The sequence below is a fragment of the Microcaecilia unicolor genome, unplaced genomic scaffold (genome assembly GCF_901765095.1).
Source record: "Microcaecilia unicolor unplaced genomic scaffold, aMicUni1.1, whole genome shotgun sequence".
Lineage (NCBI taxonomy): Eukaryota > Metazoa > Chordata > Amphibia > Gymnophiona > Siphonopidae > Microcaecilia > Microcaecilia unicolor.
Genome location: NW_021963589.1, coordinates 1,137 through 73,225, shown reverse-complemented (window position 1 = coordinate 73,225; position 72,089 = coordinate 1,137). Strand labels below are relative to the sequence as shown.

The 72,089-nt window shown below is 42.9% G+C and overlaps 2 long non-coding RNA genes across 2 annotated transcripts; both read left to right on the top strand.

Annotated features, from left to right (window-relative positions):
• The first annotated feature begins 24,993 nt into the window (after positions 1–24,993).
• Positions 24,994–30,071, top strand: LOC115459481. Its single transcript, XR_003940279.1, has 4 exons — positions 24,994–25,132; positions 29,317–29,348; positions 29,524–29,567; positions 30,039–30,071. It is a non-coding gene; the product is annotated as an uncharacterized LOC115459481 (long non-coding RNA).
• Positions 30,072–32,041: 1,970 nt separating this feature from the next.
• LOC115459480 lies at positions 32,042–35,126 on the top strand. The gene is made up of 2 exons (XR_003940278.1): positions 32,042–32,101; positions 34,943–35,126. It is a non-coding gene; the product is annotated as an uncharacterized LOC115459480 (long non-coding RNA).
• Positions 35,127–72,089: the final 36,963 nt, after the last annotated feature.

Sequence of the window (72,089 nt, the reverse complement as noted above, 5' to 3'; positions counted from 1 at the left end):
TTTTGCTTATGAAGAGAGGATTTTTCAACAAATATCGGGGGTCGCCATGGGTGCAACCATGGCTCCCTCGATAGCTAATTTATTTATGAGAGAATTTGAAGACCTGCATGTATATGATTGTATGTTTAAAGAGAAGATTAAAATCTGGGTACGTTTTATAGATGACGTGTTTCTAATATGGCAAGGTGATCAAGAACTGCTAGATCAGTTTGTGATTTATTTAAATAATTGTCATTCCAACATTAAATTCACTATGAATGTACATTCTGATCAAATTACATTTTTAGATGTGAAAGTACGGAAGCAATCTGATCATTTTGACACCTCAATATTAAGAAGAAGACAGATCGGAACACGTTGTTGTATTATACTAGTTGCCACCCAAAGCCTTTGAAGAACAATCTACCATTTGCACAATTTTTGAGATATCGAAGGATTTGCTCAAATAAAAACGATTTTTGCCATCAAGCACGAAAACTACAGGAATGCCTTATGGAAAGGGGGTACCCTAAAAACGTTTGATGGTCACTGTTTCCCAGGTGCGCAGCCACTCGGACATTACATTTGTACCCCGCGCTTTCCCACTCATAGCAGGCTCAATGCGGTGGGCAATGGAGGGTTAAGTGACCAAAGTCCACCACCCTAACCACTAGGCCACTCCTCTATCCCCATTCGTGAGCACCAGATCCAATGTGGCTCCCTCCCTCGTGGGTTCGTTCACCATTTGTCTGAGCATCCACAATCTCTCTACTTCTTTCCGATTTTGCAGACGGAACCTTCCAATCTACATCCGGCAGATTAAAATCTCCCAACAACAGCACCTCTCTTTCTTCCCCAACTTTTGAATATCAGCGATCAGATCTTTATCTAGTTCTTCCAATTGTGTCGGGGGTCTATAGACAACACCCACGTGGACCAAGGTTCTATCCTCTCTTTTTAAGGTGATCCATATCGCTTCTTCCTTTCCCCAGTTCCCTGTCATTTCAGTCGCTGGGATATCATTTCTCACATACAGAGCTACTCCTCCACCTATACGTCCCTCTCTATCCTTCCTAAAAAGATTATAGCCTGGTATGTTTACATCCCATTCATGGGAACCATTGAGCCATGTCTCTGTGACTGCAACTATGTCCAAGTCAGACTCCAAAATCAGGGCTTGAAGGTCATGAATTTTATTGCTTAGACTGCGAGCATTTGTGGTCATTGCTTTCCATGTACATTTCCTAGTACGTGTTTTGGTTTTAGTGAGTTGTGAGGGTGTTTTCTCTTTGGGTACCTTCTCATATTTTTGTTCCCCCTTCCTTGCTTTTTCTTTTTTTTTTTTTCGCTTCAGTTTTATTTTCAGGAACATCACAGTGCTGTAGTGGAGCAAAAGAATTTTGTAGTGGCAACACTTGTGCGGGCGGATGCTTCTGTGTCACATGATGAAGTCTGCCTGAGCCTACTGTGAACCATCTGTTCTTATGTGGTTTTATTCTTTGAGGCAGTGGTGAGAAGTTATGATTCTGCACAGTCCTATAAGTTGCTTTAATTGCATCTAATTCTTGCATTACTTTACAGAGCTCTTGTTTTAAAGTAGATAGCTGAAGACAGATAGGACAAGCTTTAAGTCTCCAGATGATTGGCCTTGAAACTAAAGCATCACAATTATTGCAGAGAATAAAAGTCATCCTGATTGGTTGAAATGGGTATGAACAGGTGTACTATGTTGGAGTAACAGCCTGCAAGACTGCCTGTGTATGATTGAGTAAAGTTAATGAGGACTGGTTTGTCTATAAATGAGTGGAAAACCCTGGGGTGGGAGGGTGGGATTATAAGTCCCAAAGTGTCAGCTAAATGCTGCTGTTATCAAGGGAATGCTCTAGTTGAATGGACCCAAATGGTCCAGTCTGAGCAAGAATTTTCACTTGATTTAACTTTTAAAACTGATATTGCTAACTTTCCTTTTCACTAAGTCTAAATATTCCCAATAATTATAGCAGTTCCTCTCTATCAGAGTTTGGCAGGAACAGAAAGAAAGCCAGAAAGAAAGAGAGAGAGGTTTCACAGTGCTAATTAAAATTATTAAAAGAGATTATCAGGTAGCTCACCTAAAAAACCAGCTAGTTGAGAAGTGTGGGGATTTAGAGGTCAGAATTAAACCTTTCCTTTTTTGCACATACTCCAGAATAGACTACCTACTGGGATCTAAGGATCTGATTCCTATGCTGACAGCTGCCAAAATACATGAAATCTCAGTTTCCGATCACGCTGCCATCATAGGAGCCAACTTTTTCAAAATGAATGGAGGTGCTGAAATTCCCTTTTTTTTTTACAGGTGGTGCATTTCCCCCTTTCCACCCTCCATTCATATCCAGCAATTCTCCTCTCTCCCCTGCCCTCTCCTCCATTCATATCCAGCAATTCTCCTCTCTCCCCTCCCCTCCCCTCTCCTCCATGTCCAGCGGATTCTCCTCTCTCCCCTGCCCTCCATCAATGTCCAACAAGTCTCATCTCTCCCCTGACCAGCAATTTATCGTCTATCCCCGCCCCTCCATGCCAAGCGATTTCTCCTCTCTCCCCTCCATTTCCAGTAACTTGCCCCAAACACCACCTGCCCCTTTTCAGCACCCTCCTACGAGTTCCAGTCCCAACCCCAGCCTGACCTCTTCTCCCACAACAGTCCGCTGTCCTCGCCTTCCTGATGCCCAGAATTTAAAACTTACCTCAGTCCTGGCAGCAGGGAAAGGCGAGCAGGCTCGGCTTCAGCCTTCCCTTCTCTCTCAGCTCTGGTCCCGCTGTCGTGGAAACAGGAAATGAGGACGGGACCAGAACTGAGTGAGAAGGGAAGGCTGAAGCCAAGCCTGCTCGCCTTTCATGCTGCTGGGACCGAGGTAAGATGAATTTTAAATTCTGGGTGGCAGGAAGGCGAGGACGGAGGACTGTTGAGGGAACGTAAGGGGAAATGAGGGTAGAGAGGTAATGAGGGGCTGCAGACTGAGTGCATTTGTAGGTAAGAAGGAGAAGCTTGAACTGTATGTGGTATCTGATTGGAAGCCAGTGAAGTGACCAGAGGAGAGGGGTGATATGAGTATATCGGTTCAGGTGGAATATAAGACGTGCAGCAGAGTTCTGAACGGATTGAAGGGGGGATAGATGGCTAAGTGGGAGGCCAGTGAGGAGTAGGTTGCAGTAGTCAAGGCGAGAGGTAATGAGAGCGTGGACGAGAGACTATCCCATACTGTCTGTTTCCCTTGATGTGGAAAAGGCCTTTGACCGAGTAGAATGGAAATATTTGTTTATTGTTCTTAAGCAATTTGGTTTCCCTGATCCGTATATTCATATGGTGCAGCTGCTATACTCCCATCCTTCAGCCCGTATAGTAGCTAATGGTGAAATCTCTAACTCATTCGTTCTGCATAGAGGCACCAGACAAGTTGTCCCATCAACCCTTTGCTATTCAATATGGCTCTCGAACCTCTCCTAGTGGCAATCCGAAAATCAGTTGATATTGCTGGCATCCATCTGGGTTCAGAGTAGCTCAAACTCGTTTTCTACCCACACTACAATTATCACGTGTCTCGGACAATCACATCAGGCAACTTAGCAAACCTATCTCCCTTGATGAAATAATTTCTGCAATTAATAAACTACCTTTAGGTAAAGCGCCAGGCCCAGATGGCATACCTGCGGAATTTTGTAAGGCCTTCTCTTCCACTATATCAATTCATCTGCTAGAGTCTACTTCTTCAGGATGCTTTCTGGATGCTAACATAATAGTGCTGCCCAAGCCGAACAGAGACAGCACCCTCGTACAGAATTACAGACCAATTTCGCTTTTAAATACTGACTATAAAATTTATGCAAAGATTTTATGCTGCAGAGCTTGTGCAACTGTCAATTGTTTCCCATGTTTAGTTCTGTAAATATAAGACACAGAGATTGAAGTTTGTACACAGAACACACACCAACCCTCACCGATGACAGAACATGGGGCCAAAATTAGGAATGCTTTGTGCAATAACAATGATGGACCCTGACACAGCTTTGCAAAACATGTCATGTTGGCTCAAGTCCAAAATATATAATCAAGAAGCCTTAAGATATGTGAAGTATGAATTTTAAAATAATTATGACACGATAAGTTTTGATATTTTGAAAATAAAAATAAGTAAGATTTCTGTGATAAATTTGGGACCGAAGATGAGACAAGTGAGTTGTTGTTATCAAGAAAATTTTGCCTGTTCTGGAGTCTATACAGGGGAGAATATTTCCTCTTACAGCTTACTAAAAAAAAATTATTCAGATCCTGGTATCACCTCAGTGGCAGCAACACACAGTTGCTCCACTGTCAACTACTTTGTCAAGCAAGGAAGGTTATTCTGAGTCTGTAAACCTTCCAAGCCCTGCCCCACTCTTCTACAACTTGTCTCAATTTCCCCAGGCATCTAACCACACTTGCAGATGCCCCACCAGCTGCCTAGTAGCCGAATCCCTACTCAGTCTGCCAATGCCCATATCTGCCTTCCTCATTAAGTAACAAATTTACATCCCTGAGTTCTGCATTTTTTTTTCTGAAGGGGTGGGCACATTTGCATGGTGTGGCAGGTAAGGGGACCATTGCCCCCTCAGTCATTGTAAAACAGAAGCCTCTCTGTCATTCTCCTCCCCTAACTCTCAGTGGTCAATCATCTCTCCTTTACCTCCCCTCCCCCTCCTCTGCAGTCTGTCTCTCCCATCCCAGTTCCTCCTTGTTGCTCTGAAAGCGTCAGTGCTGAAAAGAACAGTACCATGCCACATGATATCTCATTCAAGTGTACGACAAGTCTCTTCTAAGTCCCGATCCATCTGACTCATACAGGGCCAGTCTTAGTCAGGGGTGACAGGGGTGGTCACACAGGGCCCCATGCTCCTAGGGGCCTTGCATCTCTGAAAGTCTGTCCTCCTGTATCGGAACACCTTCCTACTCCATACCTTAATGTGCACCTACATTTCCTTTTGATGCCATATCCTGTTTCTGCAAGGGTAGGATGCAGCAATGAAGAGACTCTGGGCTCAGCAGCTGATGGGATATGAAAATCGCTGCTGCTGTATGCCACTCTCTACTGAAATGTGGTGGATGCACATCAAAATATGGGTAGAGGTGGGGTTCCGTGAGCTTTGAACCTCCTTTTACACTCTGATAATAGCTTATGGTGGTGGGCGCTGGTAGGGGTCTGCATAGGGCCCCCCAATTGCTAAGACCGGCCATGGATGCATGCTTCCTGTTGCCTTGTGGGCAGGACCTGAGAGGAAACTTGCCATGCACTTAGATGTGAGACCTGGCAGCACAACACTGTTCTTTTTACTGCTGAGGGAGTGTTAAGAAAAGGAGATGCTGGACTGAGGGGGACAGAGAGGGGAGCTGCTGAGCCAACAAAGGAGAGATGCTGGATAGAGGGAAGGAGAGAGAGAAAAGGAAACTGATGATTGCATTTGATAGGGTGGTAGAGGGTCTGATGCTAGGGTTGAGGATGGGAGAAAAGGGCCGATGGTGGCAGATCTAATATAATCTAATGCCAAGTCTATATACCACACAAATCCCAACATGAGATTCTAGGTAGTTTACAATGCAAGAAGCTGCACTGAAGCAGGATAGAACAGGATAGTAAGATTAACAAAAGGTCTTCAGTTTCTTATACAACCATCCATAGTTACCTAACGGTAAAGAATTCCATTCAGTAATAGCATCAACCTGATGTTTAAATCTTATAGTTCCAAAAACCGGTACCTCAGTACTAAATTTTCCTGCATTCTGACAGAATTATTTAAAGTAAATGTGAAAAGAACTGACTTAACAGTTCATAATTGCCATGATTCGTGCAGGAGTGGGAGTTAGTCGGATCTGATGTGGGGTCTGGGAGAAGGAGAAGATAACTGCAGACCTGAGGATTGGATAAGGGGGCTGAAGTGGGGGATTGCAGATAGATGAGAGAAGAGGTGAGTAGAAAGGAGAGATAATTGGAAGGGATAAAGATGCAGAGAAGAAAGGAGAGAAAGGGTGGTGAAGAAACAGAAGCAAGAAAGAGGTTAGGGTAGGGACAATACAAGTGTCTGACAGATGTACTTACTTTATAGGGACACATAGAGGGGAATAATCGAATCATCTTTTTTTTCGATAATACGGTGTGGGCCGGCGAAATGCCTTGGATTTCGCCGGGTTTGAGATCGCCACTTTTGTTTTTCCGCAATAATGGAAAAAACTGCCGGCAATCTCAAACCCGGCGAAATCCAAGGCATTTGGCCGTGGGAGGAGTCAGCATTTGTAGTGCAATGGTCCCCCTCACATGCCAGGACACCAACCAGGCACCCTAGGGGGCACTTCAAACATCTTTTATAAACAACCAAATTAGCTTCCAGGTGCATAGCACCCTTCCCTTGTGTGCTGAGTCCCCCAAATCCCCCCCAAAACCCACTGCCCACAAGTGTGCACCATTACCCTAGCCCTAAGGGCTGAAGGGGGGCACCTACATGTGGGTACAGTGGGTTTTGGGGGGTTTGGGAGGGCTCAACATTACCCACCACAAGTGGAACAGGTAGGGGGGGGGGATGGGCCTGGCTCTGCCTTTCTGCAGTCCACTGGAACTAACAACAACTGTTCCAGGGACCTGCATACTGCTGTCTGGGTGCTGGGTATGACATTTGAGGCTGGCATGCAGGCTGGCAAAAAAGGTTTGTATTTTAATAATTTTAGTGTGGGAGGGGTTTGGCGACCACTAGGGGAATAAGGGGAGGTAATCCCCCATTCCCTCCGGTGGTCATCTGGTCAGTTGGGGCACCTTTTTGAGGCTTGGTCATGAAAATAAAAGGACCAAGTAAACCCGGCGAAATACTGCTTATCGCCGGGTTTTATTTTTCCATTATCCGCGAAAGCCGGCCATCTGGTAGCCACGCCCAAGCCTGCCCATGTCCCGCCTTCGCTTCGCCGCCAACACGCCCCTTTGAACTTTCACCGGCGAGGCGAAGGGAAAGCGGCAAAGCTATCACAAATGTAGCTTTTGAATATATGCTTTTCGCCGCTTTTGCGAAATCGCCGGCCATATCCCGATTTGTGTCGGGAAATAGCCGGCGATTACTTTCGATTATAAGCTGGATATTCTACATTTATTGTCCAAGATTTCCGGGAGAAAGTCACATTTAGGGTTCTTTGTGAAGCCATCAAATCTGAGGGGAGATATGATACAAGTTTATAAAATACTGAGTGGAGTGGAATGGGTAGAGGTGAATTGCTTGTTTACCATTTCCAAAAATACTAGGACTAGGGGGCATGCAATATAGCTACTAAGTAGTAAATTTACAAAGAATCAGAGAAAATATTTCTTCATTCAATGCATATTCTAGGATAAGCAGAATAAAATCTGTTTTGCTCTTCTGAGATCTTGACAGGTACTTGTGACCTGGATTGGCCACAGGATACCGGTCTTGATGGACCTTCAGTCTGTCCCAGTACAGCAATGCTTATGTTCTTATGTTCAAAATATTCTTATAATCTTACCTAGGTACACATAAATTGTCCAACATCAAGTCTATACAAATAATCTGTAAAGAATAAAAAGAAGAGTCAAAAGTCATAGGAGTCCTCACATAGATGGTGCCTGGGAGGGTTTGAGAATGTGGAGTGAGTAATAATTCGAGTGTTGGGGGTGTGAAGATGGGGAGATTTAGTATCCGAGGAGTCCTTAGACGTATGGGGTTATCTAAATTTATATCTACCTCGGGAGTCACTGCACAGACACTCAGACTCTCTAAACCTAGAAAGAGGAAAAATAAAAATATTTAAATATCATAATTTGCTTGAATAACACTGGAAGCTACAACTCTGACAGTCTGCACCTCTCTTCCAAAAGTACATAAGTACATAAGTAATGCCATACTGGGAAAAGACCAAAGGTCCATCGAGCCCAGCATCCTGTCCACGACATCCTTCTTGTCACCTCCTTCTGAGGACCAGGTCTAGTTTAATGCTATATTGGCCCTAGGCAAACATATTTTTCTGAGCCCCAGACCATGTCCCCTGCCATGATCTTTATTTATGATTTCTTCCCCCACCCCAATATTTAATAAATGTCTATATGCAAATACCACATTTAAACGAGTGGTAATGTTGAATAGCTTGCCACAGTTCCAACAGGATTCTTCCAACAGCGAGTTAACATAATTGGAGAGCAGTTTGGAAAGCCGCGTGATAGAGCTGGCAATCGTATACGGACATGGACTGAACCCAGTGTGGACGTGGCATCTCTGACCATATAACGTTAAGTGCCTGGATTTATTATATTATAGAAAACAGTGAAAGAGTATGGTTCATTGTTTAGATTAAGAGAGTTTCGGGGTAGTTGGAGTAAGTGATAGGATTGACCCACTAGTTCTTTAGTTTTGAGGAAGGTGAACATTTATTTCATTTTATTATTTGAAATTAATTAAGAGCACAGGTGTACATTTGCTTATATAAATTGAAAAGGTTCAAAGAGAAGTTCTATGATCCAGAAGCTTGTCCACCCTTAGAGACGTAAATCACTTTGGTGTAGCCTCGCTTGGGTAAGTTTATACTCTGAGAACTTCCTTATGATTTCCATAATTTAACACAAAAATATATTTCAGTACACTTTTGGGCCAATCCTTTCACTGGTATTATCTCCATGATATTATGCCCTGATTTGTATAATTAACTAATAAAAGTGCGTCATGAAAGACTCAAGAGGAAATTGGAAAGTCATGGTATAGGAGGTAGTTCCTATTGTGGATTAAAAACTGGTTAAAAGATAGAAAACAGAGAGTAGAGTTAAATGATCTGTATTCTCAATGTGCTGTGTCCGCTGGTTTTTTAACTGGTAGACTTGCCATCCAAATGGCAGATGACCGATGCATATGTGAAAAAGGAACCCGAACTATAGCAAATAGAATGATAGGTATTATTAGGAGAGGAATGGAAAACAAAAATGAGGATGTTATAATGCCTTTGTTTTACTCCACGGTGCAACCGCACCGCGAATATTGTGTGTAATTCTGGTCACCACATCTCAAAAATGTTATAGTGGAATTAGAAAAGCCCCCTCCCTGCCCATCTTCAAATCCTTGCTCAAAGCCCACCTCTTCAATGTGGCTTTCGGCACCTAACCATTATACATCTATTCAGGAAATCTAGACTGCCCCAATCTTGTTTGACTGCACTTTTTGTCCTTTAGATTGTAAGCTCCTTCAAGCAGGGACTGTCCTCTGTGTTAAATTGTACAGTGCTGCGTAACCCTGGTAGCGCTTTAGAAATGTTAAGTAGTAGTAGTAATAGATCAAGGCAGATAAAGATCTGCACGGTATATCCATTATCTTCATCTGTAAATTAAGTAAGTCAAGCATAAGACTTAATTAGAATAAATTGAGTCAGACAGGATCATGTGCAGATGGCAAAAGCATGCACTGATGAATAAACCTGCAGTGAATAAAGGAATGCCAACTCTTGGCCTAATGTTGTACAATGATAATATCAATCATATAAACATACTGTACATACTTGCAAAATCAAACTACAAAACCTAACACAAGGTCATCATGTTATCCTCAGCCAACTGGGCTCAGTCCCGTTCCCAAAGTCATGGGAAAGGGCAGCCGGGAAGTGTTACAGGTTGTTCAGGACAGTAATTTTCTGTTCCTGTACTAGAGTGGTCCATGCCAGGGCTTTCTTTCTGAGTAACGTGGTAGATCACGGCAGATAAAGATCTGCATGGTATATCCATTATCTTCATCTGTAAATTAAGTAAGTCAAGCATAAGACTTAATTAGAATAAATTGAGTCAGACAGGATCATGTGCAGATGGCAAAAGCATGCACTGATGAATAAACCTGCAGTTGCTTACTTACAAGCATTTCAAGCAGTTTAGTGACTAAAGGAATGCCAGCTATTGGTCTAAGTTGTACAAAGATGATACATCTAAACCTTTTGATTTGGGCATAGGACTAAGTGCTATCTGTCCCATATGCAGAGGTAATCATCCCAAGAAATATTAAATGTTGGGGATTGGTAAATAATGTAAAGGGACACTTATCTAATTCACGAAGCCCACAAATTATAGCTTTGAGCTAGATATTCTTATGCTACTACTACTATAAATCATTTCTATAGCGCTACCAGTCATACTCAGCGCTTTACAATTGAACATGAAGAAAAGACAGTCCCTGCTCAAAAGAGCTTACAATCTAAATCAGGACAGACAGACAGGACCAATAAGGATAAGGGTAGGACACACAGAAGGACACGTGCACGAGGGGCATAATCGAACGGAAACGCCTATCTCCATGGGCATTTATCTCCGAGAACGGGTCCGTGAAGGGGCAGGCCGAACTGTATTTTCGAAAAAATGGACGTTTACTATGTTACTAATTACTGTAATAAAATGCACCAGTCCCAGTACAGAACCTTGTTGAATAGATAGGTTTTCAGAGATTTGTGAAAGTTAGTTATTTCATTAATTGTTTTCAAGTTAGTTGGTAGGAAAAGCTGGTTGCATGTGTTAGTTTGTATTTTAATCCTTTGCAGCTGGGGAAGTGTAAATTAAGAAATATGCGAGCTGATCTTTTAGCATTTCTGGGAGGGAGGTCCACGAGGTCTAGCATGTAGGTCGGGGCATCGCCGTGAATGATTTTATGAACAATCGTGCAGATCTTGAACGCGGTACGTTCTTTAAGTGGGAGCCAGTGAAGTTTCTCTCTTAGGGGTTTTGCACTTTCATATTTTGTTTTTCCAAATATGAGTCTGGCTGCGGTGTTCTGGGCTGTTTGAAGTTTCTTGATAGTCTGTTCTTTGCAGCCAGCGTAGAGTGCGTTGCAATAGTCCAAGTGACTTAGCACCATTGACTGTAGCAGGTTGCGAAAAATGGATCTTGGGAAGAAAGGTTTTACTCTTTTAAGTTTCCACATGGAGTGGAACATCTTCTTAGTTGTATTCTTCACATGGGTTTCGAGTGTGAGATTTCGGTCGATGGTAACTCCAAGAATTTTCAGATTGTTTGAGACGGGAAGGGAAAAGTTTGGTGTGGTTATGGTGGTAAATTTAGTTGTATTATGTTGTGAGGTGAGTATAAGACATTGTGTTTTTTCTGCGTTAGTTTTAGCTGGAATGCATCCGCCCAGGAGCGCATGATTTGGAAACTTTGGTTGATCTCGTTGGTGATTTCCTTTAGATCATGTTTGAATGGGATATAGATCGTGACATCATCTGCATATATGTAGGGATTGAGGTTTTGATTGGATAGTAGCTTCATTAGGTTGAAGAGGGTTGGAGAGAGGGGGGATCCTTGGGGGACTCCAAAGTCAGGTGTCCATGGGCCTGATATGTCCGCGTTCGTTATTACTTGGTATGATCTTGTGGTCAGGAATCTTTTAAACCAGTTAAGAACGTTACCTCCAACTCCAAAGTATTCTAGGATATGTAGTAATATTCCATGGTTGACCATGTCGAAGGCACTGGACATGTCGAATTGTAGGAGAAGTATGTTATTGCCAGTTGCAATTGTTTGTTTAAATGTATTCATTACAGTCACTACTACTGTTTCAGTGCTGTGATTTGACTGAAATCCTGATTGAGATTCGTGAAGAATTGAGTATTTATTTAGGTAGTAAGTGAGTTGTTTCATCACTACGCCTTCCATAAGTTTGGTTATCAGTGGGATAGATGCTACTGGGCGATAGTTGGTTAGGTCATTTGTACTTTTCTTTCCATCTAAAGGTAAAGGTGTAAGTAGAATGCTTCCTTTATCCTTTGGGAAGAGGCCATTTTGTAGCACGTAGTTCAGGTGCCTCATGAGGTCTGTTTTGAGTTGTAGGGGGGCAGATCTTATAAGGTTAGTAGGGCAGATGTCTAGTTTGCATTGCGACTTGGCGTATCTTCCAAGCAATTGGGAGATGTTGTCGATCGAGAGTGTGTCAAAGTTGATCCATGATCAGTCTGCTGGATATGCTTAATAACATCTCTAAAAATAATCTAACAAATACGTGCTGGATGTGCCCCATTTATTCACATCTATCTATATGGCCAGTCCTTTTGTTTTTCAGAATATCTTAAGAACATAAGTATAGCAATACTCTATCAGACCAATGGTCAATCTAGTTCAGTATCCTGCTTCCAACAGTGACCAATCCAGGTCACAAGTGTATAAGATGAGTTCCATCCCCTTTATCATTTTGGTTGTTCTTTTTTTATCCTTTTCTTATTCAGTAATATATTTTGGGGGGATATTGTGAGCAGAATCGAACGCATTACTCAAGGTGAGTTTACACCATGGAGTGATACAGAGGCATTATAATATTCTTATTTTGCATCATTTTCCTATTACTTTGTAGTATCCTGTTTGCTTTATGACCACTGCCACACACTGGTCAGAAGACTTCAGCGTATTGTCTACAATGACACCTAGATCATTTTCTTGAGTGCTGATTGCTAAGGTGAACCCTAGCATCAGGTAACTTTGATTTGGACTATTCTTCCCAATTTCCTAAGGTCTTCCTGTAATCCGCATGTGTTTGGGCAGCTTTGTGTCATTTGTAAATGTAATTAACTCACTCATCGATCTGATTTCCAGATCATTTATAAATATGTTAAATAGCACAGATCCTTGAGGCATGCAAGTATTCACCATCCTCCACGTGAGAAAAATGACCATTTAACCCTATACTCTGTTTTCTGTCAAATAATCAAGAGAAGGACATTTCCTCCTATCCCATGACAGGAGTTTCTCATGAGGAATTTTGTCAATCCAGATCCTTTTTCTAAAAAGACTACATGATCTTGCAGCAGAGAAATGACAATCGGCCTTGAAGCAATTAAGAATTACTTCCTTTTTTAGTGTACAGTAGTGTATATGCAGAATGTACAAGAAATACAGCACTGCACTAAAATAGTACTTTTTGAATAGAAGTACTGCATTTTATACTTTTTTCTGCAAACATATTGATGAAAATAAAACTAATGTTTAATATGTAATGTTGTAATCTTGTTTTCTTTATCCTGATTTATGATTATCCGGACCACCCTCAGCATTCTACTGTACATTCATGCAACAATTATGATATCTAGCAATTAAATACATAAATCAATCTGAATATACAGCATTTTGTTAGGGTGTATAGCATTTAGAGTCACACAGCTCCTAGGGGGGGCGTTATTAGCTCTTCATGTTGGGCACAATATCTCATAGTAGCCAAGTTAAAACAGCTCTTATGGAAATGATGTCATGGTAGTAAAGAGAAAAGGTGGATGACCCTCTTGGATTCTCCAGACAAAATAACTAACCTATGTAATGATGGCTGGGAGAAAAGCTGGAATACTCCAGTTATTTTCTTAAAGTCCCCCTCAACCGCAGTTGCTACCTCTCTGAGCCCTCCACCCCAATGAAAGCAACAATAAGGCGACATAAGTCCTTCACTTGCAAAGGTAACTGCACTAGATTATGTCGATATTAAATATTTCTATGAATAAACAAGAAAATATCCTGACCAGGGAGACCATAAAGTGCCAATAAGTCCTATGGTTGAATTGTTCCTTTGTTCCATTTCTTGGACTATAGGATTATGCAAATAGGCAGTCGCCAAAGGGTGATGCAACATCCTGCAATGAAGAAAAACATAATGTGCCTTACGTCCTATGCTTAGATTGTGCCCTTCTCCTGGGACCTAAACGGATGCAGCAATAGACAGCCACTGTCACTGACATCCTTCAACAAAGAAGTCTGCCCTGACAAGTGCTTCAAGAAGGTGCGTCAACTGAAATCCTGAATTTCCATGTGACATCCTTCAATAAATAACCAGATCTCTGAATTATTTCTATAGGTAGGTAGCGTAAAGATGTATACTTTTTTATGATTAACTAACGAATTTAAATTTTACAAGTGTTCTATAACCTTTAACCTTTACATAGAGAGTATAAGGCAACTGTCACGGTTGTGCCCATGTTTCTTGCTCTCCTTCTTCTGGCCACCTGGTGGCCAGACCTGGTGGCTGCAATGGACTGTCTGGTTACTGTCACCCGTTCCAGATTTCAGCCCAGTCCGGTCCGGATCTTCCGGGCGGCCAGGCTTGCTTGTTTTGTTTGAGCCTGCACAGCACCCGTAGCTGCCTGGTGATTGCTGCAGCTGAGCCTCAACTGTTGCTGGGCTTATTAGCCATTTGGAAACTCTCTGCTTTGCCTTTGCATCGCCTAAGGCCCTGGTATGTTGGTGCTTGTTGCACTTCTGCCTAGTTTAGTTTCTTGTTCTAGTTCCCTGCCTGATTCTAGTTTAGTCTTTGTGTAGCTTAGCTTGTACTGTCCTAGTCTTGATTCTTGTTTGTATTTCTGTGTCTAGTTCTGGGTTCTCTGTGTTTCTTGTTTAGTGGCTGCCTTGTAGCTTTCAGTTCTGTCTTTTGTTTGTCAGTGTTTGTGTTTGTTTCTGTTTAGGGGCTGCGTTTGCAGCTTTTAGTCCTGCCTTGTCCAGTAAGTCCTGCCGGCCGCCTGCACCCAGGGGCTCAACTCCTGGGGAACGGTGGTCAAGCGCAGGTGAAGCTGTTCCTGTTCTGCCTGTTCCAGTCTGCTTGCCTTAGCTGCAACTCCAGTCCGGGGTTCCAGTCCTGTTCTGCCCTGTCCCTGGTTTGGGGGTGGTTTTGCCTGCCGCTGCCGCTCCTCGGCAGTGGCCCAAGGGCTCACAAATCTAGTTCCTGCTTTGAAATACGTGACAGCACCAGCCTAATTCAAGATGGCAGACCCTGCTCAGCCATAGTGAGAGAGAGAGAACTGCTGATCAGCATTCATGCTGTTTTTCCGTGTTCAAGAGCTGCTACTTGTATGCGCTGTCTGCTCTTTTTTTTTATTTAATATGGTTAGCACTCATTGTAGAATTTTTATTTTGTTTTTAACTTTTTAGGCTGTCTTGTATGTAGATTTACTAATTAAGGGGAAACACTCTTTTGCTTTTTATTAGGTGTGTGTCCCCTTTCTGTATTTTATATGTGATCTTTTATATGTTACTGGTGTCCACTAGATATTCACATGTTTTTAATTTATTCTGATCATAACACGTTGAAAGTACTCGAATATAAATATACTGGTAATATGTTTGACAGTTACATTTGGTGCCATTTTTGTCTTCCACAATTGATTTTTTATATGCATTGTGACCTAGCATACTCAATAGATTTTTGTTTGGTATTCTATTTTATTTATATTTCTTATTGTTTATTTACTATTATTTTTATTTATTTATTGATTATGATTTTTTTACCGCCTTTTTGAAGGAATTCACTCTAGGCTGTGTACAGTAAGAATAGATCGAACATGAGCAATAGGCAATTACAGCAGTAAAAATGTTCAAATAGCAATACAAAGTAAGGCAAAGTATAATACTTACAATGTCAACATATAGTAACATAGTAAATGACGGCAGATAAAGACCTGAATGGCCCATCCAGTCTGCCCAACAAGATAAAATCATTTACATGGTATGTAATACTTTATATGTATATCCGAGTTCGATTTGTCCCTGCCTTCCTCAGGGCACAGACCGTAGAAGTCACCCTGCACCTGGTTTTATTCTCCAAATGCCGGCGTCCACTAAGATTCCATACATCCATTCCTTCTAAACAGGATTCCTTTGTGTTTATCCCACACATGTTTGAATTCCATTACTGTTTTCATCTCCACCACCTCCCGCAGCAGGGCATTCCACATATCCACCACCCTCTCTGTGAAAAAATACTTTCTGACATTACTCCTGAGTCTGCCCCCCTGCAACCTCAATTCATGTCCTCTAGTGCTACTACCTTTCCGTCTCAGGAAAAGGTTCATATGCAGATTTAAACCTTTCAAAATGTGTTTGTCTGTATCATGTCATCCCTGTTTCTCCTTTCTTCCAAGGTATACATGTTCAGGTCGGCAATTCTCTCCTCGTATGGTTTGCAATTCAAATCTCGTACCATTTTTGTAGCTTTTCTTTGCACCGCTTCCAGGCTTTCTACATCTTTAACCAGATTCGGCCTCCAAAACTGAACACAATACTCCAAGTGGGGCCTCACCAATGACTTGTAGAGGGGCATCAACACCTCCTTTCTTCTGTTGGTTATACCCCTCTCTATGCAGCCTAGCATCTTCTAGCCATGGCTGTCGCCTTGTCACATTAAACAAAATGTGGCATAGATACAGACTGCCCTTTATATAGGTGTACACATATATTATTATTCACCCTTCTGATCTAAATCAACGATACCACATATTCACATAAATGTAAACACAGCTGATAAATAACAATGTATAAGGCAGTCATGACCCAGATGAAATATATCAATACTATAATCTAAGATATTATGGTCACTTCCCTTGGGGACATAAACGTGCCCATGCATGGGACTTAATCCACAAATACTCTTCATTCTCGCCAGCTCAGACAGAACTCCCTTTAACTCTGGTCGAGTTTTGAATGACTTCATCAGAAAGGGAACGGCAAACATAAAGTACTGATCAACAATACTATAGTTTCCCCACGTACTAGGGTATCTACTATAATAAAACGCACCCTCAACGTTCTGAAGACAAAAGTTCTGAAGTCACACCACTAGAGAAAGGGTTCGGAAGTTCATGGTGGTGAAGCCACCACAATGCTTCCCGTGATGATGACGAGGGCAGAACAGTGGAACAAATGATGGAGGTTGGCAGCCAGTCTCCAGCGAGCCAGGCGGGGGAGGAGTAGGGAAACACGCTCCGGAGACTGGCTGCCAAGCTCCATCATTAGCTAAAAAACCCCCCAAAAAACAAAACATACAAAACCACGGAGTAACCAAATATCAAAAAGAAAAAAAAACACGGTTGCTCACGCCGATGCAGGTAACTCCACCTCCCCCCCCTTCGTCTTCACCTTTTCACCAACCGACCGTGCAAAAGCATTCCCCGCCTCAGCCAAGCCACCCGACGGTACACAAAGAAAAAAGCTAAGAAAAAAAACCCTGCAACAGGGCTCCGTACACAGCAGAGGGGTGCAGGAGGGGAGGAGAGGGTCGCTGGACATGGAGCTGCTACAAATTCAACATCTGTTAGAAAAAGTGCTAATACTTTGGATTTCAACAGCTTCAGTAACACAACCTCTTCATACCTCTATTGCCCATGTAGCAATACCAACTTCTAAACAGGTGAGGGTACTTTACTCACTCATTAAAAGAAACAAAAAACAGCATGCTGTGACAAATACAGATCTATTCATTAAATCTTACGTTCTGTGCTGTGCCCTGCAGCTCTTTTCTACCACACTTGTAGCTCACAACTAACCTCTTTCCAGGCTCTGCCATGCTGCAGGCAGAAGCTGAGCCCTGCCATTCGCTTCCTCACAGCAAACAGCACAGCTAATTAACCAGTGCCAGCCAGACTGGGGAAGGGGATAGCAGGGCAGAGATGGCCCGTTAACTTTCTGTAAAGGAGCATCTGTGCTGGCCGGAAGCCAAGGAAACGGACATGAGCTGAGTCTGTGCTAGATTCGTCCTTGCTGTATGTGCATACATGGGGGAAGGGGAATTTAAAAGCGGGGTTTTGGTGCATATTTACTACTTATAAAATTACCCTGCCCTATGTTCAAGTACATACAGCATGCCTCTACGGTTTGGAGTGTGGGTGAAAGTCATGATATACACATACCTCTGCATTCTATATAGATCAACCAAATTTGGATGTCCAAAAAAGACAATCACTTAATGAAACATCAACTTCCTAATTAATCAGGTCACGCGTAACTAAAAACTGGAAATAACTTAGCAGGGTTTAAAAAATGTTTGGATAGCTTCCGAAAGGAAAAGTCCACAGCCTAAAATTAAAATGGACTGTGCTCAACTTAGCAGGCTTTAAAAAAGGTTTTCATGACTTCCTAAACGAAAAATCCATAGCCTATTATTAAAATGGACTGTGCTCAACCATTCTCTCACACACACTCTCACTCTATGTCACTCTCACACTCGCACATTCACTCTGTCTCTCTCTCTCACACAGTCAATCTCACACACACTCTCTCAAACATACACACTATGATTAAAACCTTGCTAGCGCCCGTTTCATTGGTCTCAGAAACGGGCCTTTCTTACTAGTATTTCAATGTTTCTTAGAAACCTTTCATATTCAAAACTTCATTACTTACAAAACAAATTTCAACTTGAAACTCCAATAGTGGACACAAACCCCGGGCGGATTCGCATCTAGAATCCTCCCTCTCTCAATTCAGAGCGTGTGACGTCAAGACACAATGCTCCGTTTAAATTCCCACACGAGCCCCTCTGTTACAAGAAATTCTACCCACTTCTCCAGCAATTAATATGTTGGAAGAAATGATTTATTTTGGGGAAAATAGCTCTAGAGCAACTCGCCACTGCTTATAATTTAAGAGCAGGTGCTGTATTTATATTGATTTCTCCACCAATCACCAAAGGTGATAATTGCAATAAATTAAATAAATTAAGTATACTCAGAACACAAAGAGACCGTATTTTTAGGTTCAAAAAGATTGATTTAATATACAATTGCACACGAGAGGTAGGTTTTTAAGAGGAATCTTTACAAGTAATCTGTGCATAAAAATAGAACAAAGTAGCAGGTCTAGATCAAAAGTTATGTTACTCACAAGTCCTTGTTACACAGTATGAACAGCATTAGGTAAGCACATGTTTTAGGAGCAAGGCATCAGCGGACCCCAAGAGAGCAGCAGTTTCCCAGAGAGGCAGGTTTCCAGAGGAGCAGGTCCCAAGAGGAGCAGGTTCCAAGAGAGGCAGGTTCCAAGAGAGGCAGGTTCCAAGAGGGCGAGCTGGGCTGTTTCCAGGCCTTTTATAATGTTAGCAGAGAAGCATGGTGTGTGCATGTCTTGGATATTTTGCAAGGCATTATGGTTAATGTAGTCTCATGTCTGCACACGACCCCTGAGTTGGTCTCATGTGTTATGACATCACGAGACTTACAGTCTGGACTTTGCTGGCAAATGTCTTTTGATGTCCTGTTCAGTCTCTGGGGCAGATACACATTACAAGTCCTTCCTTTCTGCACATGTCTGGAAGCTGATGGGAGGGGCAGGTATACCTTTGACAAGCAAATGTCCTGTTTATGGTTCCCCTGAGTTTCTTTGTTTTATTCAGGTGTCCACCTTAGTCCATCTTTTGTTAGGTGGGAGGGCAGAGGAATAGAGTCAATTTAAAACTTTAAAGCAGTCTTAAGTCTTTTGTTTGAGGAATGAGAAAAAACAAGGTGAGGTCCCTGCCACTGCAGCAGTACTTTTGTCTTGTAAATATTCCCCAAAGGGAGAGGGGAGAGGGCTTTTGGAATGAAAGCCAGTTCTGCTGCATTGTATTTTTAAGAGCTGCACAAATATATTGGTGTATATATATAATCCACCAAATATGCTACATATTTCAGTAATAAACTGATACCATTACATTCCCTCTCTTGGCTCCGAGTGAAAATAAATTTTTAATATATATTGGAATGAGGAGCCATAAAATGAACTATAAAAGCTAAAATTAAAAAGAACAACTCTAACAACCTCGTACAGTAGCATAATTTCAAAACAACAATAGCAAAGGTACTGAACTGTTTACATGGGCATGTGTATTGGGAGAGGTGAATCTTTTAATAATGGACATTGAACAGACTGGACCGTGCAGGTATTTTTCCTGCCGTCATCTACTATGTCACATCACTATGAATCTTGGAATATGTCCATAGCTGGAATATGACTGTTATAAGCTAAAAGACTCATCATTATTGCTTTTGTTTACTCATGACTTACATTTAGGTAGCTAGGGTTAAGTTTTCTGTGGTCAGTTTCATTAGGCTTCCATTCAGTCAGGTGGCAGAGTATGGCTTTGCTCTGGTTTAAAATAGGATTGCAAGTACACTTTATATGACTTCAGCCACACAAGCGTCATTTTGCTCTATTTCCAGAGACCACCTCTTTTTGTGTCACCTGCTCAGGGGCATAGGCTGCTCCCAAGTTTATGCCACAGGATATCTTACCCAGTATGCTAGCCAGATCAATAGCATGAGAGTGCACAATTGACCAATTTACCACCGCAATGGGGTGGAACAATCTATTCAGTCATATTTTCAGCGTTTGACATTCCAAGGAAAAATATTCTATGAATGTTTCCTAACACTGTGAATGTTTCCCTATATTCTCTATTTCAGAGGCTAACTGAGGTATTCACAGCAGTGATACATAAGCAAGGGTGTAAATGTGGAGCTATTATACTACTGTTTCATTAGAAACAAGAAAGACATATGTATGCAATTATAATAATTTCCTAGGTTACTATTACGCACAAAATAATTATTCTATCAATCCTATGCAATAATATTTACTTAATCATTGACCAAATTAAAAAAAACAGAGTCATGGTATAGTGCCATGAACTATCTTTCAGAGAGAAACTTTTTATTTTTCAGAGAGAAACCTTTTATGGGTAATGAGTGTGGTAAAAGGTTACCATATTTATCTGCTTTAGCAGTGTTTAATGTAGCAAATTAATAGACAATACTCATGTGTTTAATGTTATAAAGAATTTAGAAAAGATATGTTAATTTTGCTTTGCACACAGCCAATATTTCATTCCAGGGAGAGACATTGTGTGCGTTCTGGCTGTAATGTAGAATAAACTAAAAAGGTCAGAAACATTCCCTGTACTGATTGTACTACTACTACTACTACTACTATTTAGCATTTCTATAGCGCTACAAGGCATACGCAGCGCTGCACAAACATAGAAGAAAGACAGTCCCTGCTCAAAGAGCTTACAATCTAATAGACAAAAAAAAAAAATAAAGTAAGCAAATCAAATCAATTAATGTGAACGGGAAGGAAGAGAGGAGGGTAGGTGGAGGCGAGTGGTTACAAGTGGTTACGAGTCAAAAGCAATGTACCTGATAGATCATGTAAAGAGAAACCTTCGCTCATATTTTCAAATATATACATGTGAATATATAACCTTAGATAGCAATTGGTAGAACTTAATATACGTGAGCCATAGCTTGAATGATTCTTTTCTATAGCTTGCCTGCCAGTGAAAATGGTCTCTCTTTTTTTTGTTTTTTTTTTTCTTTCTTTCTTGGACAATGTGAACTAATGGAGGGACTGTTAGTAGGGAGGGTCTATGAATGTCTGTGTCTATTTTCATGGAACCCCATAACATAAAACAAACATGTAACATGGAGACCACATGACAAACAAACAAAGAACTCTATTAGGCCTTTAGGTCTCCGATCGTCCATTCCAGATCCAGGATTGAGCTTAACCTGCAAATAGAACATAAGAGCACGAAAGCAACGTACGCGGCATCCATCTTGGATTTGCCAAAGCATTTTCATTCATTTAGAACACAAAAGCATCATCTGTGGCATCCATCTTGGATTACCACAGCAGTTTCATTTACTATCTCATAAGTAGAACAACATAGATCTGTTTATTTTTAAAATATCCTAGCACCATAAAAATATTAATCTCGTAAGTAGAACAGAATCAGATCTATTTAAAATTAATAAAGCACAAAGAGCACCAAGAGCAGCACCTGCGGCATCCATCTGGATTACCACCGCAGTCTCATTCATTTAGAAATAAGCAACAATTAGCAAAATTATATATGGTTTTTATCTCAAGTAGAACAGCATAGATCCGTTTATTTTTAAAATATAAGTAGAATGGGATCGGATCTATTCATTTAGAAATATATCTGAGATAGCCATATATATATATTAGTTACTAGCACCATTAAATCTTAGATTTAATCTTAGATTTACACTCGAACTCTGAAAAAGACAGAAAAACACATTATACATTAATTTAGCAGGTCACATGGCTCTCCGGTTCTGGTGGGGGGGGATCCCTCTCTTGTTCACAGTTCCTTCCCATAACCTTATATCATTGTATGCGAGCAGCAGCGTGCAGTGCAGACAGGCTTTACTTTCTTAAGCTTTAGTTTCTTTTCTATAAAAATAAGCATATCTTGTTAATTCACATTAAAGCACAATATTAAGTTTCAGCTCCAGCGGGAGTTACCTATTATAAGGAGGCATTTTTAAAACTTCTTACCCAGTATTTTAGTTTCAACTCCAGTGGGAGTCACTCATCAGAAAAAAGACATTTCTAAATCCTTAAACAATATTATATCAAAAACAAATTACAACAGAAGCTATCACAGAGAGACATTTTAAATCTGACTTATTGCAAAGAGACATTACTAAATCTTAAATGTTCAAAAGAACAATAGAAGCTACATTTTAAATCAAGAGAACAATAAAAGCTACATTTAAAATTAAAAGAACAATAGAAGCTACATCTTTAATTCTTATCAGTGTTACAAAGGGCCATTGCAAAAACTTTTTCTATTTTCCGGTCCAACATATTTTAAAAATTATCACCTGGATTTCCCTGCCATCTGCAGAGTGGGTCATGCTGTGGAGAAGTCCAGTCCAGGCTGGATGCATCTCCTCATGTTTCTAGGAATTAATCTGCAGGAAGGGCTGACAGAATGTCAGTTTCTGGTCCAGCAGGACTTGCAGTTATAAGTTTCTGTTTATCTGGTGGCAAATTTCTCTTGTTATTGTTAGCTATCTGTAATATCTGCAAGGCTCCATGAGATTTTAAAATGTCACATGTTTGCTGGCGGTTTTCAGTAGCTACATACTTAGGAGCTGATTTCTTTATTAGAGGTTCCCTTCTATGGGAGCTTAGATCAGAATGCAGCCCAGTGTGCTGAGGAGCTGAATCATGAGCGTTTAAATTAGACTGCAGAACAGGTTGTGCATATATGTGCTGAGGTTTTGGATGCTGTGAGGGGGTCTGAGAACTAATGGTTCTAGTTGAACCTCCTGCTACGGGTGTGGACTGTGATACTGTTACCATAGCTGAAACAGGCATGGCTGTAGCTGTATTTGGGTCTGGAGGAGCACATGGGAGACCCGTAATGGCTGACCCCTGCAAATGTGAATCCTGTATCAATGTTCTCATCTATATGTGGCATCTGCAGTGTTAATTCCCTGATTAAATGCTTCAAGTCTGGAACCTGGCTGGCCTGCATTTCTAAAGCTAAAATTTGGGCTTTCATTTTATTTTCCTGAGCTGCCTGGCTTTGTACCTGCATTCTAAGGGCGTCTAATTGATCATTTAAGCAACTAGCCATTGTGATTAGAAAATCCTTTTCTGTGTTTACCTGCAAGCATTCTCTCTCTTTGGCCAGTAACTTCTCATTCAATTCTGCATGTTCTTTTAAGGTTTTCTTACACGTGGTCAACATTAACCAAGTGCATGCAGAAACTCTCTTGCTCCCTTCCTTAATTGAATATAAATCAATATCAGAGGGGGTGGAAATATCATCAGTTACATTATGGGTCCAAGGATTAGGGCCAGAGGATTCTACGCATTGCTTAGGCAAAGTGGGGTTATCTATGTCCTTCTCAAAAGAAACTGCAAAATTGGTTTTTATTTTATGCCAGAGCATGCCTAAAGATTTGATTATGAAATACATAAAGTACATGAGTGCATAAGTACCTAAATAAGACCAAACATCCATCCAGCACAGCATTCTGAATACCTGAAAACCTTATCAATTTATCAATCGGGAATTGAATTAATGAAACCTGATACTCAGTTCTCTATAAAGCAGCAAAATACAAAAATATAATTTAAGAACACTGCTATTTCATTCTAATTGCACAGAATACCTGCCCCCGTTCTCCACCAATTAATATGTTACAAGAAATTCTACCCACTTCTCCAGCAATTAATATGTTGGAAGAAATGATTTATTTTGGGGAAAATAGCTCTAGAGCAACTCGCCACTGCTTATAATTTAAGAGCAGGTGCTGTATTTATATTGATTTCTCCACCAATCACCAAAGGTGATAATTGCAATAAATTAAATAAATTAAGTATACTCAGAACACAAAGAGACCGTATTTTTAGGTTCAAAAAGATTGATTTAATATACAATTGCACACGAGAGGTAGGTTTTTAAGAGGAATCTTTACAGGTAATCTGTGCATAAAAATAGAACAAAGTAGCAGGTCTAGATCAAAAGTTATGTTACTCACAAGTCCTTGTTACACAGTATGAACAGCATTAGGTAAGCACATGTTTTAGGAGCAAGGCATCAGCGGACCCCAAGAGAGCAGCAGTTTCCCAGAGAGGCAGGTTTCCAGAGGAGCAGGTCCCAAGAGGAGCAGGTTCCAAGAGAGGCAGGTTCCAAGAGAGGCAGGTTCCAAGAGGGCGAGCTGGGCTGTTTCCAGGCCTTTTATAATGTTAGCAGAGAAGCATGGTGTGTGCATGTCTTGGATATTTTGCAAGGCATTATGGTTAATGTAGTCTCATGTCTGCACACGACCCCTGAGTTGGTCTCATGTGTTATGACATCACGAGACTTACAGTCTGGACTTTGCTGGCAAATGTCTTTTGATGTCCTGTTCAGTCTCTGGGGCAGATACACATTACAAGTCCTTCCTTTCTGCACATGTCTGGAAGCTGATGGGAGGGGCAGGTATACCTTTGACAAGCAAATGTCCTGTTTATGGTTCCCCTGAGTTTCTTTGTTTTATTCAGGTGTCCACCTTAGTCCATCTTTTGTTAGGTGGGAGGGCAGAGGAATAGAGTCAATTTAAAACTTTAAAGCAGTCTTAAGTCTTTTGTTTGAGGAATGAGAAAAAACAAGGTGAGGTCCCTGCCACTGCAGCAGTACTTTTGTCTTGTAAATATTCCCCAAAGGGAGAGGGGAGAGGGCTTTTGGAATGAAAGCCAGTTCTGCTGCATTGTATTTTTAAGAGCTGCACAAATATATTGGTGTATATATATAATCCACCAAATATGCTACATATTTCAGTAATAAACTGATACCATTACACCTCGATCGGCTCTTTCAAATAATTTGAATTGAGAGAGGGAGGATTCTAGACGCGAACCAATCTCCGCCTTCCTCTGGTTTCTTCCCCCAGTGACGGTGGAATGACTCTTCCAGTATATATAGATCACAGTTCGCAGATCCAGAGCAGAATCTGAAGACTCAGAGACAAGAGAGAAAGACTTCCTGAGCTAGATCATGGAGGGAGCTGTCACTTTTCTGCTGATCACCCTGACACTTTCCAGCCTCCCAGGTATAGTCACCTCTTAAAAGTGTATAAAATCTGAAAAAATCAAGTACCTGGCAAGATCCCAAAACAGTACAATATATTTTATGCTGCTTATCCTTGAAATAAGCAGTGGATTTCCCCAAGTCCATTTTAATAATGATCTATGGACTTCTTTTAGGAAGCCATCCAAACCTTTGTAAAACCATACTAAGCTAAGTGCTGTTACTACATTCACTCGCAACGAATTCCAGAGTTTAATTACACGTTGAGTGAGGAAACTTTTTCTCTGAATCATTTTCAATTTACTACTTTGTATCTTTATTGTGTGCCCCCAAGTCCAGTATTTTTTGGAAAGAAGTGATTCACATCTACCCATTCCACTCCACTCATTATTTTATAGACCTCGAAGAGTTCTAGCCACTTTAGCCTTTCCTCTTAGGGAAGTCATTCCAACCCCTTTATCATTTTCATTGCCCTTCTCTATACCTTTTCTAATTCCACTATATCTTTTTTGAGATGTGGTGACCAGAATTGCACACAATATTCGAGGTACTTTTGCACCGTGGAGTGAAACAAAGGCATTATAACATCCTCATTTTTGGCTTCCATTCCTTTCCTAATAATACCTATCATTCTATTTGCTAAAGTTCGGCTTCCTTTTTCACATATGCATCACTTTGCACTTGTCATCTGCCATTTGGATGGCAGGTCTACCAGTTAAAAAACCAGTGGACACAGCACATTGAGAATACTGATCATTTAACTCTATTCTCTGTTTTCTATCTTTTAACCAGTTTTTAATCCACAATAGGAACTACCTCCTATCCCATGACTTTCCAATTTCCTCTTGAGTCTTTCATGAGGTACTTTTATTAGTAACATGTCATTTATCTTTAAAATCGAGTGAGGTACACGAAGATTGGAGGGTGCCCTAAGTAACGCTGATTTTTAAAAAAAAGGTCCTAGAGGAGATCCATGAAATTATAGACCGGTGAGCCTGACGTTGGTGCTGGGCAAACTACTTTTCAAAATTCAGATACACAATTTCGACTGGCTCATCTTTATCCACATGTCTATTCACCCCTTGAAAGAAATGTAATAGATTGGTGAGGCAAGATTTCCCTTCAGTAATTCTATGTTGGCTTTGTCTCATTAATCCATGCTTTCGAATATGCTCTGTAATTTTGTTCCTTATAATAATATCTACTATTTATAGAGATTTCATTCAGTTTCTCTGACTTGTCAGCTTTGATTACCATTTCTGGCACCAGTATCTCTGACGTAACGTCCGTGAGGGCGGGGCACGGAAGGAAAGAGGAGAGGTCTGCCCTGCCGCTGCTTGCTGCGAAGTGAAAGGAGGCTCAAGGTTAGTTCCGAGAGCCCGGCCCGATAGCGGGTGGAGGGGGGCCCAGCGACCTCGGGTGGGGGGGCCTGGTGATCTCGGGTGGGCAGTGACCTCGGGTGGGCGGCGACCTCGGGTGGGGGGGGGGCCAGGGGCGGCCTTGTCCCGGGCCCGGCTCTGGCTCTCGGCGACCCGACCATGAAAAATGAGTTTATTTTGTTGGGCAGACTGGATGGACCGTACAGGTCTTTATCTGCCGTCATTTACTATGTTAGTCTTTGGGATTCTACATGGAATGTTGCTACTAATTGGGATTCCAGAATCTTCAGAACTTTTAGTACAAGAACAGTGCTGGGCAGACTTTATCTGCTGTCATTTATTATGTTACTATCCAGCTTATTGTCGAAAGAGAAGGACGCCCATCTTTCGACACAAATCGGGAGATGGGCGTCCTTCTCCCGCAGGCGCCCAAATCGGTATAATCGAAAGCCGATTTTGGGCGCTGTTGCATTCCCTACCTTGTTCTTCTAGTGGCGGCCATATTGGAAGGATCATCTGAGCAGCAACCATTTTGGAAAGATCATCTGAGGGGCAGCCATCTTGGAAGGATTGTTTGAGGAGCAGCCATCTTAGGTAGTTCATCAAAGAGGCAGCCATCTTGAATATCTTTTGGGCGTGCCCTATGAGATCTCTCACCTCTCAGCTGTGACCAGGATCCTCTGATTGGAGGCCTATTTAAGAGCTGGCCTGTGACACCATCTTTGCTTCGGCTTCTATCTTGTTAGAGGTTGGTGCTGGTGATTGAACATTCTTCTTCCTACTTTCCTGTTGATGCTGACTTGGATTGAACCTGACCATTGTCTGCTTGCTGCCTGCCCTGACCTGTGGATTGAACCTGACCATTCTCTGCTTGCTGCCTGCCCTGACCTGTAGATTGAACTTGAGCCTTCTCTACTGGCTGCCTACCCAATCTGTGTTCCGTTTCTGTTCTACTCCTGCCTGCCACGGCGGGTGGCCGTCTGACCCCGACCGTATCCGGAAGTCCTGGGGGCCACTTGCACCTGGGAGCTCAACTCCTGGGGAACGGTGGTCGCTTCCCAGGTGAAGCTAGGAGTTGTCCGGCTGCCTGACTGAGTGCGGAGCTTCGCAGATCCTCCACACTCTGTCAAGGCGCAAGGGCTCACTACTTCAGTGCCAACAGGCGCCCCCAACTGCAGTCCGTCGCGGGGATGACCAAAGTTCCTGGGGGCATTCGGAGGCATAGCGAAGGCGGGATAGGGGTGTGTTTATCGGCCGAGAAGAGATGGGCGTCATCGGCTGATAATGGAAAAAAGAAGGGCGCCCCTAGCAAGAATTTGGTCCGCTTTATTTGGTCCCTTTTTTTCAGGTCCAAGTCAAAAAAAGTGCCCGAACAGACCAGATGACCACTGGAGGGAATCGGGGATGACCTCCCCTGACTCCCCCAGTGGTCACTAACCCCCTCCCACCAAAAATAAAAACAACTCTATGCCAGCCTCAAATGTCATACCCAGCTCCCTGACAGCAGTATGCAGGTCCCTGGACCAGTTGTGGTGGCTGCAGTGGACTTCAGGCAGGTGGACCCAGGCCCATCCCCCCACCTCTTACACTTGTGGTGGTAAATGGGAGCCCTCCAAAACCCACCCGAAACCCACTGTACCCACATGTAGGTGCCCTCCTTCACCCCTTAGGGCTATGGTAGTGGTGGATAGTTGTGGGGAGTGGGTTTTTTTTTTGGGGGGGGGGTTGGGGGGCTCAGCACCTAAGGTAAGGGAGCTATGTAACTGGGATCAATTTGTGAAGTCCACTGCAGTGCCCCCTAGGGTGCCCGGTTGGTGTCCTGGCATGTGAGGGGGACCAGTGCACTATGAATCTTGGCCCCTCCCATGACCAAATGCCTTGGATTTGGTCGTATTTGAGATGGGTGCCCTCGGTTTCCATTATCGGCAAAAACTGAGGGCTCCCATGTCTAACGCTGGCGACCTCAGCATTTAGGTCGACCAACTCTTAGGTCGACCAAAATGTTGAGATTTTGGCATCCCCGACCGTATTATCGAAACGAAAGATGGACGTCATCTTGTTTCCATATTACGGGATGCCCCGCCCCTTTGCGGAGACATCCTCAGAGATGGGCGTCCCCATTCAAAAATGCTCCTCTATGTTACTTTGCCCTGGTGTTATATTTACTGAGTCAATATCAGAGTTATTGAAATCACCGATTATTATTGTGTTGACTTGTTTGTTTGTCTCTCTAATTTCTGATAACATTTCTACATCCATCTGTCCATTCTGGCCAGGTTGACAGTAGTACCCTTCAATCACTATCCTTTTCCCCTTTACACATGGAATTTCAATCCATAGGGATTCCAAGATGTGTTTTGATTCCAGCCCTCCGTAACATGCAAAGTGACTACTTCACCAATTCGATCCACCCTATCACTACGATATAATTTGTATCCTGGTATGACAGTGTCCTACTGTTATTCTTCTACCAGGTCTTAGAGATGACAATTATATCTAATTTAGTGCAATCTGTTCTAACTCTCCCATCTTGATTTCTTAGGGTTTTGGCAATTGCATATGGATATTAATCAAATATTGGGGTGGGGAAGAAATCATAAATAAAGATCAATGCAGGGGTCATGGGGTGGGGCTCAGAAATATATGTTTCCCTAGGTCCAATATAGCATTAAACCAGACCTGGTCCTCAGTCCAGCAGAAGGAGGGGACAGGATGGATGTTGTAATACTTTAGGAAGAGAGGTGGAGACTGTCAAAGTTGTACCTTCCAATGTTATTCAAGCAGATTTAAATATTTTTAATTACTTTTACTCTTTCCTTCTTTTTAGGTTTGGAGAGTTTGAATGTCCATACTTCCGAGGTAGATATAAATTTAGATAACTCCATACGTCTAAGGACTCTTCTGATACTAAATCTCCCCATCTTCACACCCCCAACACTCGAATTATTACTCACTCCACATTCTCAAACCCTCCCAGGCACCATCCATGTGAGGATTCCTATGACCTTTGACTCTTCTTTTTTATTCTTTACAGATGATTTGTATAGACTTGAGGATGGACAAGTTTTGTGCACCTAGGTAAGATTATAAGAATATTTTGAACATAAGAACATAAGCATTGCTGTACTGGGAAAGACCAAAGGTCCATCAAGCCCAGTATCCTGTTTCCAACAGTGGCCAATCCAAGTCACAAGTACCTGGCAAGATCCCAGAAGAGCAAAACTAATTTTATTCTGCTTGTCCTAGAATATGCTTTGGATTTTCCCAAGTCCATCTTAATATTAGCTTATTGATTCTTTTTTAGGAAACTATCCAAAACATTTATAAACCCTGCTAAGCTAACTGCTTTTACCCTAGAAACAAATTCCAGAGTTTAATTACACATTGAGTGAAGGAATATCTTCTATGATTCTTTTTAAATGTATTACTTAGTAGCTATATTACATGCCCCCTAGTCCTAATATTTTTGGAAAGAGTAAACGAGCAATTCACCTCTACCCATTCCACTCCACTCAGTATTTTATAAACTTGTATCATATCTCCCCTCAGATTTGATGGCTTAATAAAGAACCCTAAATGTGACTTTCACCTGGAAATCTTGGACAATTTATGTAGAATATGTGTCCCTATAAAGTAAGTACATCTGTCAGTCACTTGTATTGTCCCTACCCTAACCTCTTTTTTGATTCTGTTTCTTCACCACCCTTTCTCTCCTTTCTTTTCTGCACCTTTATTCCTTCCAATTATCTCTCCTCTCTACTCACCTCTTCTCTCATCTCTCTGCAATCTCCCACTTCAGCCCCCTTATCCAATCCTCAGGTCTGCAGTTATCTCCCCTTTCTCCCAGACCCCACATCAGATCCGACTTTCCACTCCTGCACGAATCATTTTTAAAATTATTTGTTTAGTCTATCAAGTGCTGTATGGGAATTATGAACTGTTAACTCAGTTCTTTTCACATTTACTTTAAATAATTCTGTCAGAATGCAGGAAAATTTAGTACTGAGGTACCGGTTTTTGGAAATATAAGATTTAAACATCAGGTTGATGCTACTACTGAATGGAATTCTTTACCGTTAGGTAACTATGGATGGTTGTATAAGAAATTGAAGACCTTTTGTTAATCCTACTATTCTGTTCTTTCCTGCTTCTGTGCAACTTCTTGCATTGTAAACTACCTAGAATCTCATGTTGGGATTTTTGTGGTATATAAACTTGACATTAGATTAGACTAGATCTGCCACCATCGGCCCTTTTCTCCCATCCTCAACCCTAGCATCAGACCCTCTACCACCCTATCAAATGCAATCATCAGTTTCCTTTTCTCCCCCTCTCTCTCCTTCCCTTTATCCAGCATCTCTCCTCTGTTGGCTCAGCAGCTTCCCTCTCTGTCCCCTCAGTCCAGCATCTCCTTTTCTTAACACTCCCTCATTGTCTGCCCTTCTCATCGCAGATCCTCTGTGTGTCTCTGACAGGGTCAGCAGTGAAAAGTACAGTGTTGTGCTGCCAGGTCTCACATTTAAGTGCACGGCAAGTTTCCTCTCAGACCCTGCCCACAAGGCAAGAGGAAGTATGCATCCATGACCGGTCTTAGCAATTGGGGGGCCCTATGCAGACCCCTACCAGCACCCACCACCATAAGCTATTATCAGAGTGTAAAAGGAGGCTCAAAGCTCTCGAAACCCCATTTCTACCCATATTTTGATGTACATCCACCACATTTCAGTAGAAAGTGGCATACAGCAGCAGTGATTTTAATATCCCATCAGCTGCTGAGCCCAGAGTCTCTTCATTGCTGCATCCTACCCTTGCAGAAACAGTAAGTGACATCAAAAGGAAATGTAGATGCACATTAAGGTACGGAGAAGGAAGGTGTTCCGAGACAGGAGGACAGACGTAGCAGAGATGCAAGGCCCCAAGGAGCATGGGGCCTTGTGTGACCACCCCTGTCGCATCTGCAAGTGTGATTAGATGCCTGGGGAAATTGAGACAAGTTGTAGAAGAGTGGGACATGATGTGGAGATGGTATGAATCTGGTTTGGAAGGTTTACAGACTCGGAATAACCTTCCTTGCAGGGTTGTGGTTTGCTTGACAAGTAGTTGGCAGTGGAGGGACTGTGTGTTGCTGCCACTGAGGTGATACCAGGATCTGAATCATTTTTTTAGTAAGCTGTAAGAGGAAACATTCTCCCCTGTATAGACTCCAGAACAGGCAAAATATTCTTGATAACGACAACTCACTTGTCTCATCTTCGGTCCCAAATTTATCACAGAAATCCAAAATATCAAAACTTATCTTGTCATAATTATTTTAAAATTCATACTTCACATATCTTAAAGCTTGTTGATTATATATTTTGGACTTGAGCCAACATGACATGTTTCATAAAGCTGCGTCAGGGCCCATCATTGTTATTGCACAAAACATTCCTAATTTTGGCCCCATGTTCTGTCATCGGCGAGGGTTGGTGTGTGTTCTGTGTACAAACCTCAATCTCTGTGTCTTATATTTACAGAGCTAAGCATGAGAGGAAATTACCACTTATATATCCTCTGCTTTGTTGTTGTGAAATGCGTACGGGAGAATCTTCTAGTCTACCATGAGAGAAAATGTGAGTATTGAGCTCCGTAGAAAGAAAATAATTCAGGGTATCACTGGACCCCTGGCAATACCCCTCCCTTCTCTATCACAGGAGCTGCATCTGTGCCTCTCAGGCAGAGTTTTGGAGCTGAAATGGGTGGGTGGGATGGAAATGGGGTTACCAGTGAGGGGGATTAAACCTCAGGGAGCAACACCTGAATGAAGGTTCCTGACACCACAGCCCAAAGGAGGCTAAATCTGACTGAGATGGAAACCCAGGGAAGCAGGAAAAGGACACCAGACCAATAGAATGTGAATTAGTGTAATTCCATTACCATATATACAACTAGGTAGTATGTACATGAAAATCTCACAGTCCTGCTTAGTTCTCTCAGATAAATGAAATTAATAAATTCCATAGTTGTAGGAATTGGTTTAATTTGTTTACCTTACTGCTGGGAGAGCAGGGGGGTCGGATGGAGGTGTCCTGGGTTGCCAGGGAGATGTTTAATTAGGATGAATTCCTGCACATGAGCAATTCATTCCAAGGAGACCTGCACTGACACCTGAGATTTTAAAAGTGCTAAAAGAAGTTTTAAAAGTATTTGCATTAAATCTAATTGCAGAATTTAGGTGCTAGGAAATGGGATTGGTATGCTATGTACTCGAATTGGCTCAAGCCTTATGCAAATTAGTCCGTTTTTGGGAGGTTCTCATTTGCATATTTGTGGGTAAACATTGATGGGAATGTTTACAGCCTTAATGTTAGGGCATGGCTCTGATCCAAAATGTGAAGTTTGATACAAAAACGAAGGGTTTATCTAGTGTTTTTGACTAAAAATTCCCATTAGAGTGTCTGTATGTTAATCTGCAATCAAATAGAGCTTTCTGATTGGATGATCAGCTCCTGTTAGAAATCTGCCCAGGAACAGAGAGGGGAGAGCAACTGACGATTTGGCCAAGACACAGATGCAGCTGTGAGCAGTGTTGCCAATTGGGCGGTTTTCCGCTACCCGCCACAGGAAATTTTTGCCCGCGGTGGGTTGCGGTTTTTGGGCTTGTTTTGGGTCTTTTGGCCGGTTTTTTAAGCGGTTTTTTTGGCCGCGGGGGCGGGGTTAGTGACGTTTTGGCCGGGGGTTAGTGACGTTCTGGGCGTGGTTAGTGACGGGGGAGGCAGGGCCGATGATGGCGGGGGCGGGGTTGAAGACAGCGGGGGCGGGGGTGATGACGCGGGGGTGGGGGTGTCAGGGGCGGAGTTTGACTTTGGGCGGGTTTTGGGCTGGATTTGGGCTCGTTTGGGTGGGGAAAAAATTTTCCACCTGGCAACCCTGCTGCCCAGGAACAGAGAGGGGAGAGCAACTGACGATTTGGCCAAGACAGACATGCAGCTGTGAGCTCCGTGTGTGTAAGAATTGAAAGAAAGAATTGTTGTTTGATCTAAGTTGACTGAAATTATAAAAGAGTGCCTTATATGTGTGAAAAGAGATTGGTGGAGATTTACAAGTTTGAGGTTTCTTCTGAGAAAAGGATCTGAATATTTCAGGATTACTTGAAGCTTATGAAAAATAGAAAAGGGAGAATTTCAGTTTAAGAGTGTTTAAATCTTATAAGTTCAAAAAAGACTTTGCTCACATTTTGAATTAGCCAGATTAGTAAACTTACTGAGTAGAGAGGGGAATGCATCTATGAGTGTGTGAGTGAGAGAGTTTCATTCATTTTAGGAGCTTCAAAAGGGAAGAAGTGCTCTCCATCTACATAGATAGGGCTATAAATTTTCAGTTTAATAATTTGAGTCAGGAAAATTAGAGGGTAGGAAGTTTCTTTAGCTTGGCACAGTCCAGGTTCCTGCTGTAGGTAGTCAAATCGATGAAAGACAACTTCTAAAGGAGAGATCTCTTGAAGAAGGAAACAACTTAATACAGGAAATTGAGGAAGAGAGAGAGACAATTCACACTTTTTCTGAAACTCCTGTTTACCACACAAGTGAACTGAGATTTAATTTTGAAAATATAGGAAGAAGGAGAAATCCAATTAACATAGTAGATGACGGCAGAAAAAGACCTGCACGGTCCATCCAGTCTGCCCAACAAGATAATTTCACGTGTGCTACTTTTTCTGTATACCTTACCTTGATTTGTAACTGTCATTTTCAGGGCACAGACCGTACAAGTCTGCCCAGCACTATCCCCGCCTCCCAACCACCAGCCCCGCCTCCCACCACCGGCTCTGGCACAGACCGTATAAGTCTGCCCAGCACTATCCCCGCCTCCCAACCACCAGTCCCGCCTCCCACCACCGGCTCTGGCACAGACCGTACAAGTCTGCCCAGCACTATCCCCCGCCTCCCAACCACCAGCCCCGCCTCCCACCACTGGCTCTGGCACAGACCGTACAAGTCTGCCCAGCACTATCCCCGCCTCCCACCACCAGCTCCGCCACCAATATTTATGATGTCAAAGATGAAATAGGACGATAGCTCTCAACCTGAGTAAGATCCAGAACACTCCCCTTCAATAAAGGATAAACTGAAGTCCTTTTTAGAGTCACAGGACTTATTCATGGGGCAGTCGTGGGATCTAATAGGTCATATTTCAAAAATTAATAAGGTTGGCACTCTTCAAAATGTTCTCTACTGTGACTTGAGACTCCTCTGAGGGCTTTTTACTAGGACTGTAGCCAAGTTTGTTTTAATAACTCCTGTTTTGAGCTCTGTGACTCTACTTAGCTGAGGACATATCAGGAACTCCTTCCACTGTTCTGAGTTTCAGGGTCTAGGTAGGAGTGTTTGTGCTCTATATGATGTTGTGAGGTGGGGGGCGAGATATTCTCCCTGGTTCTGCTAATGCTGTCTCACCTCTCTCTCCTCCTCTAGTGAACCGGACTTGTACTTGATTTTGGACCAGCCTCACTGTTGAAATTCAGAAGAGTCTATCTCCCGCTTGAGGACACCACCCCTGTACCCTCTACTCCCACAGCCCTCCAGGGACTCCCGGTGACATTACCGGAGCTCTGGTTACTTTCTAGTAGAGTAAATAAAACCTTTGCAGCATCATTCAGTGATTGTCTTATTGTTGTCTAAATACAATGAGGTTAATATTTGTAGCAAGTATCTCAGATTGACAGGGCTGAGGGATACCCCAGAGGCTGTACACAAATATTCTCCACCTCATTCTCAAGCATCTTTCACCCTTCTTCACAGAGGGTATAGTTGTGAAAATCCTCACCCTCCCTTTTATGGTGAAACCCTTTGGGCAGTGGTTAAGCCCAATATTTCTCCTCTCTCTGACTGTGGGTATGAAACTGGTTTCTACTTATATTTTACTTCCTAATATATTACAGGGTCTGCAGCCTGGATTTTAAAGGGTAGAATCATGGACTATATATCCCACAATGCTTTAGGGTTTAAATTCCAAACCAAGATTGGCCAAATGTCTCCCTCCTGGAACTAGGTAACTTGGCAGCTCTGCATTAGAGGTTCCCTATAAAGTGTTTCCAGTGGTTTCTGAGGATTCATTTCTCTGCTCTTCAAGGAAACAACTTTATCCTGGGTTATCCCCTTGTTCAATGAGAGCAGCCTACTTCTGTGCAATCTGGAAGACGTTGTAACTGGTTAGGCCACAGGGTCTTTATCTGCCTTCATTTTTTCTGTGTTTCATTGCTTCTTACTGCCATGATCCTGAGGTTTGGGGATGCCCTTCTCCCTACTCCAAAGAGTCCTGTCCAGTGATCATAACTACCTTTGCTTCAATGCAATGGGGCTGTGAACAGAGTGAGGTTGCTCTTGCCTCAAAAGTATACCACAAATATCCCCAGTAAATTGCAGGGACAGGATAGAATGACTCAGGTTTTGGGAAAGGATGAACATTGCCAACTTTTGTTGCCAGATTGGTAGGGGCTTTGTTATGAGTGTATGGGGATGACGGCTGCACGGGGAAGGGGAAACTGAGATTGACTTAATGGGTTTCAACGTTTTGACTTCACTTTGGCTCCTGTCTATTAAACCTCCTTGGTGAAAACGACTACGACTTATCATTTCTATAGCGCTACCAGACGTACGCAGCGCTGTACACTTGAACATGAAGAGACAGTCCCTGTTCCACAGAGCTTACAATAAACCCTTCATGGGGCTGGGGGAAGGTCTCTCGGTCTCCTAGATATACATTCACCAAACTGACGCTTTCCCAGTAATACTTTTACTGTTGTTACAATTATACATTAGGTTAATCTCTGTATCCACTTTCCCTCGCAGCCGTCATTACCATACACAAAAAAGCAAGCAAACCTATGAGCTGCTGCAAGGAGGTTTAATAGCCAGGACATCTCATAGTTCTCCTTCATCACCTCCCTCCAAAGCTCCTTCTGCTCCTCATCTAAATACTCCCACTCCTCCTGGGAGAAAGAGACAGAGACGTCCTCAAATGTCACCCGCATCTGAAACACAAACCAGAAACACAGTCAGGGACATGGGAGGTGCTCAGAATGCATTAGATTTCAGCTCCTGCCTTTGTTTTTGGGGTTGTAACTGTGCAGATGTTTTAAAAATTCAGCTTTATCTATCTTTTTGAGTAGAATTCCCTCCCCCCCCCCCCGGCATTAACACCCAGCTCTTCTGTTCTCTAGGTCTGACTCCGCCTAAGCCGTCTCCCAGCTCAGGCTTGATTACCCCATGCCCTCAGTAATCTCAGTCTCCAACTAGTATGAATCCCTCTCTAAGAAGGCTGACCCCAGCACATATACTTCCACAGCTGTCTCAGAATACCCCCCAACCCACACCCTCCACTGTTCTCTCAACATTGTCAGCACTCACAGCATCATAGCCATCCCAACCCCCCTCCCCCATACACTCTCCCCACAGCTCTTTTGGGTCGATGATCAGAGGCTGCTACCACCCCATGATCAGAGCAACCGAGCGCGTGAAACAATGCTCTTGCAGGCTCTGAACGCAACTAGCATGCAAATACATGCAAAACAGGGCTCTTAGCATAAGTAGCATGCAAATGTATGCTAAACCTATTCATCCCTAATGACCAGCGACCAGCACGCTAAAGATTGGCTCGCTGGCTGCAGCAAACCCTACACCATTGGGGAGAAATGGTGAACCCTGTCCAGCATGCATTCGCATGCTAGCAGTGTCATGACTCTTGGAGCTTGGTAAATAGAAGCCCCAATATCATGGAGCATAACCCTGGCACAGCAATCACCTGAAGTCTCTATTATTTTATAAAGTCTCTTTTATTGAATAAATCACAGATCATTTACTCACAGATAGATGTTCAGGATACAGAGACTTCTTAATCTGGAGGCTGTGGGAGGTGGAGATCTGAAGAGAGGTAGTTGTATTGCAGGGGGAGGAGAAGATAGTTGAACAGGTAGAAATAGTCCAAAGCTGGGTGACTGCAATGTGCAATATCTCATTTGGAAGAAGATATTTACAGGGTAAAAAATCCAGGTTCGTTACAGGGAGTTTGATCAGGACAGAGCTGTCTGGAGCGAGATGGTGTTGGCTCCATGTCCCTGGCTGTAATGGAGGAAGAAGCCCCTCGTGGCTGAAAGGACAAAGAAGTGGTGGGGCTTCACACAGGGAGGAGCAGATAGAGACCAATGGGGACAGAGCCTGCTATCGGATAGCAAGGGGTAGTCCTAGAGATAGGAGGGAAAGGTCATACCTGGCTGACCTCTGTGGACAGAATAGTAAGACTGAGCAGGAAGACAAAAGAGCCAAGCTTGGCAGAGAGAGAGGGAGAGAGAGAAGGTCTGAGCAGCCTCACAACCAGTGATAGCAGTTCTTACACAGCCAAACAAGTGTGGTTGCACTGCCTGTGAACTACATTACCCACAGTGCATTGCTCATGTATTTTTCCAGTGGGGAAACTGCAGCAATGATAGTCCTTGGGACTGAGAATAACAGTAAAGGCATTACACACATTTTAGGATCACGTTATAAACTAGTGCGAGGCTGTCGGAAGACAGAACAAGCAGGTCCCCATTCCCCCCCAATGCAGCAGCCCCCCGCAGGAACCTTGACCCCCCCAGCATCCCTCAGATGTTCCTGGTGGCCCAGTGGGTCGCGAGTCATTCCCCCTCCCCCCACCACCTACTACTACTAGTACTTAGCATTTCTATAGCGCTGCCAGGGTTACGCAGCACTGTACAAGTTTAGACAAGGGGAAGGACAGTCCCTGCTCAAGAGAGCTTACAATCTAAAGGTAATAAGCTATGTAGTCAGTGTAGGTATCAGGAATGGGGAAGGTGGTTAGGCGCCAAAAGCAAGGGAGAAGAGATGGGCCTTGAGTAAGGACTTGAAAATGGGCAGGGAGGGTGCACGGCGTATGGGCTCAGGAAGTCTGTTCCAGCCATAGGGTGAAGCGAGGCAGAAGGGGCAGAGTCTGAAGTTAGCGGTGGTGGAGAAGGGTACAGATAGGAGTGATTTGTCCTGAGAGCGGAGGTTACGGGTGGGAACATACGGGGAGAGGAGGGTAAAGAGGTAATGGGGGGCTGCAGATTGAGTGCATTTGAAGGTCAATAGGAGAAGCTTGAATTGTATACGGTAGCGGATCGGGAGCCAGTGAAGCGACTTGAGGAGAGGGGTGATATGAGAGTATTGGTTCACGCAGTAGATAAGACATGCGGCGGAGTTTTGGACAGATTGAAGGGGGGATAGGTGGCTAAGCGGGAGGCCAGCGAGGAGAAGGTTGCAATAGTCAAGACAAGAGGTAACGAGCGAGTGGACGAGGGTTCGGGTGGTCTGTTCAGAAAGGAATGGGCGAATTTTGCTAATATTATAGAGGAAGAAGCGACAGGTCTTAGCTGTCTGCTGGATATGGGCAGAGAAGGAGAGGGAGGAGTCGAAAATGACTCCGAGATTGCGGGCTGAAGAGACGGGGAGGATGAGGGCGTTGTCAACAGAGACGGAAAGTGGGGGAAGAGGAGAAGAGGGTTTGGGTGGAAAGACAAGCAGCTCAGTCTTTGCCATGTTCAGTTTCAGATGGCGGTTGGACATCCAGGCAGCGATGTCGGAAAGGCAGGCCGAAACTTTGGCCTGGGTTTCGACTGTGATGTCGGGAGTGGAGAGGTAAAGCTGGGTGTCATCAGCATAGAGATGGTACTGGAATCCATGTGATGAGATCAACGAGCCCAGGGAAGAGGTGTATATCGAGAAAAGAAGCGGTCCAAGGACAGATCCTTGAGGGACCCCGACAGAGAGCGGGACGGGGGTGGAAGAAGAGCCATTAGAAAATACTCTGAAGGTGCGCTGGGAAAGATACGAGGAGAACCAGGAAAGGACGGAGCCCTGGAATCCAAATGAGGACAGTGTGTCAAGAAGTAACTTATGATTGACGGTGCCAAAGGCGGCAGATAGGTCGAGGAGGATGAGGATGGAATAGTGACCTTTGGATTTGGCAAGGAACAGGTCATTGCAGACTTTAGAGAGTGCTGTTTCTGTTGAGTGTAGTGGGCGAAAGCCGGATTGAAGCAGGTCGAGGACGGCCTGAGAGGAGAGGAAGTCAAGGCAGCGGCTGTGGACAGCACGTTCAAGTAATTTGGAGAGGAAGGGTAGAAGAGAGATGGGGCGGTAGTTGGAGGGACAGGTGGGGTCAAGTGATGGTTTTTTGAGAAGTGGTGTGACTACAGCATGCTTGAAGGTGTCAGGGACAGTAGCAGTGGAGAGAGAGAGGTTGAGGATGTGACAGATTGAGGGGTTACGATTTATAACAAATGACTACTGTACCTATGAAAAGTTATTCTGTCCTCTGTGCACATCCTTTCGCTGCTCTAACTTCCTCGTTCCAGACCTGATGTAAGAAAGAAGCGACGATCGGTAAAAAAAAAAAGCCTAGAGAAGGTGGGAAATGACCGAGGAGGGGGAGTCCTTGGTGGGAACTGTCCAGGTGGGAACTCGCCTGATACCATGATGAGCCCCAGGGAGGTAGGGGAGAAGAAATGAAATGGAACAAGGAGAGCGGTGCCACAGGAGGGCAGGTGCACACTGGGGGTGGGGGTGGAGGGGGGAGAAGGCTCAGTGTACGAGTTCTGCAGAGTCACCATTGACATCTGTTTTAAATGGCTATGCACAGGCGTTCAGCAGATTCTCCAACACTCACTGTAAACTAGATACCTGCCCCAACTACCTAATGAAATCCGCCCCTGACCGCTTCGTAGTAGACCTCACATCCCACCTAAATTACATGCTTCAGCAAGGTCTCTTCCCTAAGGAAAATGGCAATATCCTACTCACCCCAATACCAAAACACACCAAGAAAAAAAAACAAATGAAATCACTAACTACCGTCCAGTAGCATCCATTCCATTGTCAATCAAACTGATGGAAAGCATGGTAGCCAAACAACTTACAGATTATATAAACAAATTCTCAATATTACACGAATCAGTCAGGTTTTCTCCCCCTCCACAGCACTGAAACAGTATTACTCACTCTTCTAGCCAATACCGGAATTTGCAGGCTCAATGTGGCTTACATTTGCCGTAATGGCGGTTGCCATTTCCGGGTAACAGAATTGCAATTGGTAATGCATACGTGGAACAGATAACGGTTCCTACATACATGGTAACATACAAGTAGCATAGCATGCTTGGAACAGAGAGGTAATCAGTGAAGTGGTAAGATTCTATTTGTGTCTATGTCATGGAAAGTCTTGTTATTTAGTATCTAAGATGGATGTTTATGGTATGCCTTCTTGAACAGATCTGTTTTCAGTAGCCTTCGGAAGATAGTTAGGTCTTGCGTTATTTTTACGGCCTTCGGTAGTGTGTTCCATAGCTGTGTGCAGATGTATGAGAAACTGGTCGCGTATGTGGATTTATATTTTAATCCTTTGCAGTTAGGGTAATGGAGACTGAGGAATGTGCGTGCTGATTTTTTTGCATTCCTGATAGGCAAGTCTATAAGGTCTGACATATAGGTCGGGGCTTCCCCGTGAATTATTTTGTGGACCAGGGTGCAGACTTTGAACGCAATGCGTTCTTTTAGTGGGAGCCTGTACTACTCACTCTCCTAGCCAAATTCAAGCAGGAAATAGAAACAGGAAAAAAACATCCTCCTCCTCCAATTCGACATGTCTAGTGCATTCGACATGGTAAACCATAATATATTAATAAGATTACTAGATAGGTTCGGGATTGGTGGAAACACACTTAGCTGGATCAAGGGTTTCCTAACCACAAGAACATAGCAAGTAAAATCAAACTCAAACATATCGTCACCGTGGAAAGCAGACTGTGGAGTACCAGAAGGATCACCGCTATCACCAATCCTCTTCAACCTAATGATGACCCCACTAGCCAACTCCGTATCCAACCAAGGCCTTAACCCTTTAATCTATGCAGATGATGTCACAATATACATTACTTACAAAACTAAACTGACAGAAATCACCAACGAAATCAAGAACAGCTTGAACATCATGGACACTTGGACAAATGCATTTCAACTAAAACTCAACAAAGAAAAAAACACACTGTCTCGTTGTCTCATCCCAACACAGCGCCGACAACCCCACAATTATCAGCACCCCAGATTACACCTTCCCCATCTCAAACAGCCTAAAAATCCTTGGCACTACAATGGACCGCAACTTAACACTAGAGAGCCAAGTGACATCCACAACAAAGAAAATGTTCCACTCAATGTGGAAACTCAAACGCGTGAAACAATTCTTCCCGAGGGAAACGTTTCGCAACCTGATACAATCAATGGTACTAAGCCATGTAGACTACTGCAATGGAATTTATGCGGGATGCAAAGAACAAACCTTAAAGAAACTTCAGACCGCTCAAAACACGGCAGCTAGGCTTATCTTCGGAAAAACGCGATTTGAAACCGCAAAACCCCTCCGCGAAAAATTACACTGGCTCCCAATCAAAGAACACATTGTTTTTCAAAATCTGCACTCTGGTTCACAAAATTATCTACGGTGAAGCTCCGGGATACATGACAGACTTGATCGACCTACCAACTAGAAACACATCCGAATCAGCATGAACGTACCTAATCTGCACTACCCAAGCTGCAAAGGACTTAAATACAAATCAACTTATGCATCCAGTTTTTCCTACATAAGCACACAACTGTGGAACGCATTACCAAAAGCCTTGAAAACTACGTACGTCCACCTACACTTATGGAGAACACTAAAAACCTACCAGTTTAAAAAGGCATACCCTACCGATCCAACATAAATGCCTGATCTCTGCAACACAACAAAACTAAAATACGTAATGGACATAACACAACTCTTCCGTTGTACAATTCCCTTATGTGGCTACCACAACATCACTTTGTATTTGTTTACACCGGAGTCTGCAAACGCCTCTCTGGTACTATGTAAGCCACATTGAGCCTACAAATAGGTGGGAAAATGTGGGATACAAATGGAAAAACAAAAGACTATACTGTAACGATGGGCTGCATCTCACTGTGGCAGGAAAAAAAATCCTTGGGGAAAAATTCAGACAATATATTTCTAGCCATTTAAACTAGAAGGCGGGGGGTGGCATATGGAGTGAGTTCACTTCAAGTGGTCACCCCCAGCTAAAGCTAAAGACAAGATGCGTCAGTAGAAAAGAAAGCAATGAAAACAATAATCTTAGCAAATCACTTCTTACCAACACAGCAGGAAGTGAGACTAAACAAGAAACTAAACAGAAGATAAAAATTCCACGGAAATGTAGATGGAAAGCGATGACCACAAATGCTCGCAGTCTAAGCAATAAAGTTCATGACCTTCAAGCCCTGATGTTGGAGGCAGACTTAGACGTTGTTGCAATCACGGAGACGTGGCTCAATGGTTCCCATGAATGGGATGCAAACATACCAGGTTATAATCTATTTAGGAAGGATAGAGATGGTCGTAAAGGTGGAAGAGTAGCTCTGTATGTGAGAAATAATATCGCAGCGACTGAAATGACAGGGGCCTGGGGAAAGGAAGAAGAGATATGGATCGCCTTAAAAAGTGATGAGGGAACCTCTGTCCAGGTGGGTGTTGTCTATAGACCTCTGACACAATTGGGGGAACTAGATAAAGATCTGATCGCAGATATTCAAAAGTTGGGAAAGAAGAGAGAGGTTCTGTTGAAGGGAGATTTCAATCTGCCGGATGTAGATTGGAAGGTTCCATCTGCGGAAATGGAAAGAAGTAGAGAGATCATGGATGCTTTCCAAAGTGCTCTGCTCAGACAAATGGTGACGGAACCCATGAGGGAGGGAGCAACGCTGGATCTGGTACTCACAAATGGGGATAGTGTGTCAAATGTCCGAGTGGGTGCTGTATAATTATAGTACAGTAAAAATTAGCGTGTAAAAATATAGTAAGTGGAGAGCCTATCTCTTTCGCTCATGGACCAATCGATGCATCTGATGAAACTCACACTCAATAATGTCTCGTATCTCAAACCAGGTAATGTTGGGGTCTGTGCATCTGTCCTTCAATCTAGCGATTCTTTGCTGCAACATATCTTTCAGATCAGATATATTATCGGGTAGCTCTTCTTTGCTGGAAGTCGTCTCCTCGGTGAGGGACGTCAACGGAATTCCTGTATCCATCTGGGGAAAGGCGAAACTTAAACAGTGCAATTTATGTGGTTAATTTATTGGAAGAAATCATAATGCTAGCGGGAGTCATGAAGAACCATTGCGTAAATACAAGAATTAGACAAGGGGTTAGGAGGCGGGTCGTGGGTATAAATGGGGGCCAGGGAGGAGGATATGAGGGAAAATCGGAAGGAGGAAAATAAATAAATTATGTAAGAGGAGAGCATCAGTGAGGAGGGCAGGGAAGAAAATAAAAAGGTGCAAGAGTCGGCAGAACATCAGAGAGGAGGGCCATGAGGTGTATCCCAAGTATGGTGTGTCCCCAAAATAAAAAAGCATCGAAAATGAAAAATTAAAAAAATTAAAAATGGAAAAAAAACACTCTGAAGGGTGTAAAATAAAAATAGGCTTAATAAAAAAAATAAAAATAAAAACCAAATATGATACATCTGAATTGCAGCAAGGCATATTCAGAAGGCAATGCCAGAAAAAGGTTCCTTGAAAAAGACAAATGAAAAAAAAAAAACATTCAAAAGTTATTGACCTTCACATAGAGTTTAAGTAACCCTTTTCAATCAATTAAAGAAGTAGGAAGAAGCATATTGCTTCAAGACAAAATTACCACGTGGCAAGAGTTAGTTGAAGCAAGGTGTTAGTTAAATACATAAAGCATAAAGTCCAGGACCGCTGCACACAAAATAATCTACACCAGTTTTTCTCACAGTCACTCACAGTGAAAGACAGAAAGATAAAAAGAGCAATAGTTGGCATTCCAGGGGTTATTGTGATAACCTGTTTTAAATAGAAAGGAATCAGAAAGTGGAGTGCATAATTTTCCCTATTTATGTCTGAAAGCTTCACCAATTCTCAATTCAAGAATACTACAAAATCTATGATCAGCGCAAAATGTTCCCCCAAATGGCCAGTTCAAGGGAATATTTCTCGCATTTATTCCATATAACGAATAATGGTTATTAAATATTTCTTCTTTCTTAGACAAGGAAAGAATGAAAAGCTTTCAGATATCACACATACCATAGAGAGATTTTAAAAACAAAGGCTTTATATTCATGGAAAAAAAATTAAAGAAGTGAATGTCACATCAATCTAAACAGCGCAACGGTTAAAGCAGTAAACATTTTAAAAATGAGCAATACATAGCTTTTATTTAAAAGGGATCCCGTATAAAGTAAAATGGCATAAATAAGTCAGTTCAGGTATATATAAAAAAAACATAAAATGAATATCCTCTGGGGATCGCTCATCCCTGCAGTTGATAAGAACTCCCCAGGGAAGGTATGTATAAAAGCAAATAAATAACTTTGCTGACTTAGTTAGGTCATTTGTATGGTACCATAAATATACACTTGCAATTAAACCAAGAGAAATATAAAATAAAAACATGTCACCTGTAATAGAAACAGAAACATCACAGCAACACATATACAGATAAATGGTTTCTGGATACTAAATGAGGAGCTGAGTACTATGAGTAACTGTGAACTACAAAATCAGATCGGGTTCGGAATACGCCTAGTCATTATGGACGGGTGGGGTGGGCGATTTTGATTTCTGGGCCAATGTTGAACTGGCAGAAGACATTTAGATGCATAATGTCCAATTTGACGGCAACGGAAACATGCCACACTAGCACGGCGATAGGGACTAGATTGGGAATCCTGGTTTCCAGCTTTAAGGCCTCTGCGATTGTCAGCATACCTGAATTGGGGGTTATGTTTTTCATAATCTGGCAAATCAGGGTAAACACGAGGGCAAGTAGTAGGTGAACTGGAACTAAGGATAGCAGGGTACCTAGTGCCATGAGGAGAGGAAAACAAATATAGGGTGGACGGGGTGCTAGAACTAGAAGGTGTGGAGGGGCTGATCTTAGAGGACATCTTAGCCTTCAAATCAGCAATCTGCAACATTGTGAGATTCCTGTGCAAAACCTGGTCCCGGCGGACCTCTCTTTGCCTATTCTCAATTAGTTGCCTGCAATAGTGAAGGATATGTTCCCGAACCTGTGGCCATTCCATGTGTTGTAAACCTATCGTCTTATCTAGGTTCTTCCTGACCTTAGAGGGTAAGGTCTGTTTAAGTAAGTAATAGAATACAGGGAGAGCATTGTCTGAGTCAAATCTTTCCTCAATCTCATCATGAAACAACTGCTGCATCCTAATTAGGTAAGCTTCAATCAGTTCTGACCCCACCTCCCATCGTTGTGAAGTGATGACGGAGAAATCTTTCTGGGCAGGGAAGGAAGTACGTATCTCTTGAAACAATTTTTCTTTAATCACTGTCAAGGGGGCACTATCATACTGATTCTCAGTCACAAGTTCAGCATAGCCTGCTTGTGTGAACAAATCAGTGATGCTAGCATGGGCGGTCCTGCCCAATATGACCTTCATATTTCCTACTGAAAGAGCTGTCCCTAGAGTGGCCTGTTGTAGTTTTAGTAGCCACTTGTTCCCTCCTTTAGTAATATTCGGGAGTCGCAGAACAAGGCCATTCAGCTCAGTTGCAGACAGGGGAGTAGTAATATACTCTGTATGAGGAAGACCAGCTGACATTCTATTCAGCAGGGGGAAAAGATTTGTAGCTCGGGAAAAGTTTAGCACCCTCTCCCCAGGAGGGGGTGGTGTGAGGGTGATCATATTGATTAAAATATCCAATGGTGGAATTTCAGCAATGATCTAGAACGTAGGTAGATAACTGTGGGCTAGAGCAAATATACATGAAACCCAGGCCTAGAATCAGTGGTTTGAAGCCATAAGTTAAGGACGGGACAAAATAAGTATCAGTGATAGTTGTATAGTTGTATAGTAGTGAAAATAAATTATATAATAATTTTTTCAGAGCCGCTATAGAACCCGATTTTGAACACAGTCCTAGGACCAAGGTTTTCAGAGAATACAGTAGAATTATGAAAAGAGCTAGGGGCGGTACGCCAATAGTTTACAAGAGCATGCGATACTCACGTGTCTTCTATTATACTCAAATTCTGTGTAGGAGGTCTAAAATATAAATGATCAGTCGGCATAAAGATCTACATACTAGTCGACATACAGAGGAGAGGTATAGAGAATTCATATTAAGATAAAGGTAAAGATAAGAATATACGCTAGTGTGTATGCAACTATGTATAAATACTGCCTTCCAGGGTAAGCCTCTGGTCAAGAGCCAAATAAGCGCCTCATCAACCACTCTAGTCAAGAGCCCACTAAACGCTTCATCAACCACCAGGAGCCAAAATACACGCATCCCCGGTGCCAGGAGCCACAATACACGCTCACTGGTAGAGCCCTAAATCAGGGAGTGCACCCATCAAGGGATTCAAGTACCCGTGAAAAAGGTACAGTGAATCCGGTAGGCAGTAACCCAATGAGTTTTCACGTGCTAGGAGCCTTAAACGCATCAAAAACGCATCAACTGTGACAAGAACCCTAAACGCTTCAACCAGCTCCCACTGGGTTTTCAATTAATCAAACTATAAATTTACGACCTCTGATTAGACTAGCTAGTAGGAAACGGTACAGAGGCGTCCCTCAGGAGTACCGGTGCTACAGGTTCTAGCCTAATTGGTAAAGAGGCAAGTGTTATAGACTGGGGGGCCGGGCACACCCTGAAAACTGGGTGGTATTAATGGCCCAATCCCTAACAATTTAGGTACCGTCATCCATCCAAAGGACAAAAATTTTGCCCCGTAGAGGGGTGTAAGCCCTTCCCCTTACCTTTTGCCGGGCATCGGTACGTAAGCCAATGGTTCTAGCGTAACACAAATAGGAATGAGAGTAAGGGTATAGTATGTATCAGGGAAGAGTCCCTAAAATATACTTCAGAAAAGGAAAAGAGGGGTGGGTGTGGATCATTAAAAGGAGTTTAGCCTGTAACAGGGGAAAAAAAAACTTTTGGGCACCTTATGGGCGGCGGCCGATCCAGAAGACTTTAAGGATCCAGCCACGAAATAAAAATAAAGTGTACATATTATATGGTAAAAACTGACCTACCTAATTTGTAATGTAAGGCAGAAAATAATACCGTAAAGTTATGTTGGGAGTTGTGTATGGAAACAAAATATAGACATTAAACAAAACATGATACTTCTACATACTATAATGAAAGTAACAGGGGATAACCATATATGTTACTGAAACACCGATTTCAACAAAAGGCAAGAAAATGTATATTAACAAAGACATTATAACATGTGTAGTCCGGAGCTATACCCCTAGAATAAATGAAATAAAGGCAAATACATATTAAATGCTTTTGGGGCGGGTACCGGATAGGTTGGAAGTAGCATCTAAACAGGAAAATATAAGAGAAACATATAAATCAATAAATTTTGAAACAGGACACCAGAATCGTGGTGCAAATATGACAAGTTAATACCCATAAGTATGACAAATTAATACCCATACACTCAGAAAAGGAACATAGTAAATAAAATAAACCCGAATGCGATGGCAGGAAGCTTTTGTGGCTAAACAGGTGAAAGGGGAAAAAAACAAATTAAAACATGTGATTCTTACACCAAGAACTTCCAATGATACGGCATAAAACATACATACTAATCAGTGACTAAAATGATATGTCTAAATGATGACAAACAGAACAGCTGCAGCATGAGAAGGAAAGAGAAGGTTGGGTTATAAAGAACCTACAGGAAATAACTGAAGAAGTTAAGCAACGCTGTATTCCCATGGCACGCAGCCATCATCTTCTCGACCGGAAAGGTAAAACATATTTTATATGCATATCTATTAAGGTAAAAGCAAAGAGATGCTTCTATATAGTACATAATACTTCTATTATCATATAAGTTATACAAGGGGTTATCTAGCTCTTAATGTAACAATAATCCATTGTAATTTCATGTGACTTTCTGTGTTGGATCCTAGTTCATATCAAACTTGTTATAAAGACTTACACAATTTAACTCTTTATAGAACCATATTATTTAAAAGCGATTGTCATTCTCAGGACGTGGAAATATTCATCCGGAAATATTATAACCTAGCTCATTATTACAAGTGTTTAAAATAAGCCAGTCCAGGCTGTATGCAGCCGGAGGACGAAAACCACAATGCAAGCGAGGAAGTGCAGTATATTAAAAAGCATCCTGAAAAAAACTAACACGATAGTACGGTGCAGGGGCTGTAACTTATATTTCTTTTAAATGAGTACACCATTAAAACAGAGCACCTTATCTAGAGAGTGAATAAGATCTCCTCATATCTAGCGCAGTATAACACAAACAGTAAAATGTCCATATATAGTACTAGCAATAGAAGCTGATGGGCGGGGACAGCATAACACCTAGCTTATAACGGGAGCAAGATATAATCTATATAGCGTCTAAACAGCAAACTGTAAAGGTATGTTTCCTAATTATGTCACAATAAATCAAACTACAAATTCAGGGAAACCTAGGCAATTATATATGAAATTATGCACAGCTTGGGAGAAAGAAACATCTGCTGGCATTGGCAACAACAGGAAACCGTAATATAAAAGTGAATTCAGAACCGATTACACAAGCTAGAAATGACCCAAAGCAAATGGCAAATAGGAAAATAAATGACAAATCTTAAGCATTATTAACTAAAAGTATAAAATTGTCCCAAAACTAATTGTAAATTAAAAGGGTGTGATAACAGCTGCTAGGACAAGTACAAATTTAATATTACAACTGAAAATAGTAGCCAAGAGACTATCAAAATTAAAAAGGAATATATTTCACAGTAGCGACTATTCAGGAGTAATTAAAAAGGACAAGCAAATAGAATAGCGACAATGAAATATCATTAGTTATATTTTATTTAGCACCTAGTGGATTAAACACGTAAAAGCAATAAAAAAGTGAGTTATGCAGACTGAAAGATGGCCGTATACTATGATAGCCAGCCATAAGTTACAGTATAAGCACTGACAATACATGAAGGAGAAGAGCATGCTTCTGAAGTCCAGATAGCTTAGAAAAACAAGTCACAAAGCTGGCCAAGAGTCCTTTTGCAAGGAGAAAGTATGGAAGTGAGATAAATTGCAACAGAATTTAACAGTCTTACAGCCGAGGCTGTGACAGGAGGGAGGGGGTGCAAAGTAACCGTTTTATCCATAGCCATAGCAGATTCCGCTACAGCATGGAAGTCAGTACAGTGTGAGGAAACATTGTGGTTAAGAGACTGCTTCCTGAAAGTACTATAGAGAGTTTGTAAAGAACCAGAACATATTTCAAAAATCAAGGATATGTACGGGTTTGCAGAAAATTGTTATAAGGATTTAATGTTGATGTAGGTGTTAGAGGGAAGGGAAATAAAACCAGAAGGGACGAGTGCTTCCTGTGCTTAATTTGAGTTCACCACTCACTGCAAGCATTGGACATTACGGCTACTGAAAATAGGACTATACAGCACACTGTAAGTTTAATTTTTCATTTTAAAACTTTATGCTGGTATAATTAATCAGGATAGGATTTTATCTAATCAAACATATTGCAGTTCTTAGAAACTATTATGTAAGGAACCAGGGAGTTAATGTTTGAGGAAGTATGACAATTCTAACTACGTTGCTACTTTAATTGCTCAGATAGACCGCCGTAATCATTCTGTGTTCATATGAAAGCTGAAACTGTAAATTCTACACTTGATACGGCAGCTCTTTAATGTCTTCTACTGTGTCTTTAAAATAACGGCAATCTAAATTTCATTACTACCAGTATATCACTTGATTCTGTAAAGTAAGGGTTAATTTTTAGTTTCCGGACTAAGGCTTCCTAGACGATTACAACTGAATTTATGTGCTAAGAAGTATTTTGTTTTGGCATTCTCTTGAGTCTCCCTCTGTTATAGAAGCAGAACAATCAAACTTAACACAATATAAAACCCATTTTTAGAAGGAAAATGCATTAAAAGGACAGACACTATAGCATTATATCCAAAGGGTTAGAAAGTAAAGGTCTAGGGATAAACGAAAACTGTGACATACACGCATTTATAAATGGAGAAGCTAAAGATATAGAAAAATGTGACTCAGGCAGAAATAAATCCCAAAAGCAGTGAGAAAGCAGTGGCGTGAGACACTAGAGAGGAAATTCTGGGTCTTACTGAGTGCAAGATCTACAGACAGATAGACATGAAAGCAGAACAGGAAAAAAACAATGGACGGCCCTAAAACACAGGGACAGTTGCCTTGAGAGGAGGACAAAGAATAAGGAGAGACGGAGATGACACAGGGATGGCTAGGAAAGCAGGAATAAAAAATGAGCAGCATAGCACATGCAGGAAACTATAGTAGGGAGATAGGTTAAACTGGCATAAGGTTAAAAACACCAGCTTCTTAACGGCAAAACAAATTTTGTGCTTTCATATGTAGCTTGCATCCGGAAATGCTACAAGTATAGGAAATCACATAAAGACGTTGGCAAAACCCAATTACCGGAGTGAAAACCACCCTCTTTTGACTGGACCATTAATTAATCCTATAAGTAAAAGTAATTAGAAAAACCATTATACAGATGTTGTTTAACTGTAATGGCAGGAAACCAAATCATATTACAAAAGGATGTACCGCAATAGTAACAAAAGGGTTTCAGAGCAAAGCTGTAAAAAGACAGAATCTGAAATGTAAGGGTTTTTGTAACAGAGAGGAAATAGAGAGAGAAAGGAAGCTAAGCGAGCCATGTGTGGTCATACAGAAAAGTCAAGGTTAAAAATGCAGAACCACATTGTGGGTTACGATAAGATCTACCAGTATGTGTTTTGCAGCATAAAAAAATTATAGAGGGAAAACGAAACCCGTCTCTAAGTTCAACTGTTCAAAGTGTCAGAAAACGGAAGATTTAACTGGGGGAAGGGAAGAAGAAAAGATAATACAGCAGGCAAATGTGATGAGACTTGTTCATTTCTGCGTAAAGGGACTTATATTGAGAAAAAATGAAATAGAGTAGTAAGTCAGAAAAGGACAGCGCCCACAAACAGAGCAGCTGAGAAATGGGGGGGCAACGGCCTAATAGTATGGCGCAGGGAAGGAAAGAGTACTGCGCATTTGTAATTTTATAAGCCAGAGGACAAGTTCTCGTTGAGAGGAAGCAGGTGTTTCCAAAATACAGAGATGAGAAATAGAGAAATAGTCTCTCTGAGGAACGGGCAGAATAAGGAGAATTAAATAATTAAATAAAAGCATAAAACAAACGGAGTTAAGGAACACATAAGAAGGGGCAAGGGGAAGTGGACATGTCCGTGGTCTGCGAGGTGTCCGCAGAGCGGAACAGAAGTTGAAAAGGGGAAATAAAAATAACTACGCAGTTGTTAAAAGAACTAGGAAATGTGCATAACAGCTGACAAGATCACAGAGACAGTGCGGGACAATTTCTGACAAGGTAGAAGCAGAATCGGAGGTTTAAGTGCAGCGCTGAGAAAAAGAGCGCAGGTCTTTTTAGAGGGAGATCACAGCAGTGTATAGGCAGGAAAAAGGGCTGTCAGTAGTTAAGTACAGAAAAGACACAGATCAGAATGATTTCAGAGAACTGCAGTGAGAAAGAACAGAGATCAGAGTAAGTACAAAGATAGCCAGAATAGGCAAGTGAGACGAAAAGGAGGAGGGCAATAAAAACAGGGCAATTGGGGAGGGCAATCAGGACAGAGAGGTATCCTAGTTGAGAGCGCAGGACATACAGGAGGGCAGATGGAGTGTACTGTCCGAGAACTGCAGTGAGCAGTGAATGAAGGCTCGGACAGAGGTAGGAAAGGGAGAAGTTAGGGAGGGGAAGAAGGATGGAGAGAATTGCACACACCTCACAAATCAAAAGGATGGACAGAAGAGAGGGGCAGAAAAAGAACAGAGAAGAAAATGGAAAGACAGGAAAGAAATTTTTGAACACATAGATTTATCCCCTCTGTGTGCAAAAATTAGCTGATAACGTACAAACTGAATGTAGCACTTATTAAAATGGAGTTTGTCTTTCTATAAGATGAAACTTAGATCATAAGATAATAGAAAAAGGGGAAGTGAAACTGATATGCTAAGAATAAGATGTTCTGGCAGAAGAGAAAAACATGTTGACAAAAGAGGAAATTGCGAAATAACTTGCAATAGCTGGAACGGAAAGAGTTGGGTACAGAACAACAGATGGCAGGACACGACAGTTTAACCACAGAAATTGAGAAATATTTGAAAAAAATAGGTCCCAAAATAGGTCCAGCCATAGACTTCTATAGAGAGAAAAGAGTATAAAAGAAGGGTGATTTTGGCTTAAGTTAGGAGTCCGTCCCCGACACATTGGAAGCAGCGAAGCTCTGTCCGGTTGTACCCAGAATCTGTCTGCTGAATGTACCTGATTAAAGTCTGATGTGCAAATAAAAATCCTTATTCCAAATGATGATTTGTGGGCTTAACTTAATGATGAAAGGCTGTAAGTATAAATGCTTTTGCTATATCAGGCTATCTTTCGCGGCATTGTATAACTTGTAACCTAAATCCAGTTTGTCATAAGGCTGGTATCTATTCCTTGCCAGTGCTGAGAGGCGGACTAATGCGGGTCTCTAGATAAGGTGCTCTGTTTTAATGGTGTACTCATTTAAAAGAAATATAAGTTACAGCCCCTGCACCGTACTATCGTGTTAGTTTTTTTCAGGATGCTTTTTAATATACTGCACTTCCTCGCTTGCATTGTGGTTTTCGTCCTCCGGCTGCATACAGCCTGGACTGGCTTATTTTAAACACTTGTAATAATGAGCTAGGTTATAATATTTCCGGATGAATATTTCCACGTCCTGAGAATGACAATCGCTTTTAAATAATATGGTTCTATAAAGAGTTAAATTGTGTAAGTCTTTATAACAAGTTTGATATGAACTAGGATCCAACACAGAAAGTCACATGAAATTACAATGGATTATTGTTACATTAAGAGCTAGATAACCCCTTGTATAACTTATATGATAATAGAAGTATTATGTACTATATAGAAGCATCTCTTTGCTTTTACCTTAATAGATATGCATATAAAATATGTTTTACCTTTCCGGTCGAGAAGATGATGGCTGCGTGCCATGGGAATACAGCGTTGCTTAACTTCTTCAGTTATTTCCTGTAGGTTCTTTATAACCCAACCTTCTCTTTCCTTCTCATGCTGCAGCTGTTCTGTTTGTCATCATTTAGACATATCATTTTAGTCACTGATTAGTATGTATGTTTTATGCCGTATCATTGGAAGTTCTTGGTGTAAGAATCACATGTTTTAATTTGTTTTTTTCCCCTTTCACCTGTTTAGCCACAAAAGCTTCCTGCCATCGCATTCGGGTTTATTTTATTTACTATGTTCCTTTTCTGAGTGTATGGGTATTAATTTGTCATACTTATGGGTATTAACTTGTCATATTTGCACCACGATTCTGGTGTCCTGTTTCAAAATTTATTGATTTATATGTTTCTCTTATATTTTCCTGTTTAGATGCTACTTCCAACCTATCCGGTACCCGCCCCAAAAGCATTTAATATGTATTTGCCTTTATTTCATTTATTCTAGGGGTATAGCTCCGGACTACACATGTTATAATGTCTTTGTTAATATACATTTTCTTGCCTTTTGTTGAAATCGGTGTTTCAGTAACATATATGGTTATCCCCTGTTACTTTCATTATAGTATGTAGAAGTATCATGTTTTGTTTAATGTCTATATTTTGTTTCCATACACAACTCCCAACATAACTTTACGGTATTATTTTCTGCCTTACATTACAAATTAGGTAGGTCAGTTTTTACCATATAATATGTACACTTTATTTTTATTTCGTGGCTGGATCCTTAAAGTCTTCTGGATCGGCCGCCGCCCATAAGGTGCCCAAAAGTTTTTTTTTTCCCCTGTTACAGGCTAAACTCCTTTTAATGATCCACACCCACCCCTCTTTTCCTTTTCTGAAGTATATTTTAGGGACTCTTCCCTGATACATACTATACCCTTACTCTCATTCCTATTTGTGTTACGCTAGAACCATTGGCTTACGTACCGATGCCCGGCAAAAGGTAAGGGGAAGGGCTTACACCCCTCTACGGGGCAAAATTTTTGTCCTTTGGATGGATGACGGTACCTAAATTGTTAGGGATTGGGCCATTAATACCACCCAGTTTTCAGGGTGTGCCCGGCCCCCCAGTCTATAACACTTGCCTCTTTACCAATTAGGCTAGAACCTGTAGCACCGGTACTCCTGAGGGACGCCTCTGTACCGTTTCCTACTAGCTAGTCTAATCAGAGGTCGTAAATTTATAGTTTGATTAATTGAAAACCCAGTGGGAGCTGGTTGAAGCGTTTAGGGTTCTTGTCACAGTTGATGCGTTTTTGATGCGTTTAAGGCTCCTAGCACGTGAAAACTCATTGGGTTACTGCCTACCGGATTCACTGTACCTTTTTCACGGGTACTTGAATCCCTTGATGGGTGCACTCCCTGATTTAGGGCTCTACCAGTGAGCGTGTATTGTGGCTCCTGGCACCGGGGATGCGTGTATTTTGGCTCCTGGTGGTTGATGAAGCGTTTAGTGGGCTCTTGACTAGAGTGGTTGATGAGGCGCTTATTTGGCTCTTGACCAGAGGCTTACCCTGGAAGGCAGTATTTATACATAGTTGCATACACACTAGCGTATATTCTTATCTTTACCTTTATCTTAATATGAATTCTCTATACCTCTCCTCTGTATGTCGACTAGTATGTAGATCTTTATGCCGACTGATCATTTATATTTTAGACCTCCTACACAGAATTTGAGTATAATAGAAGACACGTGAGTATCGCATGCTCTTGTAAACTATTGGCGTACCGCCCCTAGCTCTTTTCATAATTCTACTGTATTCTCTGAAAACCTTGGTCCTAGGACTGTGTTCAAAATCGGGTTCTATAGCGGCTCTGAAAAAATTATTATATAATTTATTTTCACTACTATACAACTATACAACTATCACTGATACTTATTTTGTCCCGTCCTTAACTTATGGCTTCAAACCACTGATTCTAGGCCTGGGTTTCATGTATATTTGCTCTAGCCCACAGTTATCTACCTACGTTCTAGATCATTGCTGAAATTCCACCATTGGATATTTTAATCAATATGATCACCCTCACACCACCCCCTCCTGGGGAGAGGGTGCTAAACTTTTCCCGAGCTACAAATCTTTTCCCCCTGCTGAATAGAATGTCAGCTGGTCTTCCTCATACAGAGTATATTACTACTCCCCTGTCTGCAACTGAGCTGAATGGCCTTGTTCTGCGACTCCCGAATATTACTAAAGGAGGGAACAAGTGGCTACTAAAACTACAACAGGCCACTCTAGGGACAGCTCTTTCAGTAGGAAATATGAAGGTCATATTGGGCAGGACCGCCCATGCTAGCATCACTGATTTGTTCACACAAGCAGGCTATGCTGAACTTGTGACTGAGAATCAGTATGATAGTGCCCCCTTGACAGTGATTAAAGAAAAATTGTTTCAAGAGATACGTACTTCCTTCCCTGCCCAGAAAGATTTCTCCGTCATCACTTCACAACGATGGGAGGTGGGGTCAGAACTGATTGAAGCTTACCTAATTAGGATGCAGCAGTTGTTTCATGATGAGATTGAGGAAAGATTTGACTCAGACAATGCTCTCCCTGTATTCTATTACTTACTTAAACAGACCTTACCCTCTAAGGTCAGGAAGAACCTAGATAAGACGATAGGTTTACAACACATGGAATGGCCACAGGTTCGGGAACATATCCTTCACTATTGCAGGCAACTAATTGAGAATAGGCAAAGAGAGGTCCGCCGGGACCAGGTTTTGCACAGGAATCTCACAATGTTGCAGATTGCTGATTTGAAGGCTAAGATGTCCTCTAAGATCAGCCCCTCCACACCTTCTAGTTCTAGCACCCCGTCCACCCTATATTTGTTTTCCTCTCCTCATGGCACTAGGTACCCTGCTATCCTTAGTTCCAGTTCACCTACTACTTGCCCTCGTGTTTACCCTGATTTGCCAGATTATGAAAAACATAACCCCCAATTCAGGTATGCTGACAATCGCAGAGGCCTTAAAGCTGGAAACCAGGATTCCCAATCTAGTCCCTATCGCCGTGCTAGTGTGGCATGTTTCCGTTGCCGTCAAATTGGACATTATGCATCTAAATGTCTTCTGCCAGTTCAACATTGGCCCAGAAATCAAAATCGCCCACCCCACCCGTCCATAATGACTAGGCGTATTCCGAACCCGATCTGATTTTGTAGTTCACAGTTACTCATAGTACTCAGCTCCTCATTTAGTATCCAGAAACCATTTATCTGTATATGTGTTGCTGTGATGTTTCTGTTTCTATTACAGGTGACATGTTTTTATTTTATATTTCTCTTGGTTTAATTGCAAGTGTATATTTATGGTACCATACAAATGACCTAACTAAGTCAGCAAAGTTATTTATTTGCTTTTATACATACCTTCCCTGGGGAGTTCTTATCAACTGCAGGGATGAGCGATCCCCAGAGGATATTCATTTTATGTTTTTTTTATATATACCTGAACTGACTTATTTATGCCATTTTACTTTATACGGGATCCCTTTTAAATAAAAGCTATGTATTGCTCATTTTTAAAATGTTTACTGCTTTAACCGTTGCGCTGTTTAGATTGATGTGACATTCACTTCTTTAATTTTTTTTCCATGAATATAAAGCCTTTGTTTTTAAAATCTCTCTATGGTATGTGTGATATCTGAAAGCTTTTCATTCTTTCCTTGTCTAAGAAAGAAGAAATATTTAATAACCATTATTCGTTATATGGAATAAATGCGAGAAATATTCCCTTGAACTGGCCATTTGGGGGAACATTTTGCGCTGATCATAGATTTTGTAGTATTCTTGAATTGAGAATTGGTGAAGCTTTCAGACATAAATAGGGAAAATTATGCACTCCACTTTCTGATTCCTTTCTATTTAAAACAGGTTATCACAATAACCCCTGGAATGCCAACTATTGCTCTTTTTATCTTTCTGTCTTTCACTGTGAGTGACTGTGAGAAAAACTGGTGTAGATTATTTTGTGTGCAGCGGTCCTGGACTTTATGCTTTATGTATTTAACTAACACCTTGCTTCAACTAACTCTTGCCACGTGGTAATTTTGTCTTGAAGCAATATGCTTCTTCCTACTTCTTTAATTGATTGAAAAGGGTTACTTAAACTCTATGTGAAGGTCAATAACTTTTGAATGTTTTTTTTTTTTCCATTTGTCTTTTTCAAGGAACCTTTTTCTGGCATTGCCTTCTGAATATGCCTTGCTGCAATTCAGATGTATCATATTTGGTTTTTATTTTTATTTTTTTTTATTAAGCCTATTTTTATTTTACACCCTTCAGAGTGTTTTTTTTCCATTTTTTAATTTTTTTAATTTTTCATTTTCGATGCTTTTTTATTTTGGGGACACACCATACTTGGGATACACCTCATGGCCCTCCTCTCTGATGTTCTGCCGACTCTTGCACCTTTTTATTTTCTTCCCTGCCCTCCTCACTGATGCTCTCCTCTTACATAATTTATTTATTTTCCTCCTTCCGATTTTCCCTCATATCCTCCTCCCTGGCCCCCATTTATACCCACGACCCGCCTCCTAACCCCTTGTCTAATTCTTGTATTTACGCAATGGTTCTTCATGACTCCCGCTAGCATTATGATTTCTTCCAATAAATTAACCACATAAATTGCACTGTTTAAGTTTCGCCTTTCCCCAGATGGATACAGGAATTCCGTTGACGTCCCTCACCGAGGAGACGACTTCCAGCAAAGAAGAGCTACCCGATAATATATCTGATCTGAAAGATATGTTGCAGCAAAGAATCGCTAGATTGAAGGACAGATGCACAGACCCCAACATTACCTGGTTTGAGATACGAGACATTATTGAGTGTGAGTTTCATCAGATGCATCGATTGGTCCATGAGCGAAAGAGATAGGCTCTCCACTTACTAGAGTTGCAAGAAGCTTTGGCCTTTACCCTTCTTTCTGAATCATCTAGCTCATAAGTCCTGCTGGCCTCCTGCAGCTGAGGGCTCAACCCTTGGTGAATGTTAGTCATCGCAGGTGAAGATTCCATATCTATTGGCGATAGATGGCAACACATTGCCCTCCATACATCAATAACTTGAACATTTACCATCATCTCTAAATTTTTATTGTTTTTTTTGTTCCCTTTTCTTTTGTTCCATATACTTAACTATTGTTATTTGATCATCTCTTTGTAATAATTACCAATCTGTCTTGCACATTATGCAAGCCAGAAGTGGGGATATATTATGCAAATTCCAATTTCTAGTATTAAGAGGGTTGCAGTTGACCCCTACCAATCAGGAGATATACTTTCATATATACTATTGCTATTTATGTAAATTGGTTTCCCTTTTGCTTTTGCACTTCATTAGCACTGTTTTCTCCATGTTTACCTTGTCTTTCATTTCTGATTATGGACTAATTATGATGGTGCATGCCTAGAATAAAGACATGGAAGGATCCAAGTTTGTACACCACAAGTACGTCTTCAAGATCTATCCAGGACCAAATGATGTTTGATCCCCCAAGGTTGTGGCAATAATCTTTACACCTTGCAACTTACTGGACCACAAGTTTTGGGTTTACTCAGCCGCAGAACCAGATGTTACCAGCCTAACCATCTCAAGACCAGCCACTTCCTTCAGCAGGCCAGCTTGAAAACCCAGATCTCAGTCCAGATTCTTCTGCACTTCCACCGCCTCAACCATGATCGATGAAAGAGAATTCAGAACGGATACTTTATTTGAGAATCACTGTTGCTGTTTATGGACATTATAGACTCATATTTTGTTTTATTTTCAGTTTAGCAGTAATCCTGTCTAGATATTGAAAAGGTTCTATTTTTCCTATTATTTCCTATTATTTCCTTTATTGTTCTAATTGTTTTTCTAAGAATATTCCCCGTTATTTCTGTTAATGTAATTTAAATTGACGTTGATATTGCTCAGATACAAGGGTAACATCAAACCCTAATACTGGCTATGATATCATAATGTAGGTGTAAACCCTGTTAGTATCAACCAGTTATGCAATTGTTTAACTTTGGTGTAGGCTTACTTAAGCTGCATGTCTTTCTGTAGGTTTGACTAAGCTCCAAGTGGGGTAACGGATATATAAAATGCGTCCCATACTTCCAGGTCATTATGCATATGTCAAGATCCATGCATGACCTTTGTTAATATATAGTTTCATAGGATTCACCATTTTTGCTGTATGAGGCAACCTCATACTTGCTATCCAATTTTAAGTGCTCATGATTGGATGCTAATGATGAGTAATAGTAAGGTCCAGGAATTCCGACCTGTTTAAGGATTCTGAATACCTACAACCTAAAACAGCCTGCAATCTGAGTACTAACCATATATTTGTTGAGCCACCATAACAATGCTTAATCAAAACCACTATTTCTTCCGAGGACCACTGAGATTGATACATTAGATTATCTCCCCATGTACTATGCAACAGATATAATAGAAGTCATAGCAAGACCTGAAAGTATTTATTAGTATGATCCACCTGAAATTACTATTACCCGCATACCTATACTTCATGGAATTTTGTATTTGTCCCAAGGGGTTGGGTAATATAAAGGGAATTCCATATGCCCAAATAATATATCACTTTCCTATCTTGCACCATACCTTCTAGCAATTTGTAAGACCAAAACTCCCCCTCTCGTTTGATAGCTTACCACCTTCTGGAATGGATGATGACAAGCTTGGCGAGCTTTGTGTCACCCCTCTCCAGAGGGGGTGACAAGTGGGGAATGTATAATTATAGTACAGGAAGAGGCCGTCACTGGATGCCCACCGGAAGGGTGGAAGGCCAGATTTTAGGACTCAGGCTGTAAAAATACCAAGCTAGGTTTAAAAATCTATGACTGGCTGAGCATGGACTTGCTTTTCTTGCAAGTTAATATGTGTTCTACCCTAAGATCTATCCACTGGAATAGTGGCAGGCCAAACTACATAGCTTTGTACAGCTGAAAAGCACTGACTAGGCCTGATAACGTACAAACTGAATGTAGCACTTATTAAAATGGAGTTTGTCTTTCTATAAGATGAAACTTAGATCATAAGATAATAGAAAAAGGGGAAGTGAAACTGATATGCTAAGAATAAGATGTTCTGGCAGAAGAGAAAAACATGTTGACAAAAGAGGAAATTGCGAAATAACTTGCAATAGCTGGAACGGAAAGAGTTGGGTACAGAACAACAGATGGCAGGACACGACAGTTTAACCACAGAAATTGAGAAATATTTGAAAAAAATAGGTCCCAAAATAGGTCCAGCCATAGACTTCTATAGAGAGAAAAGAGTATAAAAGAAGGGTGATTTTGGCTTAAGTTAGGAGTCCGTCCCCGACACATTGGAAGCAGCGAAGCTCTGTCCGGTTGTACCCAGAATCTGTCTGCTGAATGTACCTGATTAAAGTCTGATGTGCAAATAAAAATCCTTATTCCAAATGATGATTTGTGGGCTTAACTTAATGATGAAAGGCTGTAAGTATAAATGCTTTTGCTATATCAGGCTATCTTTCGCGGCATTGTATAACTTGTAACCTAAATCCAGTTTGTCATAAGGCTGGTATCTATTCCTTGCCAGTGCTGAGAGGCGGACTAATGCGGGTCTCTTAGATCTAACGTCTTTCTCAGTGGCAACTCCTCTTAGAACTTCACAACCCACTTCACAACCCCCTGATTACCCCAGTACTAGCGCTATTTAGAGATGGAGTCAGATTAAGGTCACTCTAGCCTTCTTGGAGGGGTTCTAGACCCCCCTAAATTATTTACAGTGCCCACCTGGGCAGCAGTGACCATCAAACAGTTTGGTTTGATATATACAGCTGAAGTAGAGGGTGGCCACTCAAAATTCAAAGTCCTGGATTTCAAGCATGCTGACTTTAGTAAAATGGGGGAATACCTGAGGAAGGAGCTGATGCTTTATAGGTTTTAACTACTTAATGTTGATAATGTTCGATACCAAAAATGCCAACGCTGATAAAGCTTAACGCTGATACCGCTTGACGTAGATATTGCTTGATGTTTACACCTGTGAAGCGTTGACGCCAGGAGGAACGCTCACCCTCCATACAAGAGGTGTCGGTGGACTCTGCTCCGGACAGCCCGGTACCGCCTCCGCGCTACAGGCAGATTCTGACTTCGTCGCCTGTACCGGCCCCACTGCCTTGCTCGACAGCCACTCTGGACGAAAGCCTCAGAGCAATACTTCCAAAGATTCTGGAAGGGCTACTGTGACCTTCTGCTCCGGTACCGGCGGTGCCCGCGCCACCGGTACCGTCGAGAGATGAGGCAGTTGGCTCGCCGCCCGTTGTGTTGACTGCAACACCGGTACCGCTTGCGGTATCGCCGTCCACTGCCACCCAAGTTGACTCCCTGTCGACGTCGCTGGAGGGAGCTTCGTTGCCGCCGGCGTGGGAGTCTTCTTCTCGGCACTGCCATCGAGGACCTAGTCCCTCGGCGTCGAGACGGGCTTGGCTTCGAACTGTAGTTCAAGAACTCGTGTCCGATACCGAAGGTGAGGCCTCGTTGGAGGCAGAGGAAGACACCAGTTATTTCTCGGATGAGGAGTCTTGTGGTCTTCCTTCTGATCCCACTCCTTCGCCAGAGAGAAAGCTTTCTCCCCTGGAGAGTCTGTCTTTCTCCTCATTTGTCCGGGAAATGTCTACAGCCATTCCCTTCCCAGTGGTTACTGAGGATGAGCCCAGGGCTGAGATGTTCGAGGTCCTGGACTATCCTTCGCCACCTAAGGAGTCGTCCACTGTTCCCCTTCATAATATACTCAAGCAGACATTGATGGCGAACTGGGCGAATCCACTAAGTAACCCCCACATTCCCAAGAAGACTGAATCACAGTACCGAATCCACGGGGACCCAGAGTTGATGAAGACCCAGTTGCCTCATGACTCTGGGGTGGTGGATTTGGCCCTTAAAAATGCCAAGAGTTCTAGGGATTATGCCTCGGCGCCCCTGGGACGGGAGTCTAGAACTCTGGATTCTTTTGGGCGGAAGGCCTACTATTCTGCTATGCTCGTGACCAAAATTCAGTCCTACCAGCTCTACACGAGCATCCACTTGCGGAACAATGTGTGGCAGTTGGCGGACTTGGTCGACCAGGGCCGTGCCTAGGGTCTCTGGCGCCCCCCTGCAGACTATCAGTTGGCGCCCCCCCCCCCCCGGTGAAAATGATCAGGCCCCCCCCCCCCCGGTGAAAATGATCGCTCACCACTTGATACACTGACAGGAATTGTCAGCAATATTCTTAGAAACAAATTGCTATACATTGCAAAATAAGATAGCAGATGTAAATTCTCAAAGTAGACATATTCCAAACGCTAAAATGAAAATAAAATGATTTTTTTCTACCTTTGTTGTCTGGTGACTTTCTTTTTCCGATCATGCTGGCCAGTATCTGAGTCTGCTGCTATCTGTCCTCTTAACTCCATTTCCAGGGCTTCCTTTCCATTTATTTCTTTACTTTCCTCCTTTCTTCTTCATTTCTTGCTCTATATCCATTTCCAGCAATTTCTTCTCTCTCCCTGGGTCCTGTCCTCCCATCCATGTCCATTCTTGTCCCTCTCTGCCCTTCTCTCCTCCATCCATAGCCAGCAATCCTCCTCTCTCCCCTCCCCTCCATTTCCAGCAATTTGTCCTCTCCCTGGGCCCCCATGTCCATCCTTGTCCCTCTCTGCCCTTCCCTCCTCCATCCATAGCCAGCAATCCTCCTCTCTCTCCCCTCCCCTCCATTTCCAGCAAATTGTCCTCTCCCTGGGCCCCCATGTCCATCCTTGTCCCTCTCTGCCCTTCCCTCCTCCATCCATAGCCAGCAATCCTCCTCCCCTCCCCTCCATTTCCAGCAATTTGTCCTCTCCCTGGGCCCCCATGTCCATCCTTGTCCCTCTCTGCCCTTCCCTCCTCCATCCATAGCCAGCAATCCTCCTCTCTCCCCTCCCCTCCATTTCCAGCAAATTGTCCTCTCCCTGGGCCCCCATGTCCATCCTTGTCCCTCTCTGCCCTTCCCTCCTCCATCCATAGCCAGCAATCCTCCTCTCTCTCCCCTCCCCTCCACTTCCAGCAAATTGTCCTCTCCCTGGGCCCCCATGTCCATCCTTGTCCCTCTCTGCCCTTCCCTCCTCCATCCATAGCCAGCAATCCTCCTCTCTCTCCCCTCCCCTCCATTTCCAGCAAATTGTCTTCTCCCTTCACGCGATTCGCGAACCGCTTAGCACTGCTTAAAAAAAAAAATTACACGTCAGCAGGAACAGGCTGCTTCAGCCAATCCCAGGGGCCTTCCTTCAGCGTGTTCCGCCCCTGAGGGCTGAATGAAGGCTCCTGGGATTGGCTGAAGCAGCCTGTTCCTGCTGACGTGTAAATTATTTTTTTAAGCAGTGCTAAGCGGCAGCGCGGTTCGCGAATCGCGTGAAGTGGGGGGTGGGACGACACGACGGCAACGAAGAGGTCGCAGCAGCGTCAGTGAAAGCGGAGCGCTGCCGACATCTACCTTCCCTTCGCGCTCTTGGTTCCCTCAGTGTCCGCCTTCTTCTGACGTGCAAGGGAAGGGAGACGTCGGCAGCGCTTTCACTGACGCTGCTGTGACCAGGTAAAAGATTTAAAGGCCTCGGCAGCGCGGGGCGAGAGTAAGCACCGTGGCGGCGCCCTCCAGAGGTGGGCGCCCCCCTGCGGCGCTTACCCCGCTTACCGCATCGGCACGGCCCTGTGGTCGACAAGCTCCCCTTGGAGCAGGCCAAGCCTTTTCAGGAGGTGGTCAGGCAGCTGAAGGCGTGTCGTAAATTCCTGTCCAGGGATGCTTACGATACTTTTGATGTTGCGTCCAGGGCCACTGCTCAGGGTATAGTGATGCGCAGACTCTCATGGCTGCATGCCTCTAACCTGGATAATACGAGTCCAGCAGCGAGTTGCTGATGCCCCTTCCTGGGGGGATAATATTTTTGGCGAGAAGGTCGAACCGGTGGTAGAGCAGCTCCACCAGCGGGACACTGCCTTCGACAAACTCTCCCACTGGGCGCCTTCAGCATCTACCTCAACTGGTAGACGTTTTTATGGGGGAAGGAGGAATGCTCCCTATGCTTACGGCAAGCGTAGGTACAATCCACCTTCCCGACAGCCTGCTCAGGCTAAACCCCAGCGCGCTCGTTCTCTTCAACAGCGTGCACCTCCTCAGGCCCCTGCAGCTCCCCAGCAAAAGCAAGGGACGGGCTTTTGACTGGCTCCAGGCGAGCATAGCCGAGATAAAAGTGTCCGTGCCGGACGATCTGCCGGTTGGGGGGAGGCTAAAATGTTTTCACCAAAGGTGGCCTCTAATAACCTCCGATCGGTGGGTTCTTCAAATAGTCCGGTTAGGATACTCCCTCAATTTGGTCTCAAAACCTCCAAATTGCCCACCGGGAGCTCAGTCTTACAGCTCCCAGCACAAGCAGGTACTTGCAGAGGAACTCTCCGCCCTTCTCAGCGACAATGCGATCAAGCCCGTGCCACCGGGGCAGGAAGGGCAGGGATTCTATTCCAGGTACTTCCTTGTGGAAATGAAAACAGCGGGGGATGCGTCCCATCCTAGACCTAAGGGCCCTGAACAAATATCTGGTCCGAGAAACGTTCAGGATGCTTTCCCTGGGCACCCTTCTTCCCATGATTCAGGAAAACGATTGGCTATGCTCTCTGGACTTAAAGGATACTGTACTTATACCCACATCCCAATACTGTCAGCTCACAGGCAGTATCTTCGATTCTGTCTGGGAACAAGGCATTTTCAGTACTGTGTTCTACCCTCTGGTCTCGCCTCTGAGCCCAGAGTGTTTACAAAATACCTGGCAGTCGTAGCGGCGTCCCTACGCAGACTGGGAGTGCACGTGTTCCCTTATCTCGACGACTGGCTGGTAAAGAACACCTCGTAGGCAGGAGCTCTACAGTCCATACGGATGACTATTCAACTCCTGGAGCTACTAGGGTTTGTGATAAATTATCCCAAGTCCCATATTCTTCCAGTCCAGAAACTAGAATTCATAGGAGCTCTGCTGGATTCCCAGACGGCTCGTGCCTACCTCCCCGAAACGAGGGCCAACAATCTCCTGTCTCTCGTTTCCTGGGTACAGGCGTCTCAGCAGATCACAGCTCGGCAGATGTTGAGATTGCTCGGACAATCACAAGGTCCCTCAGTTCTGTTCCAGACTTCAGGCCCACGGCAGGCTAGCGTCGGATGCCTTTCTCCTCCATTGGGGGGAGGGCCTCCTGTATGCTTATCCTCCCATACCTTTGGTGAGGAAGACTTTGATGAAACTCAATCAAGATCGAGGCACCTTGATTCTGATCGCTCCTTTTTGGTCGCGTCAGATCTGGTTCCCTCTTCTTCTGGAGTTGTCCTCCGAAGAACCGTGGAGATTGGAGTGTTTTCCAACCCTCATTACTCAGAACGAGGGGGCGCTTCTGCATCCCAACCTCCGGTCCCTGGCTCTCACGGCCTGGATGTTGAGGGCGTAGATTTTGCCTCGTTGGGTCTCTCAGAGGGTGTCTCCCGAGTCTTGCTTGCTTCCAGGAAAGATTCCACTAAGAAGAGTTACTCTTTCATATAGAGGAGGTTTGCAGTCTGGTGTGACAGCAAGGCCCTAGATCCTCGCTCTTGTCCTACACAGACCCTGCTTGAATACCTTCTACACTTGTCTGAGTCTGGTCTCAAGACCAACTCTGTAAGAGTTCATCTTAGTGCAATTAGTGCTTATCATTACCGTGTAGAAGGTAAGCCGATCTCGGGACAGCTTTAAGTTGTTCGATTCATGAGAGGTTTGCTTTTGTCAAAGCCCCCCATCAAACCTCCTACAGTATCATGGGATCTCAACGTCGTTCTCACCCAGCTGATGAAACCTCCTTTTGAGCCACTGGATTCCTGCCATCTGAAGTACTTGACCTGGAAGGTCATTTTCTTGGTGGCAGTCACTTCAGCTCGGAGGGTCAGTGAGCTTCAAACCTTGGTAGCCCATGCTCCCTATACCAAATTCCATCATAACAGAGTAGTCCTCCGCACTCACCCTAAGTTCCTGCCAAAGGTGGTGTCGGACTCCAGTCAATTGTCTTGCCAACATTCTTTTCCCGTCCTCATACCCGCCCTGCTGAGCGTCAGCTGCACACATTGGACTGTAAGCGAGCATTGGCCTTCTATGTGGAGCGGACAAGCCCCTTCAGACAGTCCACCCAAATGTTTGTTTCTTTTGACCCCAACAGAAGGGGAGTGGCTGTCGGGAAACGCACCATATCCAATTGGCTAGCAGATTGCATTTCTTTCACTTACGCCCAGGCTGGCCTGGCTCTTGAGGGTCATGTCACGGCTCATAGTATTAGAGCCATGGCAGCGTCAGTGGCCCACTTGAAGTCAGCCACTATTGAAGAGATTTGCAAGGCTGCGACGTGGTCATCAGTCCACACATTCACATCTCATTACTGCCTCCAGCAGGATACACACCACGGTAAGAGATCCCGAAGGCAGATATATGCTCCTGGTGGTTTCCTTGTATGATATATATTATACTATGTTGTGCGTATATGCTCCAAACGATAATCAGAAGGAATTTGGGGGGGGGGGGGCGACCTAAACCTCACGCTGGACCCCAGCCTAGATAACTCTGGAGGCAAGGTGACCTATGCTAAAAGTGACAGATCGGAAGCAGGGTTAGTTGCTCTCTAGACAAACGTGAAAAAAATTTTTCTTTGTACCTGTTTTTGAATATCTAGAAGGGCATGCCGAAGAGAAAAGGGAAACCGAGGGGACCTCCTCTCCCCCGGGTAGAAATCCCTGGACCTAGGCAGACATCAATCACTGCTTTCCTGGTGTCTACTCCTGCGGGCATATCCGCTGCCAGTGCGAGGGAAAGCCCTATTGCTCCTCCATTCCCATAAGCAAGCAGGGCATTAGTTCCGGAGAGCGAAATTGGAACGCCACTGAAGGGGAGGCAGGCTCAGTTTGAAAGAACGGTTATGGGAGAGAAAATGGAAGGATTCCAGCCATTTTGAGCCCCAGCGGCTGACGCGGATCAGCAAGCAGAGATTTCGCTGTGTGCTGAGGCGATCCAACCTATTCCGTGGCCACCCCATTGACTTTGCTTTGGACATTATGCCCTTTTTACAGTCTAAAAACTCTCATGCAGTCAACCAGGATTCACTCCAAATTGCTGACTACAAGCATCGCTCATCTGAGGTGCCCGTTGTCAACGTCGCCACCCATGCCGCCATTCCACTTCTCACCATATCGTGGATCGTCATGCTTGTCATTGTTACTCTGTTGGCACGAGAAGTTTTGGCTCAACGCCACTTCATTCGCCGATCCTCATTCCCCATGGACATGAGACTGAGAGACTTTGTGTAACTCTTTCGAGTGATTATCATATCAGTTTTTTTCATTCTCATATTCTGTACTAATTTTGCTGATGCTTTTGCCATGCATTATCTAGTATCATGATGATTAGATGTTGATTATAATTTCATGTGTTAAGACATAACTGCTAACACCCTAAGAGTGTTCTAGTATTAGTAGTTGCTGTATTAGCATTTTTGAAACTACATTTGAACAATGCGTATGATTTTATGAAGTATTTGCTTCGAGTTATCATTGATAGAGTGTTAGTATTGAGTTAATGACATTTATTGTTTTTATGTCTTCAGTCTTGACCATGAGTTCTGATTTAACCCGTCTAGTTGTATTGCTAGTTAGGTTGGAGAAGGCTTTTACTCCTTTGTAGTAAATTCCGTCTCCAAGGGGGGGGGGGGGGGGGGGGGAATCTGTAGGGGTATTTCCCTGTATGTCTCACCTTGTTGGTCTTGGCCTGTATAATCCTATGACATCAAGATGGAGTCTGCCACCTATGACCTGCACATCAGTGAATTAGCTAATTCAGCTTTCTGGAAAATCACTAGCAGTCATGTACACCAAGGACATGCTGTGGGCAACCACCCCCCCCCCTTTATCTCCATGAGAAGCTAAAAGGGAGTGAGACATAGCTCCAGCAAGCCGGGTGAGAAGCAGAACATGCATACCACAATGTAACAACTTGAAGGTCAAGAACAATGGTCGCTTCTTGCCATGCAGTGAGCTGAGGAGGATCCAGATTGGTCCCATCTGGTCACCTGGGAATCAGGGACTCAGGAAAACGGGAACAGAAGGAAGTCAGTTGTTTGGAACCCACGGAAGAAGGTGGAAGCTGGAAAGAAGATTAGAGACCTGACGTGGTCCACAACCGGATGAACTGTGTATCTGGAGAATGTACCGTTTGGTTCAGCTGTACCAGCACGGAGTGACCTGTGCCCCCTGTTTGCTGCAGAGTCCCTGTCCTATCTCTGAGACTAAGACTCGCTGTAAAAATCAGCTTGAGTCTAAGAAGCATCCTGTGCCAACTCCCAAGAGACTGCCCGAGAGACAGCCTGGTGAGAGATACAGTGATTTATTTCCTATTAGTCTGGGTTAAGTGAGTGGTGTTTACCTGAGCAAAAGGCTGGTTATAGTCATAACCGTGGTCAGGAGATAAGCTGCTAATAACCGTACTACCTCGTAACATAGTTGTAGTATTACCAATCAGTTGCGTGATTTATCTAGTAACCAGTAAAGGCTTAGTGTGTAGTGGTGACAATATATTTTGTAATTGTTATCAGCAAGTTATTTTTGTATTTGGCTAAGCTAGCTGCAGAGTTTCTATTTTGTATATCTTCTTTTATATATCTATAATAAAATCTAATATATTCCAGCTGGTTTTTGGCAGTTCTGTTTCTATCGGAAGTATTGGCTTGGTGCCAATCCAGATTCCCGCCTTCCCTAGACAGAGATCAGAGTATTTTGCTTGCAAATAATTCTGTATTGGGAATCTGGGCACAGATGAGACTGTTGGGAGTTGCTCTGATAAGTTTCATTTGTGACTACCTACACCGTCCTAAGTCTACTACAAGCCAACTTGCCCTCCACAATGAATTTAAGGGGGGGGGGGGGGTGGCTACATATGTAAGTGGTTTGAGCACCAATGATATACGTACATTTTTGCATAGCAGCATATGCAGCCAGAACACGTTTTTCACAGGTTCCCATTTTAAGTTCTGGAGAAGTGAGAACTCTGGAAAAGAAAGCAATTGGCCAGTCTGTCCCTCCTAAGCGCTGTGTTAGGGCAGCTCCTATACTGTTCTCCCCAACCACTGGGTATAGGAAAAAAATTCTGGCTGTGATCTGGGGGAACAAGGACAGGAGCCGAAGTCAAAGTCTGCTTGAGTTTAGTCACTGCCTCTGTGTGCGCTGCCTCCCAAATATATTCTTTAAGTTTAAGCAGGGAGTATAGTGGAGCAGCATAGTTGTGCATAAAATCATGGCAGAACCCTGTAAGCCCTAGAAATGATTGGAGGGATTTCTGGTCTGTAGGAAGAGGTAATTTCTGTATAAAATCTATTCTCTGAGAATCTATGGATTTCCCTTCCTGGCCAATGGTGACTCCTAGAAAGGAAACCTGTGGTTTACAAAGCTGAGCTTTGGATAGATTTACTTTAAGTCCAGCTTCCAAAAGAGCTTTTAAAATCTCTCTTACATGGGCCCAGTGGTCAGATTCAGTTTCAGATTGAATTAAAATGTCATCAACATATTGGATTATATTGTCTCTACAACACACCTGAGCTAGGGCTTCCTGCATGTATTTGTGGAAAATGGATGGAGAATCTTTATAACCCTGAGGTAACACAGTGCATGCGTACTGAAATGCTGTTTTGTACTGGCATTCCGGGTCCAGGGGCAGGCTCCAAAACCCATTTGAAATGTCTAGGACAGAAAACAATTTACAGTTGGGGTTTAATTTAGAGATCATTGCTAGGTATGAGGCTACCACCGGTACCACAGATTTGGATACTTGATTTAGGGCGTGGAAATCTATGGTCAGTCTAAAGGAGCCTCCTGGTTTAACTATTGGCCATGCTGGAGAGTTGCATGTAGAAGAGATCGGGGCCAGGGGCAGGCTCCAAAACCCATTTGAAATGTCTAGGACAGAAAACAATTTACAGCTTTTTAGTTATCTAGCAGGGGGCTTCTTGAGGCATCACCTCTTCATTCTATAAATTTAATGTACGGTCAGACTTAATGCCAGTTGAGTCTTCACCTATCTCCTTCATTATTGTATATGGTTGTTCAGACAGAAGTATTAGGAGGAGATTGCCTTCATAATTTGCTTTAATCATTGGATTATAAACCTCTGTGCAGCAGCTCATAGGTTTGCTTGCTTTGTTTTGTGTATGGTAATGACGGCTGCGAGGGGAAGTGGAAACAGAGATTAACCAAATTGGCTTCCTTGCTTAGAGTGGACTTGATAGGCTCACTTCTACTCTACTAGTACTATTTATATAGCGCTACCAGACGCATGCAGCGCTGAACATTTGACATGGAGAGACAGTCCCTACTCAAAGAGCTTACAATCAAGGTAAAACAGACAGACAAGACATTACGGGCAAGGGAAATACAGGGTAAAGAGGAACAGGGGAGGAGAAGGGCAAATGAGTAGCGGTTAGGAGCCAAAGGCAGCAGTGAAAAGGTGAGCTTTCACTCAGCATAGATTTAAAAACAGGTAGAGATGGAGCTAGACATATGGGTTTGGGAAGACGGTTCCAGGCATAAGGTGCCGCAGGATGAAAGGAACGAAGTCTGGAGTTAGCAGTGGAGGAGAAGGGAGACGACAAGAGAGATTTGTTCAGAGAGCGGAGTTCACGGGGAGGAATGTAGGGGAGAAATGAGAGAGGAGAGATAGTGAGTGGTCATAGAGTGGATGCATTTAAAGGTCAGTAAGAGGAGTTTGAACTGTATACGGAAGCGGACAGGGAGCCAGTGAAGTGATGTGAGGACTGGGCTAGTGTGGGCATAATGATTCTGGCGGAAAATAAGTCGAGCTGCAGAATTCTGGACAGATGGAGAGGAGAAAGATGATTGAGCGGAAAGACCAGTGAGAAGTAAATTGCAATAGTCCAAGCGAGAAGTAACAAGGGTGTGAATAAGGGTTTTGGTGGCGTGTTCAGAAAGGAAGGGGCGAATTTTGCTAATGTTGAAGATAAAGAAGCGACAGGTTTTGGCGATTTGTTGAATATGAGCAGAGAAGGAGAGAGAGGAATCGAAGATGACTCCAAGGTTACAAGCCGAGGAGACAGGGAGGATATGAGAGCCATTAACAGAGATAGAGAATGGAAGGAAAATGAGAAGTTCAGTTTTAGCCATGTTTAATTGAGATGGCGTCGAGACATCCAGACAGCAATGTCAGACAAGCAGGCAGAGATTTTGTCCTGGATTAAGGTTGAGATTTCAGGGGTGGAGATATAGATCTGAGAGTCATCAGCGTAAAAATGGTAATGAAAACCATGGGATGAGATCAGGGCAC